The following is a 72,089-nucleotide window of genomic DNA, read 5'->3' as shown; positions in this document are numbered from 1 at the left end:
GCCACAACTGTGGAGTCTCCAAATTTGGATACAACAAAATGAAAGTTTTTTCACCTAAACCTGAGATCACACTAAGGATTGGATAAACAGCAACAGTAGCTAAATTATCTATACAATTGAATGCACATGCATTTGACTAAATGCTGGCAGTACTATCAGACTAATCAGAATACTGGAACACTATCTGAATTTTAACTGTTGGCCCTCCATCACTGAACAGTACAACCAGTTACATCGAAATAAAAAAACCTTCAGTTTCTTTGGATTAGAACACACCAAGGCACGTTCTCGAGGTGGCAATAAAGAACGAATCCTGAGGATCAGAGAAAGGGAACTCATACCTAGGATTGGGCCCCACCAAAACTGGATTGAACAAAGATGCAGCAATGCTTTTTTGAAACAAGCGCAGGAGTCCACGTTTTAATTGAAGACCAGAGTAACTAGTGCTCCCAGGGGCACTTAGAGCCAATAGAGGGGGATTAGTCCTAACATAGTACCGCACATATGGAAACGAAGCAGCAACAATGCTAGAAACTGGGGAAACGAATATAATCTCCTATTTCCTGCCATGGGAAATATATAAGCCTTCTGTAAATATATAAGCCATCTATGATCGGTTTGAATTAGCTGCACTGATAAACATCTTGTGAATTGTATTTTAGGTTAGCTCATATACATGAAATTACTAAAATGCAGATTATTATGTTTTAGCTTGATGCTAAATATGTAATGGCTAAGTCTCACAGGAGGAGATTCTCTATTGTGATGCTGTACTAGTGAATAATAGGACAGGTTTTATTGTATTTTTGTATTAGAAAATAACAAAATGCTTATCATTAAATAATACAATATGGCTGCCATTCTTCTGTCTCTTTCCACTATGTCCCATGATCTTACATAGATCAACATATTTTACTATAATTAGACTGGTCGGGCTCTCCCTACTAGGAAACTCCCTCTCATGTTCACTTGACCTAGATGTGCTTTGCTTCACTCACAAGATGTGCCTTTTTATAGGCATCTACATATGCCAATTTCATCCATTTGTCCCACAGTCTTCCTTGTCCGAATATGGCTGCACCCCCTTGACAGACATCATGCTGCTTGACCTTTGCACCGTCAGATTACTCAGGTCAGAAACCTTAAATACTTGGGGTCCCCCGGAGCTGCATAGATAACCTCAGGATGACCACAGGGAGTGTCATTTCCCACATTAACGGTACAAAAGAGGTGGTGATGGACGGAGCATCTGAATCAATCAAACACTCACACCCAGTCAAAAGATCTGGGTTTAATCCACCCCAGTTCAGACATGGCTATATGCAACTCAGTCTGACCCTGTGCCTCATGGGAACAGTCCAGCCCGAACTGCCGAGCCATGTCTTCCCTGGACCGGAAACAAGCTTCCGAGGACCGGTTTCTGGCATTCCAGCCGGCTTCAGCCCGGCTTGCTTGAATCCAGTGGCAAAGTGAGCAAGGGACTCACATCTGAGCATACCCTGCCACACTTATGGCGGCAAAAAGCGATACAAAAGGGGGTGGTGATGGACGGAGCATCTGAATCAATCAAACACTCACACCACACCCAGTCAAAAGATCTGGGTTTAATCCATCACCGTTCTTTAGCCCACTCTGCCACCCCAGTTCAGACATGGCTATATGCAAATCAGTCTGACCCTGTGCCTCATGGGAACAGACCAGCCCGAACTGCCAAGCCATGTCTTCCCTGGACCGGAAACAAGCTTCCGGGAGTCCCTTGCTCACTTTGCCACTGGATTCAAGCAAGCCAGGCTGAAGATGGCTGGAATGCCTTGGAAGCTTGTTTCCGGTCCAGGGAAGGCATGGCTTGGCAGTTCGGGCTGGACTGTTCCCATGAGGCACAGGGTCAGACTGATTTGCATATAGCCATGTCTGGACTGGGGTGGCAGAGTGGGCTAAAGAACGGTGATGGATTAAACCCAGATCTTTTCACTGGGTGTGAGTGTTTGATTGGTTCAGATGCTCCATCCATTACCACCCCCTTTTGCACCGCTTTTGGCTGCCATAAGTGTGGCAGGGTATGCTCAGACGTGAGTCCCTTGCTCACTTTGCCACTGGATTCAAGCAAGCTGGGCTGAAGACGGCTGGAATGCCAGAAACCGGTCCTCGGAAGCTTGTTTCCGGTCCAGGGAAGGCATGGCTTGGCAGTTCGGGCTGGACTGTTCCCATGAGGCACAGGGTCAGACTGATTTGCATATAGCCATGTCTGAACTTGGGTGACAGAGTGGGCTAAAGAACGGTGATGGATTAAACCCAGATCTTTTGACTGGGTGTGAGTGTTTGATTGGTTCAGATGCTCCGTCCATTACCACCCCCTTTTGTACCGCTTTTGGCCATCATAAGTGTGGCAGGGTATGCTCAGACGTGAGTCCCTTGCTCACTTTGCCACTGGATTCAAGCAAGCCGGGCTGAAGATGGCTGGAATGCCAGAAACCGGTCCTCGGAAGCTTGTTTCCGGTCCAGGGAAGGCATGGCTTGGCAGTTCGGGCTGGACTGTTCCCATAAGGCACAGGGTCAGACTGATTTGCATATAGCCATGTCTGAACAGGGGTGGCAGAGTGGGCTAAAGAACGGTGATGGATTAAACCCAGATCTTTTGACTGGGTGTGAATGTTTGATTGGTTCAGATGCTCCGTCCATTACCACCCCATCAGTGATGTCATTTGAGATGTCATCAGTGATGTCATGAGTGATGTCACTGACCATGTCATGAGTGATGTAATATGTGACGTCATCAGCAGTGGATTGCGGGCGCACAAGTTATAGTTAGCTGAACTAACTATAACTGGGAAATTTCAATGGTTTTGTATGAGTGAAATGTCCAGCTAACTATAACTTGTGTGAAACCTATGTTTTTTCAGTGTATTTTTAAGGTTTTTTAAATGCTAATTCCTAACTATAACGTGGCTAAAACCTATGTTTTTTTCAGTGAATTTGAAAGGTTTTTTAAATGCTAATTCCTAACTATAACGGGTCTAAAACCTATGTTTTTTTCAGTGAATTTCATAGGTTTTGTAAATGCCAATTTTTAAATGTATTAATTGTTATATTTTTTTGTGATACTAATTTACTACATTTTTGATAATAATTATTTTTAGCTATTTTATTTTTAAATTACATTACATATTCTTAATGTAAAATAATTTTAAAAATTCAAAAATGTTTTTATTTTATATATTTTTTCAATATATGAAAATTAATTTCTATATTTTTTTAGCATTTTTAATGGTAAACATGGGGTACGCATACCGTCTTCGCACACTGCTGTGCAACTGTAACCGTACTGTACACGTACCGGTGCATACGTCACAGATACTTTAAAGCACTCCATTCCCTAAAGCCTGCCTCACTACATGAGTACATGCTTGCTGAGTGAATGATTACATTAATAAAAGTAAAGACACTGAGTGAATTCTTAATTGGTTCACTTTTACTTTACTGAATGAATTACAAAAAAAGGGAAGTTACTAGAAAAATAAGTTAAAAAAAGGGAAATTAATGTTAATACTCATATTAAAAAAAAGTAACCAATAGAAATGCTTTAATAAGACAAACAAGTTTAAATAAAGCATTTTAGAAATTAAACGAAAGTTAAAAAGTATGGAAAGAAGCACGTTTACATAAACACATGACGCACTAAAACAGTGGAAATTAGAACACCTGTCAACTGAAAAATGTGACTTAAAAGTGGGATAAGCAATAAATTGATTCCATAGACTGTTAAGGAACCAAAAAGTATTTAAACCACACCCGTGGGATAATTCGTTTTGTTTCATAGAATCAATATGGGCGAAGAAACTGCGAGCAAGGTAATGATTCGGGATTGCAGAAGCATCTAGACCATATCTTTCATTTCCTCAGAGGGAACCTATTGTTAATGTATATTTAAAAATACATAAAGCATTATGTCCCCTCCAGAGGAGTTGGATGAATTTCGACAGAGGAAGGAAAGAATATCGAAGAGAGGTAAATTATCTTAATGGGTATATGTTTTATATATTTAAGAAAGAAAGCAAAAATATTTAAATGATTATAGAATGTGATATGATTACGTTTAAATAGAACATAATAACGAGTTCAGTAAAAAACCATTACAGGCAATATAGGTTATTTAAGGAATTACTACGTGCAAAGTAATTATTAGAAGCAATGTCATAATCTTCAATGTATCTTTCATTTCCACTGAGGGATCATATTGTTAATGTATTTTTTAATTTACATTCAACTTTATGATCCTTCGACTGGAGTTGGATGACTTACAACCGAGAATTTTTTTTTAGTATTCAAGTATTTCTTAATGATTGAAAAATATAGTTTAAATAAGCTTTCGAGAAAATACTTAGCAATAAAGGAGAATACTCTTTAACTTCTAGAGTGAAAATGGGCTAAAAGTACTTATATTGAGCAGTGCTTTTAGTAATTTTCACTCGTGAAGAACAAGAGGATTATCTTCGCAAGCACTTTTTTTCAACAAAATAATATAAATGCGTCTTCAAATGTTAATGTGAATATTAATTCTTTCAATTTTTTTAAATTATTAGTAGTGAGGGAGTGTTTGTCATAGCACTTCTTTTCTACTTTATCTAAAAGTAAAAAAAGACCAAAAATTTAAAAAAAGATGATGAGGCAACACTTATATAATGTAAACTTAAGAAATGACTGCGTATGATAAAATAAAAGAAATGTGGTCCAACGCGTGATACCAAAGAATGAAAAAAAAAATTGCATTTCACCCGTATGATTGTCCTGACATGGTTTTTGGCTCTATTTCGGAGTGATGATGACTTTAAGCTTGCTAACATCTATAATCTGTATTCTTACCTTGTGTTGGCCCTTTTAAGCCCTTTCTTCCAGACCTAGAAGAGGATAGCTGCTTTATATGATGATAGATCCCTTATTCTTGACCCTAATCCATCTATTGCCTATTGGCTTTGACATAATTATGTGTCCTTTCATTATCCTGCCTATAGTAGAGTGTGGATCCTGTAGTCCTGACTTTATATTACATATTGGTATGGTTTGTGTAGGTACTCTGACAGAGTTAGGTGTTATTTCATCCTTCTCAGGCCTACAAGGCCCAGAACTAGAGAGACTCCATTTTGCTTTCTATCCCTGCAGAACTGAGATGCTTGTAGGGTAAAGGTAATGTTTTAGTTTAGAGCTGTTGTTCACTTGGAGAGAACCGGTCTGGGCCAGCCCTTATCGGTAGGCTGTATTATTCTCTGTGTGGAAGACACCACAAAGGGTCGGCCGGCCGAGTGTGTGTCCTTGACGCGGAGTGGTGCAGAGATCTGATGGGCGGCGGGCTGATGGCTGGAACTTTTCATGAGGAAACAGCATTCCATATTAGTGAAGTGCAGAGGCGGAGTCAGTTAGTTGAGCTGGAGTTGCAGACAGAGTTGAGTTGGAGGAGCAGAAAGAGTTTGAGCTGGAAGGAGTTGAGTTGGATTGAAGCAGAGGAGAGGAGTGCAGTTGCAGACAGAGTTGAGTTGGATTGGAGCAGAGGAGAGGAGTGGAGTTGCAGAAGGAGTGGAGAATCAGAAAGAGTTTGAGTTGGAAGGAGTTCAGTGGATGATTGGAGCAGAAAGAGTTAAGTGCAGAAAGAGAGGAGTTGGAGCAGAGGAGAAGAGACAGAAGATGCTTGGAACAGAGAGAAGACAGACAGACAGTCAGTGAGCTGGAACTGAAGGAAGCAGTCAGAAGCAGTTACTTATCAGGAGGAGTTGTATACAGCTGGAGTCTGAAGTAATGCCTTTTGGAAGAGACTGAAGTTATATTGTGGATTAATTAGTGGGAGCAGCTGGAGTGAATTGGACATTGGCACAAAGACAATCAGACAGAGTGAAGAAGCTAGTGGAGCGAACGGTTATCAGAGCGGCAGAAACAATTAGGAATCCAGTGCAGAGTGATCAGCGCAGATGTGTGTCCAAGAGTGCAGGAGAGGATCTAAGAGGAGCTAAGGCACAGACGAGAGAGGAGCCCAGATGACAGCTAGAGCAAGACCCCACACTCCTCAGGTGATACCTTTCCTTATCTTTAAATATTAACCTTGTCCCTACTATATGTCTAATCCTTTTTCTTTCAGCGGTGTGCAGTCTATTTACAGTTCCTGTTAGTTACAGAGACCCCGCAGATCTGTGTATGTGTCTATTCCCATTTTATTGTTATTGCAATAAAGATACCCCAGTTCTTAGTGAACCAGCATGTGCCTCGTATTCTTGTTCAATCAGGGTAACCTGTTCTTCTAGTCAGGCATTGTTTTCATGAACGGATGTAATTCCCGGTCAGGTAAGTAGTGACTGAGCAATGAGGGAGAGAGGGGCCCCTTGAGGAGGAGAATAGATTGTACATCATCTAATTTGGTAAGTTGTTGTGTAATCCATAATATTGTAGTATCATATCCCTAGTAGCCAATGAGAGATTCCTTCCAAGGGTATTCATAGGAAAGTGATCGTCGTTGTGTAGCGGCGTTAATGAGAGCACCGGGGGGATACGGTGTGTAGGTCCGCCGGATTGTGGATCGGGCTGTGAGTGAGAGAACACTAGGGAGGAAACTAGTGTATAGGTCCGCCGGATTGTGGACCGGGCTGTGAGAACACTAGGGAGGAAACTAGTGTGTAGGCACGCAGGATTGCGACTTGCTGAGCGAGCACTGACTGTGGTCAGTGTGTAATGGTAAATAATCAGAACTGCCCCAGGGTAGATTAGTCTGGACCCATGTGGTCGCGAGACTATGAGGTATGAGTGTGGTGTAGGGCATGAACGTCCTTAGTAATCAGTGAGTATTCCTAGTAATCCCTATAGATTTAGTGGTGTTTCTGATGATATGAGCTTGTATATTGCGAGTTCCCCATCCTCAGGTAGGTACCCAGGTGCCTGGACAGATGGGTCCTGAGGAGGGAGGTGGTTACGTTCCGGCTGGGTTGGAGGTGCTCTGGTGAGCTGGTCCTATCTGGTCTGAGAATCCGGCCGTTACAATGATGAATATAAAAGACTCAATAAAAATATTTTGAAAACTTGTATATTTTTAAATACCTTTACAGACAACAAACTCGTAAGCAGAGTACACAGTTTAACTTAAAAACACCCTATCATAACTAGTTTTTTAAACGCATTGTAAAATAAAGTGCGTCACAAAATGGGCTACATACATGGTGAGTGTAGCGTAACTTCACATAGAAAAAAAAAGCCAATCAAAATTAGGATCAGGAAGGTAGACGTAACCACACAGCAGCCAATCAAATGTTTTTCAAAATCTGCGCAAACAAAGGGATTGGTCGCTAATACATCTTCTGACAATGCCTCACAACCAATAACAAAAAGAATTGTTGAAAGTTTCTGCTTTTAATATACGAGCAAATCAGATAACCTTGCAAGTACCCGCAGCGAGAGGAAATTATTAAAGATGGGTTGCTTTCGCAAGACCCCGAAAGACTTCTTCCAGAATAAGTACGCACTTTACTGCCAGACCCCATTTAATGATTATCCAGGCCCTGAAGCCTAAACACGTCACAAATCATCTCTCATCACTTTCTCTTCTTTTTTAGTGCATTGCGTGAGGCAGACTGCGTGACCCAATGCCTAGAGCCCTCGAAGGCCCTGGAGACTGCCACGCCGCAGGGCCAGCTCCTGCAGTGTCTCGGAGCCGCGCGCCCCCCCTCCCAACATTTAAAAGCCCCGGGGGGTGGTGGTAAATTAATCGAGGCTGAATACGTTAGTACAGCCCACTCCGCTTACGCTACCAGCAAAACACAACAACACTACATGGCCCAGATTTCCATTGTAGTGATTTCTTAGTTTCAGGTCTAGTTGTCAGATAGGCACACACGCTCCCTCATGGCTGGTATACACCCACACCACACCCATCCAGCGCATCCGTCACTACACACGTGACCCTACCTATAAAAAAGACGGGGCGCACGTGCTGTATGCCATTTTAGAGTTGCTCACATCGAAAGCGCTGTGAAGGCCCGTCCTGGTGGTTCACACGCTTCATGTAGGCCCAAACTACCGAATAAGGGGGCCCACTACCACATGTATGGCCTCTTTGGTCACTCAGTTAGTGGTACCCGAAGCACTGAGCGGGTGAAGAACCTGCGATGATGATGGGAGCACAAGTATGTTGTTAGCAATAGAGATATCAAGACTCGGCACCATATATGGGACATCTTTGTGGCAGATCGGGACTACATGATGCAGAAGGTGTCCTGTCCACAAAAAGGTGAGCAGTGATGCCTTGGTACGCATCAGAGGGAGTCGAAGGACTGTAGCAGACTGGATACAAAAAAGCGACGCAGCAATTTAAAAAAACGCAGTCCTACATAGTGTATCAAATGACATGTATATATTTTTTTCCAATAGCAGGAACGTTTTTATAATCGCTCTATCGTCCGGAATATAAACTATACAATTAGTTCTTTTAAATGTGAGAAGGAACGTGTGTGAAAGGGCGATGTTATTCAACTCCACATTAAGATAGTAACAATTACCAATCATAACATCTTTCTTTTACTATCTTTTAGATATAGAGCTTCGGGGTGCATTATGTCCCGGCACGTAGTGAAAAACACACTGGTGACAGAAAGTTGAGCTGCAAATATTCTTTGCAGTCACTCTCTCACTTCATCTCTCCTTTGATAAAAAAATTACACACAATGTTAACTTCCTTTTTATCTTACAGGTTGTGTTTCACAAATTGGCGTCCCCCCCCCAACACCTCTAAAACTCAATGTTCGAGGATTCTGCGATGATGCATGGCCATCGTTACAACTTCTGAGAAAGCTGCTTTGACACATAGTGCACACTCTTGTTTCCGATACAACGACAAGTCATCAGTGAAAGGAGAAAGTGGGACTATACTATTACTAACTCTTTATACTATCTTCCAGATAACTAAACTGGAGGGTGCACTATGAACCAGCACATGCTTGGACACACAACGGAGGCAAAAGGTGAGCTACGAATATTTTCCCCAGTATTAACAGCTCCATCTATAACTTTCTGTCTCCCACGTTTTAATGTCATTTTTTCTCTCTTTCTCTTTCTCACTCTCTCTCACATCGTTTCTCTTTCTCTTTTAAAGTTATGGACGCTGCTGTCCACTCCGCCGTGTACAACCTTAGATGACTACAAGTTATGAACTCTGTTGGCCACAGTGTTAACAGAAGGTAAGCAGATATACAATACCTCAGATTAAATGCATTACAAATAAAAGAGCATCTTTACAAGTCCCTTGTGCCACTTTTGCACCATTTTCAACATGAAAAAAGTAACACAAAAGTGGCGCAAGACTCTTGTAAATAAGCCCTAAAGAATATTGTCCTGCATAATGACTTGATCTCTCACCTATTTCTGTCTCATCTCTAAATCATTGTAAAGACCTGTTGATCTGTAATTTAAATCTGACGCAGGAGGCACTTCCATACAGATACTGCTTGAACGCAGGCCTATAAGACAAGTGAAATGTATCAGGCACACTGCACACATAAAATTAATGAAATATCAACAAGTGTTACCTTCAGTTGTAATGTTTGACCTCATTTAGTCACATCGATCTAATTTTAAACACTAATTTTCTTTTTTGTTTTTCAGATTACCTACCATACGTCTATTGGAGTACACGTCACATTTGTTTATTATATTGTTTTATTAAAGTTATGTTTCTAGTTCTTTATTGTATTGTTATCTTTAAGTTACATTTCCAGTTATTTACTGTTAAAAAAAAAGTATATACGTCTTTTTTTTGGGGGGGGGGTAGCGATCCTCAATAGAAATGATATTTATGATTTGAAGTACAATTCTGAGACTAACTATTTACCAGATCCGTACCAGAGTCTATAGCTACGACTAACGCTTCCAATTAGAAAAGTTTTAAAACTCCACAACAGTAACTTTTTTTTCAATTACCAACATAGTTTGGTGAACTTCTAACCTCTGTGCTCACATAAGTGTTCCATAAACTGTTACTATGGTAACAGGCAGAAAGGTGTTAACCTGGACTTCTATGGAAATTCACAAGGGCATATTATCAAGCCATTATGTAATGTATCGCTCTTTCTTGATAATATGGCCCTTAGTTTGCATTTTGAAAGACAGAGCAGTGAAATCTGTTCTTACTTTCAAAATCCAAACAAGATTGCGTTTCCACATGCAAGTTAGCATCTCCCCATGTGTAAAAGCAATGCCGGCTCCCGAAGACCGCGGAAAGCCGGCCGGACCGTGGGGGAATAGTGGCTCCCCTCACGGTCCTCAACATTTTTTTTATAAGACCCGGGGGATACAATCCCCAGGAATATTAGAACGTTCTGAAAGGGACTATTTTTTAACGGAAAACGTAAAAGTTGTGCACCCAGCTCAGTGCGCCCCCTGTTGTGCACGCCCTGGATGCACAACTTATAAACTGTAGGGTGCACGACTGCAGCACCTTTGGTGTACAACTTCTACGCATTTGGGAGCTGCCATTACTTTTCCACAGCAGGAACTACTAACATGTAGCTCCCCATCTGCAAAAGCAATCTGATTTAAATTTTGGAAGAGAAAACATATTTCCTTTCTATGGGACGGTGGGATGGGCACCCCAGGACACTGCAAAATCCGGCCCTCCCACAATACATAAAGCCCTGAGCAGTGGTGGTCCTCAGGGCTTTGGAGAGCGTACTATTTTACCATAAAAAAAAAGTAGCCCCAATCACTAATTTTTATTACCCCCGGAGACCCCATCCCCTGGGGCTTACATAAAATGTTGGGGACTGTAGGGGGAGCCCCAATGACCCCATCGTCCCACCTGTCTCCCCGCATCCTTCAAGAGCCGGCATTTCTTTTCCTCAGGGAGAGCAGCTAATCTGCTTTCTGATTTGTAAGAGAGAGAGCGGTTTAACCTGTTCTCTCTTCCTAATAGGAAAGCAGTTTGCAATGACAGGGTTGGAGGCGTGAGGCTCCCACCCTGTCATTGCAAACAGCAGTGTCCCGTGGGTAGGCACCCCGGGACACTGCAGGAGCCAGCCCTTGGAGGTGGCGGTCCCCAGGGCCATATTGGGCTCCAGGAGGGGGGCCACTATGGCCCCCCTCCAACACTTTCAAGAAGCCCAGAGGTGCGGTCCCCCGGACTGGGGGGGCCTCAGAGCCCACCCCTCAATTAATATTTTAAAGTCCCGGGGGAGGCGGTTCCCGGGGCTGGAGAGCCCTCAGACCGACCCCTCAATTAATGTTTTAAATCCCCGGGGGATGGTGGACCCCGGGGCTGGGAGAGTCTAGGAGCCCCCCACACACATTCATTTACATTTACTGTGGGGGGCCGTGAGCTCCCCGCACAAATATTTTAAAAAAGCCCCCGGACATTATTAAGCACTAAAGCAGGCTTCAGGTTTTTTTTTTCACACGATACGCGTATCCTATCCTTAAAAAACTTAATAAATTTGGGTCCTTGTGGGACCCCCTGAGCAGGCCTAGGGGGTGAGGATGCCCCCTTTGCATCTTTAGCACACTTAATTTTTGGTTTTCTTGTGCCTCGGTTCTACCGAGACACAAGATGGCTGCCAACACTTCCTGGTTTGGAGTGTTGACAGATAGTTGACAGCCAATTAGCATGCAGCTCGTGCTCGTAAGAGTACAAAAATAATCCTCGGACGTTACGCGTACCGTACTTCGTCCATAGATATATCTATGATTTTACTTTTGATTTTCTCAGGAACTACTGCACGGATTTACACCATTTAACAAAAGCGTCATCTGCGAACTAAACTCTACCTTTTTGCCAAATTTTGTGTAACTCCGTTCAGCAGTTCGGGCTGTAGCCCGTCTTAAAGATCCCTCTGGAAAATTGCATGGGGAAAACACGTTTTGGGACCCCCTTTTTTCTCGGCCCGCTTGACAAATCACCCCGAAACTTTAAGGGAAGGAGCGGAGCAGGCCATCTTCCTGGAGATTTTTGCAAAAATTCGTCGACTGGCGCCAAAGTTATTCCAAGTAAAATGATGAAGAGTTCCAATGGACACTAGGTCCTAACTATAACTACCTACTGGCGACCGCCAGTAGGTAATATATATATGTATAAATATCAAAGGAAACTTCTCACAGGCCCCAAGAAGGATGAGATGCAATCCTCGACTGGTACCAACCTTCTTTTATTGGTTAGCAACACTGAACAGTGTGTGCCTCCCCAACGCATTTCGTTCCTTTCACCTTGCTCATGGGTACATGCGATTAGTCATTCGCCATGGCTCCCAGAGTGTTTGCACCTACATTTATTCAAATCATTTGCTCTCATGAGCCTTCATAATAAAATTCTCTTGAGCGCATTATGACCCTGTTAAGAGGGATCCCACCAGAAAACAGTAAGTACAGAGAAAACATGGATCATGTGGGTTCTGGTTTTACATGCTTAATACCATTTTAAATTGTTTTTCACAATTTTAAATTTGGGTTCTGGGGTGTAATGGGGGTTTGGATGAGAAGTGTTTTTGACTTTGTATTAATTAGTGTTATTTGATTAATTTTAAAATTGGAATTAATTCACACGACAGGGGTGCCCTCTGTCCCCGCTATTATTTGCTCTGGCACTTGAGCCGCTGCCGGCGTGGGTCCATTGGGACCGATAGATCAGATGGCTGCGTTGGACACCCGAGTGGGAAGACAAGATCTCGCTGTAGGCAGATGACATTCTGCTATATCTCACTTCTCCCAGGGACTCTTTGATTACCTTTCTGGATGTCCTGGTAATCTTCGGGGAGTACTCCGGCTTCGCCGTTAACTGGGCGAAATAAGTGCTTTTTGTCCTCAGCGGAGAACCCCCGGTCCTTCCGGGTTCATGCCTACTGAAAAATGAACCAGTGGGGTTTCGATACCTGGGTATATATGTTACCATGGACCCGAAATTGAGATATGAGAACAATCTGGGGTGCCCTATGTCTAGGTTCCGCAGAGATGTGGCGAGATGGAGACCATTGCCGCTCTCCCTTTTGGGTAGGGCGGTGCTATTTAAAATTATGACCCTTCCCCGCTTCCTCTGCGCGCTTCAGAATTCAATGGATCCGGTACCTTCCACATACTTCAAGGAAATAGAGTCCCTCCAAAGACAGATTCTCTGGGAGGGCAGGCCTCGTATTGCTTTTTCCAAGCTCACTCTTCCCTGGTATGACAGGGGATTGGTTTGCCAGACCTCCGGAAATACTATTGGGCGTCTCAACTTGCGGCGATAAATCATGCTGTCTATGGATCCCCATTGGATCCCGGTTATGCGATGGATCGCGGTCAGATACCGGGGGGGATATTACTAGAGCTCTATATCCCAGGAATGGCCGGTTTCCCCTTGTCGGGCCACCAGCACTTGCTGTGCACGTGTGGCATGCAGTCACCCAAAACCTTCAGTGGGACGGGAAACTACCTCTTGCGACCCCATTGTGAAATTCATAGAGATTGGGTAGCCTGTGGAAAGCAAAGGGATTTGACAAGTAGGACCTCATTGGGATCTCGCAGATTAGGGACATCTGGGGGAAAGATGTGATCCTTATATTCGACGCTATACAAGAAAAATATAATCTGCAAGAGAGCTGCGTTGCCGATACCTTCAGGTCAGGCATGCCCTACTAGCAAATATACCTGGAGGCACCACGCCCCCAGAGGCCTCCCCATTGGAGGACCGGGTACTAGATGGATACCTACCAGAAAAAACGATTTCATGGATATATAAGAAACTAATTAATCATATGAGGGATCCATTAGCGGCCATTAGGGAGCAGTGGGGAGCAGACGGCTTAGTGATGGATGATGAGGATTGGAGAGAGGCGGTCTCCTCCCCGAGGGTAGTAGCCATCCAGATGAGACTCAGGCTGGTCTAATTGAAGATCCTTCACAGATCTTACATGACGGGAACTCGGCTGGTCCGGATGGGACTGGCGGATAGTGGGGAGTGTCGGAGGGGATGCGGGGAGACTGGAACATTTATGCACATACTGTGGCACTGCCCTGAAATACAGGACTATTGGGCCAAAATACATGATAAGATCCGGGAGGTTATGGGGGTGAAATTGGCGCTAGAGACCAGAAGATGTGTCCTAAATGTGTGGGAACCCACGGACCTGAACTCATATGGGAAGCTATGGGTGACCCTGGCTTGCATGATTGCTAAACGGAACATCGCTCAGCTGTGGGGAGCCAGTCAGGTGCCACAGATTGGGAAGTGGATGGAGGATTTGGACTGGTGCATGCTCAGGGAGAGGTCTGTGTACGTTGCCAGGGGCTGCCCCAAGAAATGGGGGAAGATCTGGGGTGCTTGGAATGGATATAGAGGGGATATCTGTACTCCTCCTGAGGTTAGAGAAGTGGCAGTAGCACTGGAGTCCCTTTGATCCCTAAATGTTATTATGTGTAATTTATTTTGTAAAATGAAAATGTATATCCGATTAATGTGAAAGTATGTCTGTCGCCTGGTGCATTATTTTTATGTTAATAAAAAGAGTTTTAAAAAAAGTATTTACGCATTCGGGCTGGAATTCTGATGATGCTACCAGATGTAAATCAACGAAGACACGCACAATACCAGCAAACTCGTACATATTAGAATTATTTGTTTTTTTATTAAAGAGTGTTCTGGTAATAAATACTATATAACATAAAAAAATTGGAATTAACTTATTTACATGTTTAATAAAGTTTTAAATTATTAATTTCATTTTAATTATGTATTACATGACTTATTGTGGAATTGGGCAGGTGGTGTTGAAGCAAAATGTATATTATTTGTTAATAATTGATTAATGTACATATATTGCTAATTTGTTTTTTTTATGTTCAGTTGTGTATCTGCAGGTATAAGTATTTTTAAGTTATATACATATTTGTATATATGTTTTTGTAATCTCTTATTTACTGTAATTTTTCTATGGCGAATTTAATGTTTTGGGCATTGTGTGAGTAATAGTATTTTATATGAATATTAATTATTGTTATTTGTTTAATATTTAAATGTAAGGTTTGATTTTCTTTATTATTTAAACCATTTTCGGGTGGTGGAGTATGTTAGATGAATGAATGAGTAGTGTTTTTATGAAAAAATCAATAACAAATACAAATTACATCTACAAATCAATGTTTTTATCATAATAGATTTTACTTCTTTTCTTTTATGTTTTTGTTTTGTTGGGGATAGTTGACAGACTGTTTATTTTAAATACTATTTGATTGTTGAAATAAAATATACTTTTGTGCAATTGCGACATATATGTTATTTTTAAAGGTTTATTTTTCCTAATTATTCATATATTTAGAATTTTTAAACTTGTTTTTAATACTTATTTTTAAATAATTCCTCTTTGTCAATGTCAGGTGGTCTTGGGTACTTTAAAGGTCAAGATTTAGTATATCTGTGTTTTACAAAAGGAGCTAATGATTATGAACAGCCAACTAAAAGAATACATCAACACTGGCTGTCCATTTTGGGTTTCCTTTGAGCTTCTTTTGTACTGGTAGACTGTGTTATTATTGATTTCAATCAACCCCATCTGGCACAATTTTAATTTTAATTTTAATCCTCCAACAAGCTAATGCTTGTACCCCCACAGGCCCAGCCATCTCGATTTCGGCACGACCCCTCTGCTTCTTTTACAGACCAATGTTCCCGGCACAATCACAAAATCCATTGCTCCAGAGGAGACTGTTGAGTGCTGCATCCTACGAGCAGCACCAGACCTTGTCCCTTGTCCCACCTTTTAATGCCTTTGCCCCCCTGGGCCTCCTTGAGAACTGTGGTTGACTGGGAGGACCCGGGTCCCTGCCTCCAGTGACAATTTCTCCATGCCCGGATCATACAAATCAAGCGGAACTAGAAATTTCGGGTCTCCATTCCAGGGACACAACATACCTTTCCCTCATCTCCTGGAATGTAGCTGGTTTAGCAAGCAAGTTCTGAATCCCAGATTTAGCTGCCTCCGACTTGATTATCTCCTGGCTGAACCTCTTCAACAATCTCTCACTTCTACAGCAACAAAATCACAGCCTCTTACAGCAACTTTAACTTGCAATAAGACCTGAAAGACCTCACCAAACACATCCTGATCTTATCCAAAGAAGCAATGTAAATCACACTGCCCGTCATCAGTCCGGAAGAAACCGCAGCCACCATGAAGCCCATCCACTCAGGGGCGCCATCAGAGCCCCGCCCCCACCATGCCTACTCCAGAAGACTGCAACCCATCAGAGCCATGATCACACCCTTTCTGAATGCATTTACCTCTTCTGCAATCTATCCAGATGTTTGGAAACATACAGCTGTCCTCCCATTGCTGAAGAAATCCTCTTTGGACCCTTAATGCTCACCAACTGTAGACCGATCTCCCTGCTTTTATTCCCTACCAAGATGTTAGAGAAAATCATTAACAGAAACCTCATGGAATACCGCAACAACCATCAACTTCTCAACGCCACTCAGTATGGATTCAAACCTAACCACATCTTCAAAACTGCCCTCATTGCCGACAAGGCGGCCCTCATCCTCCTGGACCTCACTGCAGCATTTGGCAGAGTCTCCCACTCCATCCTCATCTAATGACTACATGACACTGGAATCCAAGGACATGCACGCTGATGGATCTGCTCCTTCCTGGCAGAAAGGACCCAGTTAGTCATTCTGGCACTATACACCTTAGACGATCGCAACCTTATCTGAGGAGTTCCTCAAGAATCTTCTCTGAGTCTGACCCCATTCAATGCATACATAATCCGTCTAGCGAGCATCATCTGCTCTCATGACATCAACATACTCACCTAACCTAATGATATCTAACTCATTCTATCCCTCACAGACAAGACAACAAGTACCCAGATCAAGTCAAATGCCTGCAAGATTAAAAACCCTCACTGGATGAAGAAGCTAAACACTGACAAGACCAAAATTGTAATCTTTGGGAAGAGCACTTCACTGTCGGACTCCAATTGGTGGTCAACAGAGCTAGGACCGACACCCACCCCACCCACTGGGTAAAATCATTGACAGCACACTTGACATGACTACCCGTGTCAATTCGATCATCGTCTCATGCTTCCATACCCTGAAGATGCTGCGGAAGATTTTCAAATGGCTCCCAATCAGCACCCAGAAAACAGGCACACATTCTCTGGTCACAGGCAAGCTGGACTACAGAAACACCATCTATGCTGGGATCAACAAAAAACTCACCAGAAGGCTGCAGACCATTTAGAAGTAGGGGGCCAGGAACACTCTCAAACTCCCAAGCTTCACTCACATCATGCCACACCTGAAGGAGCTCCACTGGCTCCCCATTCACAAATTAGAAACATTCAGACTCCTCACCCATACTCTCAAGGTACTACATAACATTGCCCCAGCATACCTCAACAATCGCGTTTGCTTTCAAAAACCTTTCAGACACCTCCAATCATCTGGACTCCTACTGGACTCCTACTTGCACAAATCCCACACATATGGGAAATCACATCTGGTGGTCGAGCCTACTCCTACATCGCTCCAAAAGCATGACATTACCTGCCTCTACAAATAAGAGCCTCCTCCTCACTTCTTGAATTCCGCAAGAAGCTGAAGACCTGACTTTGCGAGTAGTCCCACAATGCCCTGCTCAGTGCCAGGATACTTTCTCGTGTAATAATGTGCACTATAACATAACATAAAACTAAACGTAACAAAAAACCAAACATAACATACAACATAAAAAACATGACATAAAACATAACATAACATAACATAAATGCTAACATAACAGAGCATAAAACAAAACACAACAGAACCTAACCAAACATACAACAAAACAATACATACAACATAGCATAAAACAAAACATAAAACATAACACAAAACATAAAACACATAACATATACCACTTAACGTATTACACATAACATATAACACACAACATGTAACACATAATTTTATAAAATTATATTTATATATACTTCATAAACGGTACATCTACATAAAAAATGTAAATACAATTTTATAAAAATGAAAAATATTACATGTTAAAACTTTATCAAAATAGAAATATATAGGATTATTTAAGTTTTTTACATTACTTCAACCTATACAACAGTGCAAAAAGTGTTGGACTTTGGAGGGGGCATATTTGCTATTTCCTTCCCAACTTAAGAAGCACTCCAGCCTGGGCAACAACAGGGAAAGTGTTGGGCTTTGGAGGGGTTAGATTTACTATTTTCACTTCAACCTAAGCAGCAGTAGAGAAAGTGTTGGACATTTGAGGCCCAGATTAACTATCCTCACTCAAACCTCAGCAACAGCAGTGAAAGCGTTGGAATTTGGACAGACCAGATTTTATTATTCCCACTTCAATTTGAGAACAGATAAGGAATGCACTGGATTTTGCACGGTTCAGATTACTATTCCCAATCGTACTTAAAAAATACTAGCCAAATATAAATAGAAAATAAACATAAAATAAATTTCCAAAAATATATTAAACAATTAAATATTTTAAAAAATATATAGTTAATGTAAATAATTAAAAATCAAGATTATACCACTACAAAGTAAGAATATTAAAATACTATGTTTCCTTAGGAAAAGCATTTTTTGATTTGCTAATAACTTTGGCATCATTTGACAAATCTTCACAGACCTTTCCAAACAAAAGGTTCATCCACATCAACTGCTTCCTGGAATGTTTCACGGTGATTCTTTAACTAGGGACAAAGAAAAAGGGTGGTCCCAAAATATTTTTTTCTCATGCAATTTTCGATAGGAAATGAGTCACAGCTACAGCCAAAACAGATGAACAGAGTTACACCAAACTTGGCAGAAAGGTAGATATCTATATGCTCTTTGTGATTTGGTGTGAATGCATTCAATAGTTTTTGAGAAATTAAGGTTCACCATTAATGTATATATCAGGCTGCGGAGGATCCGCTGACCAGGCAGACTTTAAGATAAGATCTGATTGGCTGCCATCACATCAACAAAAATGTGGCGGCAGCCATTTTGGGACTGGGTGATTTAGTCCCATGTCCTGAAAAAGGTTAAAAGAACACATGGGGTGAGGGGCAAGGTAGGGATACCCGGCCCCCTACGTCCAGCTGGGTGAGTGAAAATGTCAGTTCAAACATACATTTTTAAATAAACATAACCATTGAAATTCACCAGTAATAATTATCTCAAAAAGCTATAACTCATGCCTTAAGGTAACTATAACTTACTCCCACATCATGGACAGTGTTTTCATCAATGATATCTTTTCAGACATTGCAGTGATGCTATTAATGATATCATAGAATATGTCATGAGAGATTTAATATGGGAGGTAATTAGCAGTGCATGGCGAGAGAACGAGTTAAAGTTACGTTAGGACACAAATTGTAGTTATTTCAAATACCTATAACTGGTGAAATTCTATGGTTTTGTTAGTTTTAAAAGGTAGGTAGTAACTGACATTTTGACTTAACTATAACATCCTTTTACACTTGTTTTTTTTTGTGACATTCTATATCTAACCATAACTGTCACTTTAATCTTTGTCTTTTTCAGTGAGATTCTGTTTTTTTTGTTAGTTATTTTCAATCAATATAAGCCTATTGGTTTTGTAAAGATTTATTTCAATAAAGAATTTACAATGAAGACATTAAATATGTCAGTCTTTTTTTACATTCATCAGACCACATAATGCAGTCATAAACCAACCACAAGTTGATCCATTGTGCATTACATAGGGAATATTATAGGGAATAGTGAGTGCAAGATATTGTGATGCGAAAGGGTTAATTAGCTTAGGTAGTGGTGATGAGTTAAAACGCATGCTGAAAACCCATGTACCATGCTCAGATAGCAGATGGTCGTGTGGTGTTTGTTTTTGCCATTCCTAATAGACACAACTATATGTGCTGCCAAGGTTCTGTGTATATATTTACCAGACCGAGGCACGTGGATCAGGGGAGACATACTATATAAGGTTGTACTAGCCCAGAACGAGCTTGGTAGTAGTTTGAAGGCCCTGGGAGGATCAATGATTGGTACCAGTGAGAGCAAGAGGCGAGTCGGAGTCAGGAGGATCCCGGGTTAGTGAAAACACTGAAAACATCACGAGAACCACTGGTAAGGGAAATAAAAATTATGTTGTGTAAGACAGCTTTTAGTGTATAAAAGGAGGAGTGCAGATGCCTCAGGGAAGCTCACAGATGGAGTTGTGCAGATATGCGGTCGTCCACAGCCGCTACCCCTGTTGCACCATTCCCAGAGAGAGAGCGAAAGGGCGAGAGGTGAGAGCAGGCTTACAGGTGCTAGTTGCTAAGTTAGGTTATCCAGGGGTGAATGGCCAGGTTATGATGCTTTATCTTGATTTACAGAATTATTGTGTTTTTGGTTATCTTGAATGCAATTGATTTAAGACTGGGTCTTTTGCAATTGTTGTGTAAGCATTTCACTATACATATACATGTAATCATTCTGCTACTGTTTAACAATCATTGGTAATAAACATGCTATTGTGTTATTAAAGTCATATTGTAACAGATACATGTCTGTTGCTCTTTACTAAGTGTCCTTATTGATTTGTACTTGATTGATATTGCTTGGGTTGGATGCCGGCACCAGACCAACACACCTGCATTCCAAAGCTGAAGAGCAAAGGTTCCAGCTCTGGAAGTACTTAAAACACCAATGAATTTTTGGGGGGTCCTATTCTCTAGATCCCATTAAACATAGGGTTTTTTTGTATTTGTGATGGGCCGCTGCACTCCTTACAGCCTTCCAAAATACTTTAAAAACATGTTGGTGGTGTCCCTGCCCAGATTAAAAGCTTCACGTCTGCAAACTATAAAATATTAGCCCATGAAGGGTATTATGTGGCACTCCTTGCAGTGAATCATTTTTTATGCTGGGGTTGTGGGAGGAACCCCAGGTCCCCCACAGATATGCTGTCTCCCTGCAAGAGGCGCTTTCATGGTGCTACACAGGAGCCCACAACACAAGTTCCCTTTTTTTAAATACTGTGGCGCCCCAGTATCCACCTGAGTCATCCCACAACATTTCTAATGTTGGGGGGTACAGAGGGAGGACCATAGCCCCACAACTCCACAGGCTTCCCTGCCAGCACCCATCCCAAGTGCGGCGGAAGCTGGCACTGCTCTCGCCCTGTGGAAGCAGCTTTTCTTTCTCTTTTCTGCACTCTTATGGGCAGGGAGAAAATGTTTGCTTCCACCCAGTTGGAGCCTTTCTGCTCCTGCCAGATGGGAGCATAGGAGACTTCCTTGTCTGTGCTTTCATGGGCAGGAAAATACAGTGTCCCAGGAATGGGATCCCATGACTCAGGGAGGGGGTCCCAAACTTGCTCCTCCTAAATGTTAATTATGGTCCTGGGGGATGGGGATTTTGGGTCTCTAGGGGCTTGCGGAGGGTTGGCCACACACCCCCTCCCCTTTTTAAATAAATAGGTAACCAGGCTTAAAAATGGTGCAGGGAGGGGGACTGCACACCGCCCTCCCCTTTTAAAATATATTGTGCCATCCTCCCCAGGCCATGGCCCACCCCAGGTTTTTTTTAAAGCTCACTTTTAACAAAAATGTTTTCAGGGATAGGGGGACCCCTCCAAGAATTAGCTGTTTCAGCATCATAGGCAGTCCCTCTGTGGCCCGTCCACCAGGCCTGCACCCTTATATGATGTTTTAAACGTAGTCCTTTGTCCTGAAAATGAGTGAGCAAGTCCTAAAATGGCTGCCATAACATCCTTGTTGATTTCCCCAAACTTTCCAGGAAGGAGCTTACGTGGATGAGGGTGTTTTTGGAAAGTTTTGTGAAGATTCGTTAAACGGCACCAAAATTATAAGCAGGCCAAAAAAAGTGGTCCTAAGTATAACTATCCAGTGGCAGCTGCCACTAAGTAACATGATTATTGTTGATATTTTGCTCATCAATATTTTTGCTGCAATATTTTTGTAGCACAACACTTAATACGTGATATCACATCTTGCTCTCTAATAATGTACTTTTCTTACATTCAGTATTTACCATCTTCTCAATTATTACAGAAAAGGATTAGAGGAGGGATCTGACGTAACAGCCATAGCTGTAGACCCTAGTACTGGGGAACACCGTTTGAGACCCAGCCTTGGCTCAAATTCCTGTGATCCTGGGCAAAAGGCTTAAGGGCTCATGCATCAACATTTGTTTTTGCGATTTCTTATTTGCGAAAAATAAGGAATCGCAAATAAGGAATTGCAAAATGCAATGCATGAATAAAATTGAAATTTTTTTGCGATTCAGTAAAAATCGCAATTTCTACCGAATCGCATAATTTTAGAGAATCTGTATTTGTGAATTACCAAATTCCGATTTCGCAAATTGCAAATTACCCATATTGCTGCATTGCTATTACATCACAACCAGGAAGCAAGTCTACTGATTGAACACACCTGTTTCCAGGGAGAGCTGGAGGAGAGACAGTTGGCAGTTGGAGCACAGCTTGGAGCAAAGGGAGCTGAGTGTGAGCCAGGAGCAAAAGGGGAAATGGCCTCAGAAAATGCAGGAGAACAACTACAGGCCAGGAAAATGAAAATTAAATTTAGTGACCAGGAACTGGACATTTTGATTGAGGAAGTGACCATGAGGCAGGAGCAGCTGTTTGGCAAAAAATCATTCAAAGCGCCAGAAGCAGCGAAAAGGAAAATTTGGCTTGGAATCCAAGTAAAAGTTAATGCAGTCGGTGTTGCCCACTGTGACATTAACAATTTACAAAAGCGCTGGTATGATCTGCGTAGTCGTGCAAAAGAAAGGATTGAGAACAGGATAAAGGCAGCCAAAAGGACCGGCGGTGGACCATCCAGGGTTAGACCTAATACCCCACTTAAGGACTTGGTGGAAGGCACCCTTGCAAAAGAGGCAGTTGTTGGTGTCTCAGAAATTGACACCTCAGACCATGTCGGCACATCCAAAGATAAGAGCACAACATCATGTGTATTGCATGCATTTGTGATGGCAAGACACCCCTAAGGTAGTCATAGTAGCTTAGAATATATCCCCCTAATGTAGTAATTGATACGTATGAAACAGCAGTATCCATAACCCCATGTACTAACTATACCAATGCATCATGGGAGTTGTAGTCAGGCAAAAGTTAGTGTGAAGTACAGAGTCAATGAGTTCAAAAGTGATCATTGCACATTTTGGGGCCGATCAGGATCGCGGACGGACTTGCGTCCGTCCGCGACCCCAGAGCAGGAGGGAACCTCCGCATGGGCATGCGGAGTTCCCTCCTGTGCAATTAGGATGTGACCGCCACCCTGGCGGTCACATCCTCTATTTTTAACATTGCGGCGGGTGCAGCTTCAAGCTGCACCCGCGGCAATGTTAAAAATGCACGCATTGCTTTTGCATGCAGAAAGAGGCAGGCACCGTGCGGTGCCTGCCGCTTTCTGCATGCAAATGCAGGGGGGTACCATAGGTACCCCCCATGTGCACCCCCCACCCCCCCTTCACCTAGGGGGCCCGCAACGGGCCCCCGCAGTGAAGTTCCGTATGCTTTTCCACGGCGGGAAACGCGCCGCGGAAAAGCATAATTCACTGCCCATCCTAATATGGTGGACGGTGTCTGAGAGACACCGTCACCATATTAGAGCTTTTCTGCCGCGGTTGTAAGCCAACCGCGGCGGAAAAGCTGCGGACGGAAACCAGGACCCACCAGCCATCCTAATGTGGCGGTGGGTCCTTGGTCAGTCCGCTGCGGTTTTTCCGCATCCTCGGGGCCGGCGGTGGCTTCCGCCGGCCCCGAGGATGCGGAAAAACCGCTATCCTGATCGGCCCCCTAGTATGGAGACATGTCATGCAAAATGGAGCTGTTTATTTGTAATTTTCATGATTTTACATAGTCACAAGTGCAATTTAAAAGAGTAACAGACTTTTTGCACTGTTTAAATCATAATACAGAACAGGACAGTAATGCCATTGAAGGGGCCGAGTTCCACAGTCAGGACTTTCCAGAGGCAGATGACTCAGACTCACCCACATCATCACCAGCAATTGCACATAGAAGTCACAGAAGCAGAGTGCGCCAACTGCAACAGTCAGAGAGTGAGGATGACCTGGATGTACATATTCCAGAACAACAGGCAGCTCCTACACCAGCATCCCCACAAACACAGCAGAGCAGACGGAGTAGGTTGCAACAGTTGTACATGCGCAGGCTGCGACATTCCCAGAGCCAAACAGCAGATGATGAGGAGAGGAACGCCAGTGTTGTGGAGGTCAAAATACTTAAAGTACAGCACCTGCAAGGCAAAGACATACGTTTCATGAAAGGTAAAATGGGGAAAATCAGTCAGTACATTGGTGCCATACACAACTGTCTTCAGCACATATCTAATGTGATTGAGGAAGGACAGAGGGCAACATCTGACAAACTGGACCGTGTGGCTGCAGCAATGGAGGCGAAGTGTCAAACACTACAGGCACAGCAACTATCAAGTGACCGTAGGCATCATAGGGCAATGTCCAGCATGCAGGGGTGCACCAGGTCAATCAACCGTCTTAGCCACACTAATGCGCAGCTTTCAAAACGTGCTGTTGCCATGCAACTGAAGAAGAGCCACTGTTGTGGAGATGTTGCCAGGGGCCTAATGAAGGTCATACATGTAGTAGAGGGTATGCAGACTGCTGCTGCAAGTGGAAGCCTACTGCATGGTGGTGGGAGTGATGGGGGCTCAAATGTGAGCAGCCTACTTGTACCTGTTGTGGCCGGGGGATGCCGTAGCACCAGAAGACATGACAGTGCAGAGAGCCCAACTATGGATGATAGGAGGAACTCAGGAAAGGCATTAGGAGTGCATGGGCACAAGAAGTAGGATATGACTCAGTGACCCATAGGGTCTGGAACAAGGGACGTCTGATGAGACTGCATAGCTTTGACTGTGAAAAGTAAATGCATTTTAATTTTCTGTCAGCACACTGCATGCGCTAAGATGTCCTAAGTACCCTGAATCATTGCTAACACATTTACGATTAAAACATTACAGTTATGCACCAGATGTGTTGTGTGTCCTTACCTACGTCAAAAGTAATGTTGAGTTATCTCTGTCCTTCTTCTTGTCCCCTCAGCTGCGTCAGGTCCACGTAGTCTTGGGTGTGGTTGTTGTGGCTGGTTATCAACTTGAGGCTGTACATCATCATCCTCCAATGCTAAGCCTCCTCTAGTGGCTATATTTTGCAACAGGGCACATGTTGCAACTATTTTACAGCAAATTTCAGGACGATATTGTAAAGCCCCGCCAGTCTTATGTAGTATGCGAAACCGAGACTTCAGTACCCCAAATGTTCTCTCAATTATGTTGCGGGTTGCTATGTGTGCATTGTTGTAGTGCTATTCTTTCCGTGTTGCTGGATTCAGATAGGGAGTTAGAATGAATGACCTCACAGTGCATGCACTGTCACCTATGGGATGGGATGGAAGACACAAATTAGGAGTCCAATGTGACACCATGGTACAGAGATGTGCAACAATCAGAAGGAATATATTTACCAAGCAAATATCCATCTCCAAATTCACCAGCAAGCAGTCGTGTGTGGATGCCACTATGCCTGAAAATTTGCGAATCATGGACACTGCCAGGGTAACATGCAACTAAGTCAGTAATGAGAGTTCTTGAATTGCATATCACCTGAATGTTCAGTGAATGGTAACATTTCCGGCTGCGGTAAATGTACTAATTTTCTGACTGTGGACAAATGGGAACATGCATGCCAACTATACAGCCAATCACATGGGGGAAATGTGCCATATTGTAAAAATCTAATTTTGTTTGCAGAAAATCCTGAGGTGTGCTGGGAAATGTAATGTGATGCTTTATCCTTTGCAACATGGCATTGAGGAAAGCATTGAAAAAACGTGAAAGGGAACTCTGGGACACACCTCCAGCACTAGCTATGACACCCTGGAAGGACCCCGACGCAAGGAGGTGTAGGGAACACAAGACCTGCACATGGGTGGGTATGGCATGTGTCCTGCGTGTCTGTCGCTGCAAGATTGGGTCTAATTCAGCAATCAAATCCAAGATTGTGGCAGCATTAAGTCTATACTTATCATATATTTCATATTCTAGTAAGGTGACGCGCACTCTAAAAATCCTCTCTTGTATCCTCCTCCTCCTCATTGCTGCTGCTCTCAGCCTCAGCCTCCGTGCCACGATGAAGAGTGCTGCCATTGTGAGACTTGTTGAGCCATTCTGGGGCCCTTTAAGTACTATCCTAATGATTTCCACCTGTTTTGATGGTGTTTCACATTTTGTGACCTGGTCTGACTTCTTCTAATTTTAAGAATTGCAATTTGCAAATTTTTAAGGAATCGCAATTTGCGAAATTTCATGCATGCACATTTTCAGCCAATATTTGCGATTCCTTAACTGCGACACCATTTTAAGGAATCACAAAAGAATTGCGATTCCTTAAATTGCGAAATAGTACAGAAATGATGATGCATCCCAAAAGCTGAAATTGCATTAGCAAACGGCCGAATTTTGCAGTTCGCACCATTTGCGAACTCAATTTTCAAAGATGCATGTGCCCCTTAATCTAACATGCCTAAAAATCCTTAATGTGATCTGGTTTTCATGCAAGGTGCTATCATGCCTTTGGGCCAAGTTCACACTGTATAAAACTGAAAACAAATACACCCTCTAGCCAGCTTGAATTCCTGGCCCTGGTTCACTGACGAACTGAAAACCACTAAACAACATACTAGGAAAGCTGAACGACAATGGCGCAAATCAAAAAACGCGGACGACAAATTACAATACAAAATTGCACATAAAGAATACATGAGCAAAATAGCCACTGCTAAGAAAACCTATCTTGGGGAAGAATTAAAGCAGCCGGATATTCACAGAAAGAACTCTATTCTATTGTAAAAGATTTCTGAAACCCCCTTGCCTGCCATAAGGCCGCTCAGGAATCTCAGGACTGGGCTGATAAATTAGCTATCTATTTCAAAGACAAAATAAATATAATCCATGAATCATTCCCCACAGAAACTGGCACAACAAGTGAAGTATGCTACACAGACCTCCCGTCCACAAACCCTATACAGCAAAATCTAGCTGACTTTGGAACAATCACTGAGGATGAGGTAGCTGACATACTAAAAAAGGCTAAATCAGGTTCTCCCAAAGACCCAGCGTCCGCCCAGATTTTAGCAAAACTAGCACCCGCCCTGGCTCCCACACTGGCATCTATTTTTAATGCGTCCCTAACACGTGCCACCTTCCCCACTCCCTGGAAAGAAGCCATTGTGAGGACAATCCTGAAGAAAAATAACGCAGACCCTAAGCAACCAATGAATTACCGCCCCATATCTCTATTACCACTTTTTGGTAAATCAATGGAATCCATTATCAACGCGAAACTGGTCAAATACCTTGAAAGACACACGCTCTTGGATTCCTCGCAGTCAGGATTCAGAGCTTCCCATAGCACAGAGACTGCACTGATAGAGGTGGTTGACAACGTTCGGCTGGCACTGGACTCCAAACAGTCGGCTATCCTCATCCTGCTAGCCTCTCGGTGGCCTTCGACACCATATCCCACAGAGTCCTATTAAAGCGACTAGCGGGGATAGGTGTCGAAGGCCAAGCCCTAGGTAGGATCCAGAGCTATCTTGCAGGGCGTAGCTCTAGGGTCAAATCAGGACCTTTCTCATCAGGGGAGATCGACAACGACAAGGGAGTACCCCAGGGCTCAATTCTAAGCCCAACCTTATTCAACGTTTACTTATCACCACTGGCCAAAATAATTAGGGACTTCGGCTTCGACACAGTGTCGTACGCCGATGATACTCAAATCCTCAAAACCCTCGGCCCTGAGCCATCAGAGACAAGAGTGAGATTCAGGAATTGCACGTTAGAGATAAAGGGCTGGATGACCAATAATTTCCTGATGCTAAATGCAGGCAAATCCGAAATAATGCTTTTCGGCGCTGCCAAATCCATCTGGTCTCAAGAGTGGTGGCCACTGGAACTCAGACCTTGCCCATCTCCGAAAAGTACTGTTCGGAATTTGGGCTTCACCCTAGACGACAAGCTGACCATGGCTCCCCACATAGACAAAGTAGTTCACACCTGCATAGGTCTTATGAGAAGCCTAAGGAAAATATTCAAATGGCTACCCCTGCTTTACCGTAAACCACTGATACAAGGCTTAATCACCAGCCGCCTTGATTATGGCAACGCACTTCTGGCTGAGGCGAATGAAGGTACACTAACTGAACTGCAGACACTCCAAAATGCAGCAGCTAGACTGACTCTCGACCTTCCCCCACGCACTCCCTCTGCCCCGTGCCTGAAGATACTGCACTGGCTCCCATTCAGAAAACGCATAAGGTTCAAGATCTGTTGCCTAGTGCATAAGTCATTAAATGGACAAGGCCCCAAATATCTAAAATACAAACTTCAGGGATCCTGCCCGGAAAGAACACTGCGCTCTTCAAATAAAAATCTCCTAAAAATACCAAGAGTTCGAACGGTCAGAAATGGAGATAGGAGTTTCTCGAAGGTTGGCCCTTTGGCATGGAACTCCCTGCCTACGGCTTTAAGATCAAACCAGAATCATAAAATCTTCCGGAGAGAACTCAAAACATTACTATTCAAGGCAACGGCATAGTACCCCTTCATTTTTGCATTCCCCATGCCCTCTGTCAGCGCTATGAGACCGAATGGTGATATGTGCGCTTTATAAAAATAAATACATACATACACATTCTAGCCTCTATGACAAGAATAGAAATGTACTTTGTCTCTCTTCTAGGTTTGGACACATTTTTCCCACCGATTAGGAACATTGCCAGCGGATTCAACTATGGTTCTTGACTAAAAACTAGAACTTCTTCATTCTTTTAAAGAGGGCTAGGTTTCAATTCAAAATTATGACCTGTGTTTTCATTGTTTTTCAGAAGCCATCTTCTGTATTTGAGTGCCTAGGATTCAATTTTCTACATGTTTACGATTGCAATTCTGCTTTATTATGATTTATGAGTTCACCGCAAAGGGCAGTATATGATACAACTAATCACAGAAAAAGCATTTTGAATCTGGTACTAAAAGGCTCAAACAAACTTAGACCTTGCTCTCAGTTAGTGCTGAATATGAGCGCCGCTGCAGTTGTCGAAGCAATTAACAATATTAGAAAAGAATGATCAAAATAAAAGTTATGAGGTAGAACAAACACTATGTTTGAACTCTCATTAGTTTAAAGAGACACCATTATTAGTTAACTAAAGAAAAATGGAAATAGGACATAAGAGGTCTGGGATACAATTGTAATATATTATGAATTTGATCTTTAAGATTGAGACTTGCTTTTGATCTTGGGTATAGAAACCCTACATATAAAATTAGGATTTCAGATTCACATTTTAAAAGGTTGCTAAATAGAAGGCAGTAATACCAATTCTCTTCAAAAAGATTGTTTTTTAGTCTCCAAGGCCAGACATGTGCGGCTGACTACTCAGGAATGTGGCATAATGTCATAGATGGTGCAGGTTTTTTTCCCAACTAGACTTTAATTAAGGAATACAGCAAGGTCTGAACGGATATGGTCCTCAATATAATCATGTTAGGAAAATGTTAATATTAATTGTTGAGGTTAATAGAAAGAGGCAATGAGATCTTCAGACACTGGATGGATCACAATAGTTGCAAGAGACACAAATTATAGCTTTAATAGAAACATTTATGGTTTTCTTTGAAGACCAGGTGGGAGGATGTTGAGCAAAGTTTGAGAGGAAGATTGTACCAGAGAGACAGTGCCATGAATGAGAAGAAGTAGCTTCCTGTTTTGACACGTCTACAGAAGGTTTGGTAAGTAGCATTTTGTTGGATGAGCAAAGTGCATGAGGGAAGATATTTTTAACATGTATTGCTCAAAAATTAAGCCAATTTGTTATAGAAAAATTTGTGACGGTAGGCCACTTTAAATATAATATGGTGACGGAGCGGAAACCAATGTAGAGTGTATAGAAGATTCCATGTATGGCTTCTACAGAAGCTTCAAGAACAAAATTAACTGCTGGATTATGAATGATCGGATTTGAAGATAATGAAAGAGGTAATTCTTCAGTCTCAAGAGACTGAATTACAATCATCCAAACTTGTGCTGTCCCCAGCCAAGGTAACTAGCTTGAAGCTGTTAATAGGGAGAAATTTAATGGGACTGATATGGGCATTAGGAACTGCTGAGAGGACTCAAGAGGACGTTTGAAGATCCTCATCTATTTTTATTCCTAGGATTGCCTCTACCTTAGCAGGCTGTGTGCAACTACCCCAAATGGTGGCCACCTGGAGTTGTTCCAAAGAGAAGGAAAGGAGCCTATGATCAGGAACTCAAATTTGTCGAGGCTCATTTTATGTTAGGGCCTATCCATCAGCTAAAGAAATCTGTCATGTTGGTCCTTAAATTTGTCCAAAATAAAATATGAACATCATCAGTATAAGTGTTTAGGCTGATGCCATGTGAAAGTACTATACGGACAGAGGTTGTAAAGACATCTTAAATTGATAGGAAGAGCGAGCAGCACCCTGAGGAACACTACTGTAAAGAGTGAAAGCTTTCTGACCAATTGGCTGAGTGCGATTTAGCATAAAAAATTAGAACTTTCAAGCACTGTGTTTTTATGCCTGCTGATGATAATCTATTAAGCTGAATCTCGTGGTCAATAGAATCAAATGCAGCTGATAGGTCTAACATTCTCAAGGCACACATACCATGATATTTGGGTGTCATAAGGAGATTATCTAGTGGTGATACTCTAGCTAATTCACTGCACCCCCACCCCATCTCAATCCAGTTAGATCATAGAGGCTTCTTCATATTATCAAGTACAGGGCAAAGTGTATTCAGGCAGTAATCAGCTGCATTTGTACTGTCCAGTCCTCTCTTTTTTGTTTTTTTTTAGCAGAGGAATGAGGGTGCCAGTTTTTAGTTCACATTTCAGCACTTGCCTAGGAAAAAGATTTAATGATGAGGGAAATATAAGAATATAAAAGGCCAAGAGGGATGTGTTTTGATCCAGGATCCAGATAGGTATGGGAACTAGCAAAGAGCCTAATTCACAGTTCATTATAAGCTCAGTCATAGTTTTTTATGGAATGTGTCTCAATTTCTAGTAATACACAGTCAGAGCAAGTCATGCAGTCCCAATCTCATGGTACACAATAAAGATTGCGGATTAAAGTATTAACTTTATGAGCAATATACCCGCGCATACAACCATTTTAATGCAAACTATATCATCTGCTTATGTTTATAGCCAAGACAGTGCCTGCTCTTTAGTGATAGAGATTTGCACATTTGGCATAGGGTTTATAGCTCCACACTTGCCTTTGTATTTACAACGTAAAAAACTTCCTTTTTTGGGATATACCACTAAATGTCTTTGAAAAGATTTTAATGTGGTCCACTTTATGTTTACGTTCTTTATTATATTCATAGTTTAGCAATTGCTTTTAACTTTTGTTCTCTTTCTGAGCCCTCCATCCGAAGAGGTCGTTTGTGCAAATTGATGTCCCAGGAAATACAGATTATAACAGTCTATATCATGGACCTTAAATAGGAGTAACCAATGGTAATCCTGCTTCTGCCATTACCACCCTAGTTTCAGGGATCATCAAGGCAATTGTCAAGAACTGAATGTAAGTAGTCCCTAAAAGTACGGTTTAGTTTGCATTTTCTGCTCTACTCTATGCAATTCCTCTAGTCCCTCAACAGAAAATAGGAGGCTGATGAAAGGCTAATGGTGGGATAAGGGTCAACCCTTTGATGTTAATGATGGGCAAATGATGCATGGTGTCACTCTCATTACCGCTGGCAGGGGCATATTATCAAGCCTGGGCGATAAAATTATCGCCGCTTTATCAGCAGAAAACTGCCCATGAAGCAGAGATAATGGGCTTGATAATATTCTCAATGGAATTCCAATCGAAGCCCATGTTAGATGTCTTCACATCTAACATGGGCTTCGATTGGAATTCTATAGAGCATATTATCAAGCCCATTATCGTCGCTTTATCGGCAGTTTTCTGCCAATAAAGCAGCAATAATTTTATCGCCCAGGCTTGATAATATGCCCCACAGTTTGATGATCACATGGTAATCACAAGAATTATCCTACTTCCTCTCCTCACACATATATATATATGTAAGAACAGACCAGAAATACGACTTAACTACATCAATAGCTTATTCATAAAACAAATCCTTACCATTGTTCTTTTGCTGGCCACAGCCATAGGAAATGTTTCCTAAGCGCCTTCAGGAAAAGTACATATGAACATAAATTAAGGATTTGCTAAGAGACACAAATGTCTCTCACAAATATTCAGTAACTGTTTCTATCTGACTAATATGTTACTTGCGTGTTAAGCTAAATATAAGCTATGGTTACTAAAACGTTAGGAACAAAGCCTTGATATAAAATGCACAACTGTACCATTCAAAAAGGAAAGCCACTGATGAAATTACCATCAAGGCGGAAACATTGTTGACTACTTTGATACACTGTTAACACATTGGACAGAGCAAATCAAATTGTATGTGTTTTGTTCACAAGAAGATTAATTTCGTGAATTGTTTATAAGAATAGCAAAAAAGAGTAATAGAATAAATAGGTGTCCCAGCCACAATCCACAACCTAGAGAGAAGTTCTTATTTCCAAAGAATACATTCAACTCACACTTTCAGGACATCTGACAACACTTGTTATGAGTAGAGACGTTACAAATCTTCGGAACCAGAGTGGCATTATTAGCAAAGCTCATGATGTACATTAAGTAGTGGTTATCTACCCGTTTTTCCATTGTGCATGGCAGAATGCAACTTGCCGTACTCCCTGCAAGAGAAACGTATCACCCACTTCTCAGTTAAATAACAGCACATAGATCTGAACACCTTATAGATTTTTTGTCAGAGTTATCTCAGAGCACAAATATTCACAGAGATTCATTTTTAGACTCAAGATCATCTTTTTTAGGCAGACACAGCAAAATGTTGTGTTCATTGGACACATAATGCCAATGTACTAAAAAAATTGACATTAAAAAGTAATTATGAGTTGAACTTACAATTCAAAGCAGACAGTGGTGTGTGAATTCCATTCAGGATCTCTGTGGTCCTACAGATTGAGGTGACCCTATGTTCAACTGATCAGATAACATCCTGGGTTATAAAAAGTGACACCACATGATCTTAAAAGGATGCAATATAGCTGGCACTATTTATCTGTCAGTCACCTCCCTAACTCAGTAGTTTTTGTGCCTCCACATTTGCTGTATATTGCATTGTAATAAAGCAAACCCATTGGCTTCTTCAGAAACATCAGCATTTTGCGAGTCAATGAGAATTCAAGAACGGAGTGAAAAGTAAAGATTTCTGCATGATTTTGTCTTGTTGTCTGTCATCAGGCAATTCAAAAGGGACACTATTAGAAGCTGGGTTGTTGGTTGACTGGGGTGTGAGTCCTGGTCAGCAGCAGCCACAATCCGTATTAAGGTGAGATACAGACCAATCACAAATTATCCTGTGCTCAACCCTATGGGAACTTGACACAAAGCAGTCAGGCTTAATTCAGAGGCAATGTGTAAAGTATTTTTGCAAAACCTCAAATACTAATAAAGTGAAACCACCACATACAAAGGGTCCCACACCAAGTTAGACAAATAAATTTATTTTAATAAATGAAACAAGAACATAACGACAAATATCCAATCAGTATAACCAGAGATATGCAATTGTAAATGTTTTAGTAAAAACAGCTCGAAAAAGTACAACTTACCAACTGTGAATATGTGGGAAAAGTCATAAGTACAGTCCAACCGCAATGGAGTGTAGGTCGACTACATGGACCCAGTTAGATCCTCTAAACAAAGTAACTTAAATCCTGGTTTGTGGAGTGTTGCAAGGATCTGTGTCAAACATGTGTCACGCGTTCGAAGTGATGAGTTGGTTCCCAGTTGCATTACGGCTGTAATCGAGGTCCTGCATTGTTGTGGAGGATCCCATCGATGAGGGCTTGCACTGCGAAGTCCGGCATCGAGGATGGGTTGAGCAGTCAGGCGATGATTCAGTACTGAGAAGCTACAAGGCTGTGATTGAGAGCTCAGTGTCGTCATCGAGGGATGCAAGGGTCTGCACCGCGGATACACCATGGAGTTATGGTTCTGATGGAGCGATGGCCTGCAATGCAATGCTGGTTTTTGCGATGGCATTGATCCATGCAGCAGCAGCGATTCATCAGTTCTGCTCGGGGTTGCTCGGCACAGCAGAGGAGATGAGTCGGCTTCCCTCAACCCACAGAGTCGGGCAGAGTACCATAGGCCCAATTTCAAGGGTCCAGGAATCGGGTGGCACCACCTGGCAGGGCAGACTCATAGATCAGTAGAGTCAAAATGCTCGTGTGGAGGATGTTGGAGCCTTCTGTCCATGAGACTCAAGCCAGGAGGCCAGCCAAATAGCCCTTTGACTCAATCTGGTGGTCCTGCGTTCAACAGATGCAACCCCTGTCCATCTCAGCCAGTCAATAGGGTATTAGGCAGCTGGCCAGCACAGGATTTCAGCAGGCCTTCAGAGCAGTAGCCATTTCAGCAGCACAGCAGTCGTTCATCCTGGCAGAGTATCAACAGGTCAAGAAGTGTACTGAAAAGTTGGGCCTAGATGTATCATCGTTCCTATTTGCAATTTCTTAATAGCGATTAAGAAATCGCAAAATGCGATGTATGTTTAAAATCGCTATTTTTTTGCAATTCCTTATTATTCCTAATTGCGAATTGGGAATGCCCGTGGAACTGCTTGATTTGATAACTAAACTGCATGAGGAGAACTTTGCGAGGGTAAGATGGGGAGGACAGGGCCAAGTGACAGAACCCTTCCCAGTCACTCGGGGTGTCCGCCAGAGGTGCGTATTGGCTCCTACCCTTTTCCTATTGTTTATCGACCAAGTGGTCAAATTCTTCGAATCGACCCCGACAGATGCCCCAATGCTGGCAGGACAGCGTTTCCCAATGCTCATCTTTGCTGATGACACTTTACTCCTCTCCAGAACACGTAGCGGATTACAGCGGGCTTTGGACCGGTTTGAGGAGTTCTGTGCCATCAGCGACCTCAAGGTGAACGTGGGAAAAACCAAATTTATGGTGCTAACAAAGAACTGCTCTGTCCGGAGTTCAGTTAGTATGGGTGGTGTCAAATTGGACCAAGAAGAGAATATGATTTATCTGGGGGTCACGTTAGACAGTCGCTTGAAGTGGAAAGCCCAAGTTGGTGCTCAACATCTAAAACTTGCCCGACTCACTGGCTGCCTCCTTAGTGAGCAAAGAAAATCTATTACCAAGCGGGTCACCCCAGCACTCAAAATCTATGATGCAAAAATCAACCCAGCGATTTTATATGGTGCAGATCTATGGGGCCATATGGATCTTACGGGTCTGTTCAAAATACAGTGCAAATTCCTCCGAAATTTGGTAGGTCTGCCCCAGTCGTCCCCTTCCATTCCCCTTTGCCTGGATTTGGGATGTCTCCCAATTAATGAGCTAGCCAGATTTAGATTGGTTGCCTTCTGGAGGCGCTTATGGACCTCCCCTGACCTTACCTTATTTGCAAACGGGGTAGCAGAAGTTATGTCAATCAGGGGTTCGGGGAAAATCCCCTGGTTCCAAATGGTAAAATCCATCCTGATGGATATGGGTTTAGAGCAGCTTTGGTTTTCTCCTGCTACCAGTATTTTTCCAACTAAACTGGCACTTAAAGAATTGTATTGGGCTACGCTTCGTCGGAATGGAATCAATGCCTCCAGCTCTACTAATCTCACGGGTAGGTTCCTCTCCTTTAAGTTGGACCCTTCCCGTGAACAATATTGGGACATAGTTTCCAAATCCATAGACAGGAAACTTTATCACCAGTTCCGTGTGGGAACATTGCCACTGAACACCTTTACGAAAAATTGGCCATCAAGCACCACGGATCATTGCAAATGGTGCCCAGGCCATAAGGAAACTGTGGGTCACTTTCTGTTTGCTTGTCCCAGATATCAGGCACCAAGGGCCAAATGGTTAAAACCACTGTTTCAGCGCCTGCCTATTAGAAAATCTGAAGAGGCCATTCATGTATTAAAAACTAATACATCAGAAATTATTACAGTGTGTATGGCCAAATACCTGGGCTGGGCCTGGATACTCAGGGCAAAACAATAGTTCAACCTTGGATTGTTTTAATGTACCGATGGTTCGAGCATTCTTTTTGTAAGTTTGTTTATCTGCTCCTGATATCGATTACCGTTGACCTAATCTATATTTTCTAATCGCATTGTCCCTTTTTGTAAACCTTTCTCCGTACAAGGAAAACTTGTTTCAGGATTGTCTTCACACTGTTTAATGCTTATTTTAAGGTTAATGAATATGTATTATCATTATTTAATGTTTGTTATTATTTGTCTTTTATGATTTTTTTTAATCGAAATAAAGACTTTAAAACCTGAAACCTGAATAATTTCCCATTCATTCCTATGTGCCAGGAGGCCCATAGGAATGATTGCAAAATAATTCTCAAATTGCGAATTCGCAATTTGCTAATCGCAATTTGAGAATTATTGCAAGGGTGCAGGGGTGTCTCATGGACACCCTGCTGCACCCCTGAAACTTACATATGTGTGCATATGGCGCACATACATGCCCTATGGGCATGTATGTGTGTCACATGCCACCCTCAAAATTGCCAAATTTTGGTTTTTGAAAGGATTTCGCAAATTAACACGAACCTCAAGTTGGTGTTAATTTGCGATTCCTTAACCTGAATTCGCAAATTAAAAAGCTTCATACATGGCATTTGAGGAATCGCAAAATTGCGATTCCTTAAATGCTTAAGCAAAATAAGGAATCGTAATTTTTTGCGATTCCTTATTTTGCTAATTTCACATACATCCCAAAAGATGCAAAATGTCCGTTTGCGATTCGTTAAGGCCGAAATTCTGCAAATTTCGGCCTTAACGAATCGCAAAATGCTTGATACATCTAGGCCTTGGTGTCTGAGGTCCAGTATTTATCCCCAGTTGTGCCTTTGAAGTGGGTACAGGCTTCTAGAGGCATGCCTTTGAAGTGCACAGGTGCCCTGCCTTCCTTGCCCTGGATTTTCCTTAAAAGGGGCTTCATTAAAAAGATAAAAATACTTTATTCAAATCCAATCAGAGATATGTTGGTCTGCTGACCCCAGCCGGCTACAATCGTAGTGAGTTCTAGTTTATGATCCATTTCATCCATATTTATGAGGTAGTTCAGAAAGTGGCCCACTCCAAATGGTGATGTTGCAAACTGACCTAACAGTTCATAGGTCAGTTCGCAAAGTCTCATTTGATTCACTAAAACCTGGTGTGTAGCTTGGGGCCACTTTTTTGTGAATCCACTGTTAGTACATCTGGCCACTAAGCCTGTGGTGAAAATTGTCCTCAAAACATCTATTCATTGCAAAGTTAGAACCTCATTGTAGTCTACAGAGCAAAGAACTTGCAAGAGAAGTTATCAATACTACTCAAATGAACAAGTCTGCATTGTTTCAAATCAGGAACAATATATAAAGAACCTGTACACTAAGTTCTTTTAAAAGGTCACACAACTTAGAGTGGAACTACAGTGGGCTTTGAGGTACAGAAAGGAGTACTTAAAAATATTCACCATCATCCATCCGCTTGATATTATGCTCCTTCTCATCAAATTGATTTTCTGAGTGAAGAAATATGGAGTCAATTTGAAGCTCATACTACTGAAAGAAAACAAAGCAACAGACAGCTGCTAATATGTGGCATATGAGTCATAGTCATAGCACCTTCTCTTTCTGCACAGGGTATCCAGAGTGTGCATCCTGGATAATGGCAGGTGAATAAGGGCCTTTTCCTTTCGTGCCTTCTCAGTTTGGCCTCTTAGGGCAAGCAAATGTTTTGAGGCCGAAACCCTCAGCATTTCAACTTCCACCCGACTACCCCTAACCACTCCACCCTTTCCCCTTTTTGGAGATCTAATTATTTTACAGCATTAACAATTGAAGGTGAGTAATAAGTTCCCAAGTAGCCCCACTCCAGTGGACTCCATGACTTTCACTGGAAGACTTGGTTCATGGTGGTGGAAGCAGAAAGATATCTTTAGACTTAATATTCATATACCCTGGACTTCAAGGTGGCCAGTACTCTAAAGCTTCAAGGTAGACTTAATAAAGTGCTCCTGTCAGAAACACTTTCAGAGGGGCACACAGGGATACTGGGTCCAATGGAGGGCTGAGGCATTTTATCCCTAATGTCCAGGGGCCCAACCTGCTCTGGATCCAGAGAAACTGGGCCAAAGAACTCTTCTGCACTTTGACTCTCAGTGGTAGCTGTGGTCGAGCAGTCAAGGCCCCCTTAGGGAGAGATGTAGATACAGGTCAGTGAACACGACTCATAACTCAAAGTGCAAATAGTACAAACAATAAATAAATGTCCAGTCAAATACTTGCTTTTATACGAAAAGAAGTATTTTATTTCTTACTATACACATGCAAAGGTATACAGCATTCAGAATCAACAACACAATACCCCTTGAGGTCGGGGCTCTAGTAGTTGTCAGGCAAACACCTGTCCATCCATCTTTGTGTAACATGCTTGGGGTTATTCCCAATTTAATAGTGCCGCATCCAGGGTATGCTCACTATTGTGCTGTACTCAAGAGTTCTCATTTGACTCTTCAGGTTTTAATCAAAAGAGCATATTTAGCACAGAGTCCCCCGTGGCCCAACCAGCCCAGTTGATGTCTTACCGACCCTTGCAGCCTGGAAGAGTTCAGAGGTACAGCAGGTGCTCTCAGTGAGAGCACCTGCAAGTCCTGATCTGCTCAGAGAAGTTGGGCTGTTCCCGGCCCATGCAGCAGCTCCCGGCAGCGCAGGCTCTTCCTCCTGATCAGTCCTGCCCGAGTTATTCTCAAATGTCAGAGCAGCGCTCAGTTCATGAAGGCTCAGTGGGGAGGGGTAAATCCTTCCGTCAGCTCACGACTGGAGCACAACAAGGAAGTGACATCATCCACTGAGTCCCTTGGCAGTCCTCAGTGGTCATTCAGGGCAGTTCCCTCACGGTGCGGTTCCAACCCGCGGAAGAAAACCTCAATCTCCCCTTCTGGCAGTGACCCAAATCTCTTTGCAAAAATGCTGACAAGACCGCATCGTCGTCATCACGCCCCCTCACCGCTGTGTATCCTGACACTGTTCAAACACATTGCGTATCTTCCATCAAACGAAGACCGCCAACTACCTTGAAGGATTTCGCTTTCAAGCGTCCTGTGATTCCCAACTAGATGCTTACTGGGAATTCCCCCTGCGTAAGCCTTAACCTCAGCGCCAGCGACCGCACTTGGTCCTGGAACCAATTACAGTACGATTAGCCGTCTGACTCGAGGCGCAATCATTTACTCAGGCAAATCAATTGTTTTTACAGTCCTGATGATGATCCTTAACTATCTGAGCAATGGATCGAAACGTCGACTCTTTTAAGCGGACATACATATAACCACTGTGTATCAATTTGTATGCTCCACTCTAAAGAACACTGTTTACACTGATTTAAAAGTGTCCAGTTTGCTCTTTTTTCCCTTGCCTGTGAACTTTAATGCTCTAATTCTGGCTTCTATTTTCTGTCTCTCTGACTAGTTTGGTACAGGATTGTGCCCTAGTACGAACAACTACTTGTTGTATTCCATTCATTGTTTTGATTGTAAGAAAATAAAAATCCTGGTCCGGCTGGACAGGTTAAATATATAGTCCCTACTGTGTTCTATATCAAAAATTGTTTATATCTCTAATTAAGCTCAGGACCTCTGTTCACGTCAAATAATCTATACCCATGGTCCTCTGCTACCTTTTGGGTCCCCCTTGTTTTTATTAAAAAAAAGAAAAATTGATACCAGCAGCCCATTCTACAAATGGGATTGGAGAGGTACTTAATAGCACATGTGCAGACTATCTTGGTGCAGGCACCCAGCTAAGGCTGTTACAGATCATGGTGGTTCTGGAAGTGTTAACTTTTCCAGTGATCCCTCTGCCATTAAGGGTCACTGCAGAATAGCAGTGCAGGTTCATCCAGTCCTGCATAGCGCTTAACTCATGGCTAACTCTTGGAGGCTCTTTCCTGGCATATGGGGTCACCGAGGTAACACTGCACATGGGCATTGACCCAGTCAGTGCACAGACTCACACCTTGCTCAGGGAATCCTCTTGAAGGGTTCCTCCCTGGTCCTCACTCCCTCCAATGCTGTCTTCTTCCTCACAGGGCACATTGGTCTTGTCAAGCAGGCATGCTAGTGCTCCAGTCTGCAGGGCAGGTGATTTTGGTGTTCTGGGAGATATCCCTTCACCCAGCAGGGAGACTAAAAGGTCCCCTAGTCCTGGTCACAAACAAAAGTCTTGCAGAGATTCCCCTTCTCACACAGCCCATCTGGCTGATTGGCACATGACAAATTGTGTGGTTGCAACCTCCCCTCTTATAGTCTATTTCCAGACACCAAAATCCAATCTAGGTTTGAGTCTTTGAAGTTTTATGTTGGGGTTTTGTTTCTTTTGAAGTGGGCACATGTTTGTTATTCCTTTCCTCATGAAAGACTGTCTGTCACAGCAGTCAAACTCTGAAGCAGATTGCCCCACAACACAGAAGTGACCAGAGGTCACACCTGGAGGCAGCCTTAGTGATAAGCACATCAAAAGGTTAATCTTAGCACTACTCTTTGTGATTTCCTTAGCATCCTCATCTCCTTTCCTAAGATGTGATCAGGCACCTTCCTTGTGATCTATCACTCAATCAAACAAGAGTATTTTGAATTGTAAAGGTATTCTCTCCATTTTCCCTCCAGTGTCTGCCACACCGAGCTCAAAGCAGTGCAGCAATACACAATTACTCTCCACCTCATGTCTTCACCAGGCAGGCCTTGGCTTCCCAAAATTGAACTCAGGGTCCTCCATGTAAAGTACATTCACAGCACAGTTAGTGTCCTGCATTGTTACCTCCATGCATTGTACCCTTACAGGTACACGTGCATTCAGCACACACTGTTCAGCACTGAAGCTTTTCTATATTTAACCAGGATGTGATATTTACAAACACACACACTTACCATGAGCGCGCTGTACAACACTTGAACCATCATGTATAGTATTTCATGCAAGCACACAAACACCCAGCGCACGCTTTCATTGTGCACGCACTGCATAGCACTACATTACTTGTGTCATGTATTCCTTGCAGGTATACATACACCAGTACATGCACTAACCACACACACACTGCACAGTACTGCTTTATCCCTGTGCTGAACCCTTGCCAGGCACACATACATCCAGTGCACAGTACCTACTCCTGTGCTGTGCAGCACCCTACATCTACCTGATGTAGGGCAAGGGGTGTGTTAAGCACACAACAACAGAATGTTAAAAAGGTGAATGAGCCTGTAGGCCTCACTCCAGTGACACAGGATGTTAGACCTGACAGGCTTAGGGTGGTCTTCCCCCCAACTTTATTGCCTATGTCCTTCTCTTTTCTGACTTCCTTTTTACTGGCTTTTGGACTCTGTGCACCACTGCTAACCACTGCTAAAATGCTTGTGCTCTCTTCCATAAACATGGTAATATTGGTTGATCCCCAAATGGCATACTTAATTTACTTATAAGTCCCTAGTAAGGTGTACTATATGTGCCCATGGCCTAGAAATTAAATGCTACTAGTGGGCCTGTAGCACTTATGGTGCTACCCACTTAAGTAGCCCTCTAACCATGGCGCTGGCCTGCCATTGTAGACCCGGGGTCTCCCGTTTTCACTGCCATTTTGGCCTGGCAAGATAAACCAATTGCCAGTCCCGAACCTTCCTTTTTATCTTTTTATACATATAAGTCACCCCTAAGGTAGGCCCCGGATAACCCAGATGGCAGGGTACAAAGTATTTAAAAGGCATGACATGCATCTTTATGTTTTACATGTCCTGGTAGTGAAAAGGTATCACATTTGTTTTTTAGTGTTGCAAGACCATCTCTCCCATAGGAAAGCATTGAGGTTACCTTATTACATTTTAGAAGTGCCATTGCCAATTGTGAAGAATTTGGTGTCTGGAATCACAATTCAAAATCACAACTTACAGTGAAGTTGGGTTTTAAGTTTTGAAAATGCCATTTGGAATGTCCTTACTTTAGCCATTTGGTGCCTACTGCCTGCCTCTGATACATGTCTGGGGAGGGTGACAGCTGAGCTTTGTGTATTCTCCCTAAAGAGCCACACAGAATGGGAGCTTATTTGTGACTTGATGGGCCATCCTGGGAGGATGAGAGAAAGGAGTTGGACTCAGCCTCACTTTCACCTGAATAGGATGTGTCCTGTCCCCACACAAAGGGCTGCATACCTCCCGGTAATGAGCCTGGAGTCAGGGCAGGAAGGGAGGACCTCTGTGCGCGTCAAAGCTCTGGCTTTGAAGTCTCTCCCAATTCAATGGCACAACTGGGTATACGTACTGGACCTCTGACAGCACCACTTCAGTACAATTCTGGTCCTGTGAAGATAAAGGAAGAAGGACTGCCATTCTAGTGGACTGCTGCATTGCTGGACTCCTGCCTTGCTCTGCTGTCCTGCAGCCCTGCTGCCCGCTGTTCCCCAGCCTGGATGAGAAGGACTGGGCCTGAATCACTTGAAAGCATTGTGACTGCAGGGCTACCTAGCTGCATTCTGCTGTCAAGTCTCAGAGACCGTGAAGACTTCCAACGTACCAACTTCTGTACCTGGACTCTGCCATCTGTGAGTCCGCCCAGCCATGTGGTGCCAACCAAATCCAGTACCCTTGAAAGTGAGGCCCAAGGTGCTTGCTTCAACAAAGCCCAGGTATCCTCTGTTAAACTGCTGCATCTGCATCATTGCGTAGATCAGTACCAATGCATCACCCTTTAGCATGAATTGGAACTGGTGCATTGCTCCTGTTGCGCCAGTTGGAACCAGTGCATCATTCTTGTTGTGGGACTAGAACTGTTGCATTGCCTCTACTGTGTGGATTGGCCCCAAAGCACCGCCTTCAGAACTACCACTGCACAAGGTCTTCGCATCTCCATTGACGGCATCCTCGATGACGACGACAAATATCCGCATTGCAGCACTTCGCTTGGCAGAGCCCACGCATCGTTGCAACTGCGCAGATACGGGCCGAAGCATCACCCCCACCGCATGAATCAACATCGATGCGTTGCTTCGACTTGCCTGTGACTCGCATATTCGACGTCAATGCAGCCAGGATCAAGGAACTTTTATTTAGCAGGACTTACTGGGTCGCTATATCCTGCGCGAGATCCATCTTAGTCAGCCTGAACTTTTGACTTTGTCCCAGCAGGATCAAATATCCCAAGTAAGGGCTTATTGCTAAGTTCTATTTTTCTAACCTTTCAGTATGGTGTTTTCACTGTTTTACTGTTTGAAGTGTTGCACAAATAGTTTACACATTGCCTTTAAGTTAAGCCTTACTGCTCTGTACCAAGCTACCAGAGTAATAATGTATTGTTTGGTCAATAAAAACATTCACAATTTCCATTAAAAAATATAGCAGCATTGCTCATGATTAAAGATAGAAAGAGCATATCGTAAAACATTCATCGTTAAAAATCGAAAGAACATATAATGAAACATTTGTTCATTATATAAAAATAATTTGTACAGTAATCAGTACATTTTTGTCAGATCCCGTGAATTGGTAAAGTCTATTGACCATTCTTTGTACAAACGGCTTTCCAAAATGTCTACTTATACTGTCGCTTAAGGTAGCCAAAAAGAATTAAGAAAGGGACATGGATCCCAAAGACTAAAAGAAGCCAATATTTGTGCCTCTATTAAGGTACCACAATACAATTTTCGGATATTTTGGAAGCATCAACATTGAGCTAATACTGAAGAATGTCCAATGTCCAGATGGTTTAAGAACAGCACCAGTGATGTAATTCTGATGCATGTTGTGCTCCAACTTCTCTCTTCAGAATGGAGTTGAGCAGGATAAATGATGTTCACAGACAGGTGGGACTAGTAGAGTCATTTGGTCTCAGTGATGAGGATTGCTGGTCACTTAATGCAAGAGTTTTTTCCCCTGCTGCTTCCATAAACTGTACTAAGCAACACAATAACTGTACATCTCCACCTCCAAGACATGCCTTCACTGCTTGTCTGCAGGTTCCTGTCCTCCTGCTTGGAAAGATAGGCTTCAATTGCCGCCGCCGTTCTACTTGCAGTGGTCTGCAGATGCACAATAAGTGTAATACACTCTCATCAGCTTCCCTGCATAAGCGGCATATAGACTGGACTGGAGATCGTTTCCAGGGGGGAAGATGAAGCAGGGATGGTAGAATGCCTATTGGATCCTACACCTAGATACAATTGTGGAGAAGACTTGATGTAGCTCTGCACGACGAACCAACCATGGGCCCTTTCAGTGAGAGCCACCTTATCTTCTAGTAGGGATAGTTGTTTCACAGTCTTGTTTACAAGTTGTTTAAAACATTGATGGGTCCCTGAGGCCACCCAGAGATCCTCAAGGCCCAGATGGTCTACTGATTCTGTCAGGTAGCTTATAGCTGCACACTCCTTCTGTGAGTGAATTTCATTCCATAGGTGGGAGTTTAGTGTACTTGCTTCGGCTTTTTTCATCTTGTACAAGCACTTGATATAGGATCCTTTGAGGTGATTTCTTGGCCCTGCAGGCCGAATTCCAGCCTTATTTGGGGTGGCAACACATACTTAGGTAGATTGAAAATCATCCTGGTCGCTCTAGAGTAAATTCTGTCTATAATGTCTGCATCTCCTCTCCTCAGGCACTCACTCCAGTAAGTTATGGCCAGTCTGAGTTTTGCTTGCCAGACTTGTAGCAGTGGGATAAAGCTTGGGCCGGCAGTTTTGTGTTTAATAGATTTTAAAGCAGCTGCAATTGAGTTGCTTCTTCTATTTATCACTTTTTTGTGTGTTAAATGTGCCTTTGTTGTGTAATATCACTCCCAAGTAATTGTATTCTTCAACTACTTCTATTGTTGTGTCAGCCAATTGCCAGCGGAAATTGGAGGATGTCTTTTTGGTTATAATTGTATTACCTTTGTTTTATCATAATTGATAGTTAGACCGGTGGTTGGTGAGTATCTACTAGTTGCATCTAGGTGTTGAAGACCGATGGGGGTTTGGTTATCAGCACGAGATCATCTAAGTACAGCAGGTTGCAAAGTGGGAGCCCTCCCATCCTTGGTGCACATGAATTACAAGTGTCCAGTTCAGTCAATAGATCGGCCATATACAAGTTGAAGAGTGCCGGGGCCAGCACGCACCCCTGTTTAAGCCCCATGGTTGTTGGAATTTTACTGGACAGGAAGTTGTCAATTCCCAGCTTTACTTGGACCTGCGTCTTGGGGTTTAGAAGTATTAACTGATTTAAAAGAAACAGTTGGAATTTTCTTTTCTTCCAGATTTTAGCAAAGTTTGTTCCTGCTGATTTTGTCGAAGGCTGACGAAAAGTCAATAAAGCAAAGAAAAAGTGGGTGTTTTGCTTATTTTGCACCATCTGCTAGTAGGGAAAGGACAAGTATATTCATTGTTGTTCCCATGCCTTTGCAAAAACCAGTTTGATTGATGGGGATAATGGGGATAATTGATGGGGATAATTGATTCTGAGTGAGATCATTCAAAAGGAGGCCAGCATAATATTTAGCCTTGTTGTCAATTAAAGTTACAAGCCTGTAGCTGTTTGCTATGTTCTTATCCCTTTTTGTGTATCTTGGAATATAATGGACCCTCGCCACGAGTACAGGATATTGTCTCCTCCTGAGATTTGTACAAATAGGGGTAGTAATAGGGGAGCCCAGTATTCCGAATCCCGTTAGGGCCCGGTGCGCCCTCCAACTTGCCTTTGGCTATCCTGTCCCTAATCTGAAGCATTGTAAATGAAGGATGATCATTTACTGATGGAGCCGATGGGTCGGAGGTGGTTGCCTCGAAGGTTTGGCCGGGGCTCTGGTTCAGTGGTGGATTGGAATGAAGCAGCAGGTATGAGGCCCCTGATTCCTCTGTGAGGTGTGAATTAACTCTTTGTATGTTCGGGTTGTTTAAACTGTTTATTGTTCGCCAGAATCTTGCGCTGTTGTACGATTTTGAGTCACACAGCATTCTAGCCCACAGATTTTCATTGATTACCTTTTTGCCTGCCAAATTACTTTTTTGATTTTAGTTGCATTAACTCCATAAGAATAGCGGGATCTTGGCTTGTGTGCCGAAGTCTGCGTAGTGTTTTATTTATTGCATTCTTTAGCTTTCGAAGGTTGGGGATTTCGGAGATAAAAAAATGTGGTTCACTAAATGTTTTGATGAGCATTTAGATTTTAGAGCTGTAACAATACTTAATGTATGCTTTTCTCCGAGTGTTTTAATGAATGATTCCCACCGTGTTATCACATCAGAGCCGGACTCTTCCTTATTTTCACATAATGACTTTGCTGAAGCCAGCAATTCTTCTGGGTGGTTTGTTTTGCATTTGATCCTCCTGAAGTTGTCGCTTTGTATGGACTCCGGATCCTCAACAGGCTGATCTAATGATGATCTAGATATTATTACAGAATTTTCCTGTGGCAGATGATCGCTTTGATTATGAGTATCAATCTGGAAGCCTGCGATCTTGCTGACAAGTGGTAACGTTACAAAAGTAAAATCTATGAATGTACTTGCGTATTCCAGGCCGTGTGTTGGTCCTCCAGTAGCTCGTCTCTCTTCTGTGGCCCAAGTAGGTGCATGTTAAAGTTGCCTGTCAGCAGTAGGTTGGACAATGATTCTTCTGAGAGCATTCTGATTACTTCTGCTCCCACCATTTTGACTCCTTCGACTCTGCGGATGTATGTCGGTGTTTAGGAATAATATTTGTTGTTTAGTGTTACCATCCTGTATGGTCACTTGGAGTGCTTTAACTGCATTTGTAGAAGTAGTAATAGTGTCTACATCTTTGGTTGCAGATATGGTACTTATTGATGCGTAAATTGTCAGACTGCCCTTGGAGTTCCCAAATTAGAGCCTAGTAGGATGAGGTTGAAACCTTGTAGAAAGTTTAGAAGGTCTCTATCTGATGTTTTATTACCTAACGAATTAACCTCTTAAGTGCTGCGTCGGGGCGTTGGCCGACGGCAGCACTACCTCCCCAGTGCTGCGCACGTCCATTGGACGTCCATTCAGCACTAGTTCCAATGGACAGCGCAGCACTGAGGAGGGATATTTGCACGCATCTAAGATGTTAATGTTCCAGGAGCAGATTCGTAGGTGTTGATCGCCTGATGGAAGTTGTTTGGTTTTGAGTCAAGTGCCCTCACTTTGTTGATTTATCGTTCTTGCTATCCAAGTCCAGTCTTCCGGTCTAGTTGCTCGCTGTTGTTCTTTTCATTCAGTTGGTCGTGTGTCCGTGCTGCGGGCGCCTTTAAGCACAGATTGTGCCTGCGTGCCTGATGATGCGGTAAATGGGTTTGCTTGCTTTCTTTTGTTTGGTATCAGTGGATCCGGGTAGCCTGGCTTTTGATAGAGGAGTATTTTAATTCCTCGTGCCTTTAATTGGGGCCCTTCGTCCAGAATCCTTCTCACTGTTAACTCTGGGGACTAAGTTATATTTGTTATTTCTCTGCTAGATAGTTCCTTGATGTTTTTAAATTCTATTCTTTCAAGAGCGAGTGTGTTTATATCCGCCAAGCTACTGATTGCTTGAATTTATTGTAAAATATTCCATCTGTTCAAATTGTCTACGCATCCTCTAGACTTGTATCTATACTACTATTATAAAGGAAGAACTTTGAGGCTTTGAGGCGGGTAAACTCAGGAACCACAGCGCCAATACACACACCCGATACATCGTTGTAATCCTCAGGGTGTGCAGATGGACATAGGCTATATAAATTAAAAATAAATACGTTATTTAAAAAATATAAGTTTAAAAAAAAAGTAGTCCCTTCAAAGTAGCGCTGGCCGCGACGTGCGTGCTTACATCAGGAGCGGCGTACACGAGCGCGTGGAGCGGCGGAGATCAGCGCGGGGGGGAGCGGCGGAGATCAGCGCGGGGAGGGGCAATGACGAGGAGCGGCGGAGATCAGTGCGGGGAGGAGCAGTGATGAGCGGAGGAGCAGCGGACATGAGTGGGGACAGGCGGTGAGGATCGGTGGGCAGGGAGTGAGGAGCGGCGGCGGGGAGGAGCGGTGAGCGGCGGGTGAGGTAGGGCGCCAAGTAAGCAGTGAGCAAACCAAACTTGAGGGAGGAGTGGCGGCGGAGAGGAGCGGTGAGCGAGCCACAGGTACCAAACGGAAAAAGAAACGTGTGCAGGTTACAAAAGCGTACAAAGTGGAGCGGTCAGCTGAAAGCTAAAATGACAATCGGGAGAAGGTAGCAAACGGGGCATTACAGGAGGAAAAGGTGATGTGGGCAGTGACGTGGGCAGTTACCAAACGGGGCATTACAGGAGGAAAAAGAAACGTGTGCAGGTTACATAAGCGTACAAAGTGGAGCGGTCAGCTTAAAGCTAAAATGACAATCGGGAGAAGGTACCAAACGGGGAATTACAGGAGGAAAAAGTGACGTGGGCAGCTTACAAAAGCATACAAAGTAAACATAGAGGCATGATACTGCACAACGTCAGGGCGGGCGGGGGCCCTGAGCCATGATTGCGACCCGGACAACGTCGGGATGGGCTGCTAGTTCAGGTATAAACAGGATAGAGAAGTGTTTGGATGCTTGATGGTTGGCAGTTAAGAGTTTTGTCTGGGTGGTTGAATCCTCTTGAAGATGGGGATTGAGAAAGTCCACTCTGGTTCTGGGGTCATCCCTGGTGGTTGTGATTGTTATTCTTGGAGTGGCTGGCTCTGCATGACTGATCATGGTGGCAGTAGCTGGAGTGGCTTATTTGCGTTCATCACACTTTCATCTAATGCTTTTATAGATGCCTCTGATGAATCGTCCACTGCCCTATCCAGTTTAGGGGCTGGGCCCCCTAAGTTTGAAATAGCCAGGTTGCTTGCTTTGTGTTCTCCTTCTGGAGAAGGTACCTCCGTGGTTTTAGTGTCAGCTTGTCTTTTTATCCCAAATGTGTGATTCCTGTTTGGAAGGAATCCATTAATTTCATAGTCTTCTTTCTTCCTTTTCTCCTCTATTTGCGGCTAGGTTTTGGATCCTCTTTTCTCGCAATATGGGGCTGCTCGGAGGGTTCTATTGTTAATTTTATTGGTGATGCTTCCTCCAGGTGGAGGTGATGGCTATGCTCTGGGTACCTCTTTTGTCCTATCGCATTGTGGAATTCATTGTATACTTTATTTCTGGCTTCCATGCTTGTTAGATCATGCGCCTTTTTGTCACAGTTTGCCCGTCTAGTGTTTGAGTGGTTAGGTGTCCACGTTTCGTTGTGAGAAGCGATTTGGGGGGCTTCTCCCCATTCTTTAATGCACATTTCCTCATTGCTGTTGATTGGTCCCTTTGTAGGGCCATTTATATGGGCCTCTTGGGGTGTTGTGATTGGATCTATTCATATTTTCCTGATGTCTGCTAGGACGTCCCCCATTACCACTGGAATGGTGAAAAGTTTATCGACTATAGCGTAGCAGGTACAATGTGCTTGAGATAGTTGTGTATCTGCCTGAGCTCTTTTGATCAGGTTATTTATGTCTGCTAGTCTGCTGTCGATATTTGCAACATGGTTTGCCACCGAATTAAGAATGGGTAATTGTACCTCCATTTTGTCAGAGTGGTACTGCATTGACTGAATGGATAGCTGCAAGGTGTCCCGTAAAGATTCCCATAGCTTATCTGAGTCTAATGGGTTTGCACCTTTAAAGTAGGTTTGATGGACAGGATTGGATTTAGCCTGCCTGGAGCCAGACAAGTGGGGGGGTGCGTGGTTCCCCCTGCTCAAGACATATTTGAGTTATTTCCTCGGCTGTAAGGCGGGAGCCCACCCCAACCTCACCTGGTGGTAGCAGTAGTTGGAGAGAAGCGAATCCTGACGTGTGCTGCCTCTTGAAATCGCCTGCCGGTGAGTCCAGAGTGAATTGGGACCGAGTGAGCCAGGAGAGAAAGCCTCGTGTGCATGAAGTGACGGCGGCCATCTTGGAGTCAGGCAACTTTCAAGACAGACCCCTTGGTCGTTGTAGAGCGGCCATTTTGAAGTCAGTCATACAGCAATATCAACAAGCATTGGCGAGTAAAAATAAACAAGCATTGACAAAAGCAAATAAACAAGCATTGGCGAGAAGAAGTAAACAAGCATTGACAAGAGTAAATGAACAAGCATTGGCGAGAATAAGTAAACAAGCATTGACAAGAGCAAATAAACAAGTATTGGGGAGAAGAAGTAAACAAGCATTGACAAGAGTAGATGAACAAGCATTTGCGAGAATAAGTAAACAAGCACTGACAAGAGCAACTAGCGAAAGGAAACAAACAAGCACTGACGATAACAAACGGTGAGTGAACCACAAGAACGAACCTTGACAAACGCAAGCAGTGTGGTGAGGAAACAAGCACAGGCAAAGGAAAAGAGTGAGAGGGAAGCAGCGACACAATGGTGACCCCCGACACTTCACCACAGCGGAATGAAGTTAAACCCCTTGTCGCGGGAGGATCACATCTGCGAGCTCCAGAGCCCCTGACCGTGACCACGGGAGGGAGCTTGGGCCCCAAGTGGCAAGAATGGCGAGAAGACTTCGAAGATTATATTGAGGGATCCAAAGTCACGGCAGACAAAGAAAAGGTAATTGCCCTCCGCAACCTAGCAGGCCGAGAAGCAAGCAAAATAATCAAGGACCTTCCACCTGCAGATGCTGGAACCTATGACAAAGTGCGCGAGCCATTAAACAAGAAGTTTCTCCATAAAAGAAATGTAGACTATGAGCGCCATAATTTTTATCAAGCGTGTCAAGGAAAAGAGGAAGTAATGAGTGCATTCATCACCCGATTACGACGGCTGTCGAGAACCTGTGAGTTTGAAACCTTCTCGCCTGACGCTGCCATCAAATCGCAAATCATAACCGGCTGTCACTCAGAGACGCTCAGGAGGCGGCTACTGAGAAAACCCCACGAATTAGAGGAGATTGAAGAAAAGACTCGTATATATGACCAAGCGGAAGAACACGCCGCCACCATTGAAACAGGACACAGTGTAAGTCATGAGCAAGCACACCGCGTTCAAGAACAACCCCGTAGCAGAAGAAAGTACTCGCAAGAGAAGCAATGGAGACCAAGACCGTCATCTCGCCAACGACGCCCGGAGTACAGGAGAAGAGAACCAGGGCGAAGGGACCGAAAGCCAGATAGGACTAAACGATGTTATTGATGTGGATATGACTATCCTCATCACACCGTGGAATACTTGAACATGATTGCAGATCCTGATCAACTCAAAAGGTATCCACGCCTAGACATTAAAGTGGGGAATCATGACACCAAATTTGTAATGGACAGCGGAGCTTCGCTGAACTACATTCCAGTTACAGAACATGAGAAAATGATCCCGAAACCTCCATTGACTTTTGCACCAGTCCGCGTCTTCACGTGGATGTCCAAAAAACCACTCCCCTGTCTGGGCAAATTCCACACGACACTTACCCATGACGACATCACCATACAGGCGGTCATACATGTCATCAAAGGACCTGAAGCCGACTGCCTACTCAGCCTCATCACCGCAGAGCGTCTTCGTCTGGTGGAAATCTTATTCAAAGTCAATGACAACCAGAACTGCGTCAGCAAGTTTCCCAAGCTATTTCAAGGCCTAGGTAAGCTGAAAGGGTGTCAAATTCATCTGCACATTAACGAACAGATAAAGCCCGTTGCGCAGCACCCACGACGTGTTCCATTTCATCTTCAAAGTGCCGTCGAGAACGAACTTCAAGAACTCCTATCCGCAGACATCATAGAGCGCACGGATGGCCCGACCCCTTGGGTGTCGCAGGTGGTCATCGTACCTAAGAAAGGGACTCCTAACAAGGTGAGACTGTGCGTTGACATGCGCCTACCCAACACTGCGATTGAAAGGGAGCGACACCCTGGACCGCATCTGAGCGATATGATCGCTGCACTGAATGGCGCAAGGGTTTTCTCGAAGCTGGATTTAAACAAAGGCTATCACCAGCTAGAATTAGACATCAAATCTCGCTACATCACCACGTTTGCAACCCACCTAGGACTTTTTAGGTACAAACGGCTGAGCTTTGGTGTCTCATCTGCCGCAGAAATCTTTCAGGAGGCAATCCGTCAAATCATTCAACACATCCCCAACACCTTGAACTACAGCGACGACATCCTGGTCTATGGGTCTGATGTTCGTGAGCACGACATTGCTCTTGATCGTGTTTGTCATACCCTGTTGAATGCGAATTTGACGTTGAACAAGGAGAAATGTGAGTTTCACCAAGCCACTTTGAAATTCTTTGGCCATATTTTCTCAGATGAGGGCATGAAGCCTGATCCGGACAAGATTGCGACCCTGAACAATACCAAGAGGCCGCAGGTAGTCAATGACTTTAGGTCTTTCTTGGGGATGGCCAGCTACTGTGCCCGCTACATCCGTGACTATGTGACCATCAGTCACCCCCTTCGGATCCTCACCAAACTTGGTCAACCGTACGACTGGACCCCTGAGTGCGAGCGGGCGTTCAAAGACATCAAGCGTGCTGTGGAGTAGGCGGACAGCCTCTCATACTTCAACCCTGAATGGAAGACCAAGATCACAGTCGACGCCAGCCCCGTTGGATTGGGGGCCATCTTGGCTCAATACGATAATGACTCTGACCAGAGGCGGATTGTTGCTTATGCCAGTCGCAGCCTGTCTGATCCCGAGAAGAAGTACTCGCAGCCAGAGAAGGAAAGTCTTGCAGTGGTCTGGGCATGTGAACACTTTCATGTTTTTATATATGGCAAGCACTTTACCCTGATCACTGATCATCAGGCGCTGGTCACCATCTACGGCAACCCGAAGTCCAAGATGCCTCCGAGAATGGGGTCTCAGACTTCAGGAGTACACTTTCACCATTGTTCATAAACCGGGGAAGGCGGAGAACCCGGCTGACTACTTGTCCCGCCACCCTAAGCCATCTTCAGAATCCAAACCATCGATTGCTGAGGAGTACATCCACTTCGTGGCTGACCAAGCACTGCCACCTGCCATTCCCATGAACGTCATTCGGGAGGTCACCGCCCAAGACACCGTCCTGCCGATGGTACTCCGCCGGATTCAAACTAATCGGTGGAGATATAACCCACAAGAAGAAGACACAGACCCCACAGTCCAGAAAGAGATACAAGCATTCCGGCATGTCTGCGATGAATTGTCGGTCACCACTGATGGAGTCATCCTGAGAGGTCAACGACTTGTCATCCCCAGTCAACTATGGCAGGGAGTTGTCAATTTAGCCCATGAAGGTCACAGAGGAGTAGTATCTACGAAGCGAGCTCTACGGGAACGCGTCTGGTTTCCTTTTCTTGACCAGATGGTAGAGTCTACACTGAAGGATTGCCACCTCTGCCAGTTGACCAACAAAAGCAATCCACCGGCACCACTACAAATGACCACCCTACCCAGTGGAGTGTGGCAAGAAATTGCCATGGACTTCTACGGACCGCTGCAGTCTGGAAAATATGTGGTTGCCATAATCAACGAATATTCAAGATTTCCCATCGCACAAATAATATCCTCTACAAGTGCCTCCTGCACTCTCAAGGTGCTAGATGAGGTATTTGCAACATGGGGTGTCCCCAAAGAGGTCAAGACGGACATTGGGCCCCCATTCAATGGACACAAATTCAGTGCGTTCGCAAAACACATGGACTTCAAGCACAGGAAAGTTACACCACTCTGGCCACAAGCAAATGGCACCATTGAAAGATTTATGGCTACGATCAAAAAGACCTTTCAGCAAGCCACGGCTGAGAAGAGGGAGCTGCAGGCCGCCCTGAATGAAGTTCTCAGAGCTTCCAGGACAACTCCTCACTCAACCACCGGACAATGCCCCGCGACCCTCATGCTAGGGCGACCCATGAGAAATCGCATCCCGACATGGGAAGGCGCCTTGCAAGCGGTGTCGCCAAGTCACAATCACCAGGAGATGGCCGTGACTGACAAACATAACAAGGGCAGAATGAAATCATACGCCAATGCCAAAAGGAGAACGAGTTCTCCATCCTTGCATGAAGGAGACCATGTCCTCGTCAAACAGGATCAGCAGAGAAAGACTGATTGCCAATTCCGTGATGAGCCACTGCTCGTTACCCAACAGAAGGGCACCATGCTAACGGCGGAATCTGACCAACGTCGAATCCCCAGGAACATCTCCCACTTCAAGAGGTGTCCGCGAGACATGAAAGGGCCTTGGATGAGCCCGACTGGCACTCTTGCACTTGAAGAACCTGACCTTGGTGATATCGAAGGCAGAGGTCAGCAGAATGGGCCCTTGCCGAGTGTGTCCACTGGGACCATGTCGTTGCGGCCACGTCGTGATATCCAGCCACCAAAGAGACTCATTGAAGAGATGGACTGAAGCACTGTTTGTTTGTTTTATTAAGAAAAGGGGAGATGTAATGGAGTCGACAGTCTAGTAGTTGGGGGGCGGAGCTAGTAGGGTTGAGGGGAAGAGGAGGAGCCTGGACAGGATGAGGGCAGTTAGAGTAGGGACAGGGTTGACACTGGATGTAAGGAATAAAGCTCCAGTCAAATTACACTCTGTGTCTGTGATTATTAGTAGCGCGATGCTACACCCCCCTGTGGCCCGCTATTGTTGTTGTTCCTTATGCCTGCTGGAGTTGCTTGGGTCCTTCATCTCCAGTGCCTTTTGGGACTGTGGCATTGAATGATCCGTTTGTTTCTCTTTCTCCTTATGAGTAACATCATTGTGTGGTAGCATGGGACAATGTGCCAGGCTATCTGGAGGCTCTGCAAGCACCTCGTTACTAGTTGTGGATGAGAGGGATAGGCCAGAGGAAGTTGTTGGTGCTATTTTGATGCTTGCAGAGTTGTTGTTGAGAGTGCGGGGATCGAATTTGTTCTTCCAGGACAAATTATGATGTTTGGTTCAAGTGGTAGACCTGTGCCCGGCACAATCCGGACAGAGGGTGCTCCTGCTAATATTGACTGATTCCCCCCGGGTGCTTCTGCCATTTCAAGAGCTTGGCTAGATCTTGTACAGTCCCCAGTTTTTGGGTCAGTGGTTTTCTCCATGGGGACAAGCCTCCCTTCTTGACCATCTGGACATTGAGTACAAATAACTCAGATTTGAATTTCTTCTTTACCTTGGTCTGGCGTGTCTACCTTAAGGCTTTGATGATCTGGTACCGTTGGGCACAAGGGGGAGGGAAGGCCGATAAAGCTTTTGTTGCTTGTGCAGAAGGCTGCACTAGCGTCCCTCATGAATGTGAATTTTGTATATATCTTCGGCTGGTAGCTACATTTTGTGGTTCTTCTGTTCTGGGCCTACTTCTACCTGTTCTGGTGATGGTGTATGTTTTCTTCCATTAGTGATTTCCCTTCGCTGACCGTTTCATTTAAACCTTTGCTCTCTTTTTTCCTTTTGTTGACTATAGATGTTACAGTCCATCTCTCTTTGCCTGATCTGATCTCCCTGTAGCCCTTGAACGCCTGTACATTCCCTACAGTTCCTTGTGGATCTTTAGATTCTTTCGTTTATTAGAAATGCATTGATGTTTTTGGCTGGAGTAGGTTGAAGAAGTTTGTTTCCATTCGTCAGCTTTATCCTGTTACGTCTTTACTGTTTTCTTTTATAATTTGCCTTTGACTTTACTTAGTTGTGTTGCCTTTGCCTTGCTTGTTGCCTTTCGTCCTTATGTGTTTCCCTTGTCTGTTCTCCGTTTCTCTGTTGTGCCCTTATTGTGCTTATGCTTTTTCCCAATTGTTATCAATTTCACTAGTGATGGCTTAAGCTGCTGAAATTGGTTAAACAGAGGGGCAGAGGTGCCGATTGAGGAGGGGGAGCAAGCACGTGGTGACACTGACCTTCCTGTTCCCCCCACCACCTCCCTCAAAGCGAGGGAGGGGGCTGAGGGTTGTTTTTGAGCTGCGTCCTGAGTAGCGACCACGCTGGGGAGCTCCTACAAGGAGGACTGAAGAGCTGAGAGGGTATTAAGGAGCACTCACAGTTCAATTTAGGGCAAACAAGTGGCGCTTCAGCTCAGGCACCAGTGCTCCAACCGCTCTACTACAGGCAGGATGCTGCTCTTGGTTAGTTTTATATGGGCACAGTGACCACAGACAATGGACGCTGGCAGCTGGCCCTACCTGGTCTCCATTGAACCCCCCTGCAAGGGGCTCACCTGGCTTGATACTGCGCAGTCCACTGCAGTTTTCTTATTGCTGGTTCCGCCTGGGCATACGAGGAAGCAACAATGCTGCCCAGCTCCTCTCCACTCCGCCCGACGCTCACTGCAGCCGGAGCAGTCCCAAGCAAAGCAAACAAGCAGAGCATGTGCAGCCCCTCCGAAAGCTGTATTTGGTCTTGGACTGCGCACCACCAGGCCCCCAAAGGAAGGGCTCAACTTGACAGCCCCGACAGTCACGGGCCCGAGCCCACAACAACGACACACACACAGCTAAGTGGCAACTCCAACGCAGCCCCTCAAAGCTCGTAGTTCGGATGTGGGTCACTCACGGCTCTCTGAAAAATCGGAACCAGAACCGGAACAGTCAGCGTGAATCAAGTGAGGCTAATTAGTACTTTGTACTACTGAGATTATGTATGGAAACAAATGTTCAAAGCTGTTAGTTTCAGGCCCCTGATCTACAATGGACCAAGCTACCACAGGGTCAGCACAAGTTAATTTAGGATTTGCCTGCTTCTCACCCTGACTAGAATCATGGTTGCTGCCTGACTTAGGCTCATACTCTAGTCAACTTGAAGAAATAAAAACCTCCTAAGGGGTTCACTGATACACTTGGTCCTTTAAACCAACAAAGAAGAAATTGGCACGGAAGCTGTAATATAAAATCAATGCATTTATTAACCTCACATGAGGTAGATTGCGTTACACAGTACCCTCAGGCCACTGTAGGAGGCATTTGAAGGAGTACAGAGAACAGGGGCATTATAAATGCATAGGTTACATAGTCAGCATAAAACCAAGGGGAGGTCCTGGCACATACAAGAATACTTACTGACTAATATGGCTATACAAAATTTGCTTGCTCAACAAAGTGGGAGGAGAGATATTTCTCCTTACATCAGCAAGAATAGTCTGACAGTTACATACTAGGAGCAGGCGCACTCTACTAGCTAGGCCTTTCTGAGCATGTGCAAGGCTCTGGAAGAGGGAGAAAGCACATGGCAAGCACATGGCTAACTAAGATGTCTGCCAAGTACAAAATGACTTTCTGCTCATGCTAACAGTGATTCCTGCAATCTTTAACAAACTAACAATCCAATTTTTAACACAAGGTAAAAAAGTTCTGTTCACTATCACTTATTGCTATACAGTATAATGCCACCACTGTGCTCATGATGCTTAACTTCTGGTGAAGGTTGAAGCCTTCCACCACAATTAGGGTAGCGGTTTGGAAGCCCCTCCTGGTCCAATAAGACTGCAATCCATGAAACAGGCCTATGTCATGGCGCGCGCGCATGATTTGTGTTCACCTATGACAGAAAATCAGTATTAGGGATTCAGACAACCATACAGTTGAGCACTCAGGGCAGGGTTACATGTCTGCCACAACGCAGAAGACTTTTTCATCCCAGTAACTCCCCTAGAGGGTTAACATTTCCTCCAGTATGGTAGGTCCTCAACTGTATGTGGGTAGACTCTATATAGCACTCCTGTGGTTATTTAATAGTATGCTCAGTGAGTGGGCACTCCACTGAGACTGAATGGACGATATATACCACTCTTGAGGTGATTTAACTGTGCTCCAAAGGGTAGATTCTCCATCTCCATGGTACTATGCTACTTCTATGGTGGTTTAACAGAGACTTCAATTGTTGGGCTCTCTGTAGCACCTCGGAGGACTCCATATAGCTCTCACTTGATGGTTTAACAGTGCCTCAAATGTGTGGGCTATCTGTCACTCCTGAAGGGATTCCATACACTACTGTTATGGTAATTCAACCATGCCCCCAGTTAGCTTTACCTGCTGTTGCTTCTAGGTGGAACCACCAATGGGTGGGCCTTCAGCTGCATGTGGGTGGACTTCATACAGCACTAACTCTGGGCGTTAATAATGCCAAAGGGTTATACTTTTTAATGTTACTGGGTGGACTCAATATACCCAAATGGACGCAAGAGATCCACATCAACAAGTACGTTTTATATATGACTCTATGCACCATAAAGTTGGCAATGACCAGCGTGCATGACAGCATATATTTTCAGATTCTCAGGTACATTCCATGCTTGTGTGCAGCAACATTAGTTGCACCATGCTTTCATTACTCGTTAAAACTAAAAAGAACCACAGACAACATGACCCTACACAGGTCAAACTAGTATCAACACACTTTCTAATGTGCACTCTGAAGGGCTTTGAGGAACCCAATTCAAAATGGAGTGCTTCACAACTGCCACAGGGGTATGGAGTGCTATGTAAATAATGTAATTGGGCTGCACAAGGCTATGGCAAGCGATGCAAAAATACTAATGCAGTACAGTAGGTTCCTCACTTGCTGTCATGCTGTACACAAAATAAAGGATTGCTTATGTTTGTTAGCAGTCGATGACCGAGCTGACAAAGAAACGTTTTTTTTAATATAGCGCGAACTAGACCCGAGGATGTCACAGTGCTTTACATGAGCACCAGTTTTGTTACAGATGGACATATTCACTGGACATATTCATTTTTGTACGGAATGGGAAGATGAAGTGATTTGCCCAGAATCACAGGACATTGAGCGTTGTTGCCGAGACTCAGCTTCGAGGTCACCGCTCTAGCCTTAAGGCTACATCCTCTCCTCAAAGTTGAAGGCAAAAGACCCAAATTAAGTTACCTGTTGAATTAAGCGTATACGTGGTAGCTGTTTTTTGTTTGGCTAGCTAAAACCAGTCACAATATGTACAGATGCACTGCAGGTTCCCTGTGTATTTTGATTAATTTATGATAACCTTTGTTTCTGTTCACAAATAGAAGGATCTTTCTACCTCAGTGAACATGATAATTTCTCATTTTCCCTGAGAGTCTCCTTTTTTTAAATGGGTTGTGAACCTAGAGCTTGGTTGTGAGGTTCAGGGGGATTGCAAAGTGTACCCCTCTTTTACAGAGAGAGAGGCTACTGCCCCCTTTGCCAGAATGATGGTGATGGCAGCATTAACCTAAAGTCATGGGGTTTGGTAACAGCTCACTCTTTGTAAGGTCTGTTCAATACCCCTTACCTGAGTGAATCTGATCACTGGGTAAGGATGGATTGCTGAGCCATTGTGATTAATGTAAACTAAGCTGGTATCCGTTCTGCTGGACACTCCAGCTGCCCTGTGCGCCTCCCTAATCCTTGCAGATGCATGGCGGATTGAGGAAGAAAGCATGCCTTCTCTGTGTTAGCTCAGGCTTTACTTATGCTGGGCAACACTCAGGGCCTTCTGCCCTGGAGCTAATTAACAAGTACCAATTGAAAGGGCAGCAGGGCCTCTTCGTGCACTAATCACACAGTAAACATTCAGGAAATAGCCCCCAGGAATGGAGGGGCACCCAGCATCCGAAAGTAGCAGATTCTCTGATTGGATAAGCCTGTCCATCATGGAGTGATAAAAGTAAGGCCTTATCAGCCAGTAGGTTGTTTTACACTTTCCTCATTTTCTGAGAAAACTACACACCAACATGGTTGAGTGAGCAGAGACCCAGAAGCGGGATACCTGGGACTGTCACTCTCCCTGCTAGACTTGGGAATATAACATGAGAAGGTGTCTCTGTGATGGAGTGCCTGAGGAAAGGAATTTACCATTCTGACAGAAGGAGCTGGACTTCAACTCACGAGGAAAAAAAGACATTGTGACATCCCAGCAGAGGACAGGCTAACAGTGAGGATTGTGAGGGTGGCGGTGGAAGGCAACCACTATGAAGCACAAGCTGACTCCAGTCAGCTGCCCAAGATAAATAAGCTTGCTGCCCATCAACGAGGTGAGACTGATTTTCATCAACACCTTCCCAGTGATATGGGAGTCTGCAGGTGCTTCCAGTTATCATATGCAACTGGGGAGAGTGTTGTGGTGAAGATCTTAACACTTGAATCCCCGGTCCCTTCCCCAGGACTTGTATTGTGTCCAGCTGTGTCCTCCCGTTTCCTTCACCGGTAACAAACAGCACATCACTGTGGGAGCCCTTATGTAAGAAACTCAAGATTGTGATGAGTGGGCCACGAGAGGTGAGCCCCCACCACTTTTTGTGTCATCTGAGGGTATTAGGGTATACTGGTACCTTTACCAGCCACTGTCCTCCTACAGCTAGTCCAGTGGCTACTGGACTAGTGGTACTCCAGTAAATGTATCCAAAAACCAGACACCCTTAAAAAGGTCTTCTGACACCCCCAGAGTAGTATCTTCTCCAATGAAGAGTGGGCACTTCTGTTCCTTTGGGTGGTGGTACAGTTGGTGGACCAGGAGCATTTGATTTCAGATCTACTACTAAAGCCAAATCATTTGAATACATGTATTTGCGCTGTTGCTCCAGCTTTGAGGAGTAACCCCGTGCAACACGGTATTTCCAGTTTTATGATGCTTACCATCTAGGTGATAATACTGTTAAGGGGCACAACATTGGTCCAGAGAGTTCTGGTTTTCACTCTGTATCTTAGTTTTATGTGCAGTACATTTTTCCTTCTGTGCTTTAGGTAATTCTCTTTTATAAAGTAAATCACTGACTGGAAATTGATCTTAATAGCTGATATTACAATGTAAACTTTATTCTGAATGTCTAATCTACTTCACCTCCTTGAGTAACTCTTAGACTGCTCTGTCATGTTACCCTCAGAGAGTTTATATTCATGTTTAAGTTCTTATCAAGTGTGTAGCTCCCCATCCAGGGCTTCCCACTGCTGCTGAGGTAACGTTCATACAATAAAGTTGCCCAGGAACAGCCAGGTTTTAAGCTGTTTCCTGAAGATAGCTCTTTGCTGGACTGGAAACAAATGTGAAAGTGGAGCCTGTTCCAAAGTTCGGAGGTCAGGACCTGAACGACCAGCCTTCTACTCTAGCTCTTCTTTACCTAGGCAGAATTGGCAAGTTAGAATTAGCTGATCTAATATTCTGGAAGGGACATGCGGGTCTAAGAAACACTGCCCCAGTGTCCAAAAAGCCAAATAAGCTGGACATAATGCCTTGCATTTTATTCCTGTCTTCATGGGGATTGTTAGAAATGGGGGTCTTTAGTTGGCAATGGTTTGCACCTTTGCCCAAGTAGGGCCCCTTCTTCCTAGTTAGGGTAAGGTGATACACTTCTAAAATAACCCCTGCTCACGCCCTTGGTAGCTTGGCATGAGCTGACAGGCTGATCTCAGAGGCAGTGTGTAAACCATTTGTGAATATATGTACAGTAACACAGTGAAAACACTACAAATGGCCACCACTCCAGTTTAGACAAATAAGCAAAACGTTATCTAAACCAACAAGACCAAAAATGACAAATATCCAACATACATCACTGTAAAAATAGTTACATGGCAAGATACACTTTGATTTGCAAAAATAGCTTAAAACCACAGTTCTTCCGTGGTGGTAGGTCCATCCGGGCTACAGCGATGCTGAAAATGGCAGAGTCTAACAGTTCCAACCAACCGCGTCGGTACGGGCCAGCTAAAGCACCGAAAGACTCGTAGAAATTACCTTTCTCGTTGCAGCTGATCCCATTGGTACAAGTCATTGTGGCAACCGTCGCGGTTGGGATGTGAAGTGGAAGCGGTGCAGCATGCGGTGCCCTCACGGTGCGGTGTAGGCAGTGGCTCAGTGATGATCATCCAACGGCATCAGTAAAGCCAAGGCTTATGATTCAGAGTGAGGCGGTGCTCAATGCAGTGCTGGCAGGTCACGGTGTAGGCGACGGAGCCGGTCAGTGTTCGGGTCTAGCAGCGACGGTGTCTGTGACGTCCGGGCAGAGTGAAGCAAGGCGTGCGTAGTGCATTACGCACAGGACTAAATGCAAGCGGCCGACATGGCAGTACAAAACTGGGCACAGACACTACAATGGCAGGTCAGAGAACCTTTTTCAAGACTGCTTGTGTGGGTGGCACAATCAGTGCTGCAGGCCCACTAGCAGCATTTGACTTACAGGCCCTGGCACACACACTGCATGTTACTATGGACTTAGTAGTAAGTCAAACAAGCCAATCAAGGAAATGCAAAAGCATATTCACAATTTACACAGAGGGTATATGCACTTTAGCACTGCTCAGCAGTAGTATAGTGCCTAGAGACCTAAAACTAACAAAAACAGGATCAAAAACAGGAGGCCAATAAGAAAAAAGTCTGGGGATGAACCAGCTGAAAAAGCCAGGTCTAACAGTGATCCATTGGAATAGGGGCAGGCAGGAGGATGCAGTAAATGTAAATGTAAATGTAAATGTAAATTGATACTTGTATAGCGCACTACTCACCCGCAAGGGTCTCAAGGCGCTTGTACGAATACCGCTGTGGAACCCATCCTGGCTTTACCTGTGAGGTGTCCACTCCTGGGCACCCCCAAGGTGGAGGCCAGGCATCCTTAGCGTTGTGGGGGCCGTTGTGGAGATTAAGCAAGCTATTGCCCAGAGTTGCAAAGTGGGACCCATGATTAGAATAGGCACCGAGGCGAGAATAATCAGGTCCGTGGAATTTTTGAGCCCAAGACCCGCCGTGGCGGGGAATCGAACCCTGGTCCCGGGCCAGACCTCTGCATCAGGGTCTGCCGTTCTAATCATTGAGCCACACTCCTCCAGTCATTGAGCCACACTCCTCCACTGCAGAGTGTTACTTCACTATATATGCGGTAGCAACCGCACCACAGCATTTAGAAAAGTCTGGAGTTGTTTGAGAGAGAACTGATTGGGTCAAATGCTTGAGAGGAGTACTCGTTATCTAGTTTAGGGACTGTAGGACCTGGCCCATTTGCACGGTTATCCCCAAACTCTTCCTCCTGTTATTGTGTCGTTCTTTACGTTGGTGTCAGGACTCTGGGCACTTTACCACTGCTAATCAGTACTAAAGTACATATGATCTCTGCATAAAATGAAAGGTATTGGTTTCACTATGATTGGCATATTTGATCTACTTATAAGTCCCTAGTACAGTGTACTGTGTGTGCCCAGGGCCGGTAAATCAAATGCTACTAGTGGGCCTGTAGCACTGATTGTGCCCCCACATGAGTAGCCCTGCAACCATGTCTCAGGCCTGCCACTGAAGTGTCTGTAAGTGCAGATTTAAACTACCAATTCGACCTGGCAAGTGCACCCACTGGCAATGGCCCAAATCTTCCCTTTTACTACATGTAAGTCACCCCCAAGGTAAGCCCAAGGCAGTTACATGGGCAGGGGGCAGGGCATTTAAAAGGTAGGACATGCACTGGTATGTTTTACATGTTCTAATAGTAAAAATATTGCTAATTTCGTTTTACATTATGACAAGGCCTATCTCTCCTATAGGGTAACATAGGTATTTCCTAGAAATATATTTTAAGTGTAATTTCCCATTGGGTGCAGATAGAGATTTGGTGTTTGGGGTCTATGAACTAACAATTTAAAAATATATCTTTTGGTTAGGTTGCTTTTTGAATTGTAAGTTTGAAACTCCCGCTTTTAGAAAATTGACATTTTCTTGCTTAACTATTCTGTGCCTCTGCCTGTCTGTAGAATACACGTCTAAGTTGGCTGACAGTTAGGCTCCTGTACATTAATTCAAAACAGTTTCACAAAGGGAGCTGAGGTGTGCCTTGCAAATCCTGAGGGGCCATCACGAGGACTTGTCACTGACACTCGAATAGGGCTGTGTATGTCCTCTCCTAAAGCTGACTCCACCCCACTGTAGTGTGTTTGGAGCCAGGTCAGGGAAAGGAAGGGTCTTGTGCCCTACAAGGAATTTCCTTTGAAGTTTGCCTACTTCAAAGGCAGAAAGAGGTATATAAGTACTGGACCTCTGCCACAACAAAATCAGAATACTTTTGGACTGAGGGCATTCTGCTGGGAAGAAAAGCTGGAGAAGCTTTCAGTAGGGACTGCCACATTGCTGTTTGCTTCGTTGTGTTGGCCTGCTGCTTTGCTGCTTCTGTCCTGGAAGTGAAAGGACTGGACTTTGCTTTCTATATCCTACTTCCAAATTTCCACAAGGACTTGAGTTGAGCTTGCCTCCAGTTAATAAGTCTCAGGGCCATCAAAGACTTCACCTGCAAGTGCCTGGGCTCTTCTGTTGGGAACCCTGACTTTGCCAAGTGCTGCAAAATCCAGTTCCTCGGCCCTTAAACGTGTAACCTGTTGCTCTTAAGGAGAAAATCCACACATTGACTCCATGAACCTGTTTTATGGATGCACCACTGTAGAAGATCAACGCATCACCACTGCCTGCAACGTAGTGTGTGTCCCACTTGACACATCGCCCATGACTTTCACTGTAGGTCGCAGCTTGCCATCGCAGCACGTCAGAATAATCACTGCAACGTGCGTTTCGAGCACAGTGTCACTGACGTTCATGACTCCCGCGCCGACTCCAATACAGCACTGGCTTCGCCGCTGTTGAATCAACGCCGGGCATCTGGATTTTCAACACATTGTCCCTGGGCACCGATTCCTTTTTTTTAAAACTTTTTTTTTAGATTTGAACCATTGATATAAGCATCACATTTTGACATAGTACATTTCTTTTCCTACTGGGCGCCGATTCTTCATTGACACTGCAGTAAGGAACCAAGGCTGCATGTCCCCAAACTGACACATCACCTCTCCTGCCCATAAAGAACTGATGCATCACCTCCCTCACCAGTAAGTAACCAGCGCATCACCTCCCCTGCGTAGTAAGGAACCAACACATAGACTCACTTTTCTAGCTAATTACCTCCACTGTGTCTTGCCCCATTTTTGATGCATCTAAGGTACTTTGTGCTAAAACAAAAATATCTATTTATTTCTATGGGATAAATTGCTTAACCTTTCAAAAGTTATATTTTTAATTTTGCATGTTGGATTTTTGTTGATCAGTTTTGTTTTATTCAGATAAAGATTGGCTATTTTTCTAAACTGGAGTGAACTCCTTTTGTAGTGTTTTTACTCTGTGTACAAATACTTAACTTTGACACGTTAAGTGGTGGTAAAACCTACGGCCCTTTAAGGGTAGAGGGGTCCTTTAATATGAGGAGTGAGGGACACTTCCTCCCTGTAGTATATTATTGAGCAAAAAGTATCCCATCTGGAGCGGACCGTAAGCAGGGGAACTGAGCCGTATCTCGGTATTCAGAAGGGATGGGGCCTTTGATGAAAGTGTGACTACAAGGCCTCCCTCTCATTCCCCTGTGGGAACACACGTCCCACTCGATTTGGGTAATTCCCAACAGCGGCAAGTACATCTTTATATAGTATGCATGCTAGTTGCATGCTACCAATAATACCCACATGCTAGTCACGTCATTGAGGGAGTGACCTCTTCGCTACCCACCCTGACGAAAGCCCAGGTCCTCATATAGGCCGATAGACAGGGCTGAAACATATTGGTGTTCTAGGGTCATAGGTGCATCACATCCTCACACCCATATATATGTTTTTATCCCCCCTCCCACTCTACTAGTAAAGGATACTTTAAGAGTGGGTGAGGGAATTTTATCTCTAAAGTTATGCCCCCATACACCCTATCTTCATAAGTGCTCCCTGGAATATGGTTAAGCCCACCCTGACCTTTAGGAGTCAGGGTGAACCCGATGATAAAGCATGCCGCTACTAGAGTGGGTGAGGGTTATATAAAGACACTGATCACTTTCCCTTCTGACCCATATCAGTGGGTGTGCCATCTTGCGGCTTACCAGTGATCCCACTGTAATTTAACTTCCAAAGGAGCTAGTTGTGCTCAGGATGGGATACTGTTTTCGTTCAATTTTACAAATATTTACAATGAGATAAAGAATCAATAAATCAAGTGGTATCTAAACAACATGGCTGGTCAGCCGTGAGGGTATCCAGGCACTTCCTAAAGGTCTCATTTGAAGAGCCAGTTTTTAGCCCCTTCCTGAAGTCGGTCAGCAAGGTTGAGGTGCGGAGGTCGAGGATGAGGTTGTTCCAGGCTTTGGTGGCAAGATGGGAGAAGGAGCGTCCCAGCAGCGGTGCGTCCATTGGGGCGTAGGGGCGTAGCCCCACAGCCCTGGATGCACCGTGGCACTGCAGCTGAGCTAAGTAAACTAATTACGTGACTTCTTCACAAGCAGCGCTGGAGTGACACTTCAATGCCTGGTTGTGCGGCCGGGGTGCGCAGGGGGGGGGCGGGGCTGCTGGTCTGCTGCAGCTGCTTGAGTGACAGTCTGCAGCAGGCCAGCACTCTGCGCATAAGACTCCCGGGCTGAGACTTGCCCGCGCATGCGCCATGCCAGCAAGCATAGAGAAGGGGCCAGGGGTGCGGCTTCAGCTGGGCCGGGTTTTTACAGGCTGCCCAGGGCGAGCACACAGTGTGCCCCCCCTAGCACCAGGATTGGCTTGTCCAGCGCGCAACATCCATTATTGGATGCCGCGCGTGGGTGGGCGGGGGCAGAGTGGCGCGAGCGCGACCCCGGGCAGAGGAGAAGCTGGCAAGCAGACCCCGGTGAGAGTCCCCCAGGCCCGGTGTGTGACCCCCCCACCCCCACCCCCACCGCCTCCCGGTGCCAGAGCAGAAGTTGTGGAAAGTTTCCGTCGACGGTGAGTGCAGATTTAAATAGCGCGAGCTTGACCCGAAGGAATTGAAGCGCTTCACACAGTTCACATGAGCACCAGTTACATTACACAGGTCACGTCATGGCAAGTACAGAGGAGACCAAGAAAGACAGTGTAAAACATATATTCTTTGACAATTCCTATTCATTTGTAGGACGGGACAGATGTACACAGCAACCATGTCTAAAATGTAAGGAAGCCACGGAGAAGAGTATTGTTTTAAGACTTGTTTGGAAATGGGTGACCAAAGTACCTTTGACAACTTGCTTATTATTTCCGGGCCGGATACCAATTGGTGACCCCTGGGAAGCATTACAAATAGATGTCATTGTCTCACTCACTTGTGTGCGTGGCGCGCGCACAACCGGTTTAGCTGTGCACGGGGGGGGGGGGGGAGAGAGGCCTATTACAGCAAATGCACAGTTCAGGGCGCAGGTGCGAACTGACAGCGCTGCTCTGAACAGGGAATCAGTCAAATGCAGATCAGCTGCCTTTCACTTGCAGCCGGAGACCCAGCGTCAGTTTAAAGGAGCACTTCCGTCACCTGCGTGGAGGGGGAGGCCAGGGGGCCTCTTTAACCCCGGTATACGAATCTTTCGGGGCCAGGAGGGGCGGGTTGACGACTAACAGGGGATCCCCTCAATCTGGAGCACTGACAATGCACCTCTTGGCCGCTCCATCTCCACTGTGCACACATCTGTAATATGGTGTGAATGCAAAGGAAAAGTGTTACATCCATTTGCATTAAGATTATTCTCATGACGTCGCATCAGCTCTTCTGCAGAGGACAAACCAGTCTTAAAATGAAGGATACAAGCTAAGCCGCTTTACTAGCGACATTAGAAGGGCGGTTACTTGATGAGAGGAGGAAGTTTAGGAAATGCTATGATTCATACAAATATAATGAAACGATCAATGGTGTGTCGAAATGGGTAGCATACCCTTTTACTGTTATTTTTTAAGTTTGGTGTTAGGTGAGGCCTTTTGATTTTACTAAAGTTATATACTAACATATAGGGTCTTTTAATGCATCCTCTACATCCATTGGTCTGCTATTGTGTCGTTCTCACATTTCTTTTGCCCACTACAACGCACAGAATGGCAATGGACCATCCCCTTTAGCCATTACCTAATTTCACAAAGAGTGACAGCATTCTACTCTTTCCCATAGAGCACATCAGCACACAAAGTAGCTTCCACCAGTGCGGCCGACAAACTACTATGACAACTGACAGTGTGTGATTCTGGAGATCAAAAAAATGCATTTCTTTTAGCCAATGTTTTTTGTATTTTTGATGTTGGCAGGGCTCCGCAGATCCCCCAACAATAATGTTTACTAAAGCTATGACAGAACAAGCACCGGCACAGCTAGAAAGTTGGCAGCCAACACCAGACCTACTGGCTTTGCCAGAAATTTATGTTGTAAACCAGACAGCTTTATTATTATGACCGAGCAGTGGCTATTCTCCCAGAGAGATTGATGCACATATTCCTTGTGGCTTTAGCATTTTGTTTTTTTCTGTAAGAGCGCCATTATAACAACAGAGGAACTGAGAAAACTGCAACCTTCCCAGAATGATCTGCAATATTCATATTGACTCGAACCCGGGTCCTCAGCTTGGAATCTTGCAGTGCTGCTGTCTACACACCATTCTGTGTGAATTTGAGAGGGATGCCATGAGCGCTGGTTCTGGTGAGAGGTGCCTGTGAATATGAGAGAAGGTGAGGGAGCAGGCCACCCTGCTGCCGGCTTCGCTGCACTTGACTCACGATGCAAGGAGGGCTTCCACTGCCGCATCGTTGACTACTTTGTCTTGTAGTAGATGCACTAAAAAATGTCTAGTACAAACGTGAACTTAGCCAAGTCCTTCCCACAGAGCACGAGTAGCATCTATAGTACATTTAATGATCTTTCGAGTTCAAAATGTATTATAAAAACAAGAACGTTTCTACTATCCCGGGGGGCTCGAGGGAAGCCCTCTTTGGTCTGTGCATCGGCTGTGGTGCCAGGTGCTGCCCTGGGGTGGCAGGACATAGCAGACATGCCAGCGCTTCCTTCAGCTTCTTGGCGCTTTAATCCAAAGAAATTACCAGCATTAGCCAAGCGCTGTTGAGTGCACTCAATGAGCCGAGGCTCTCACAGGTCCACTAACTGCTTCAAGGGATTTACATCAAATTACACGGGGCTCGAACCAGTTGGAAAACACAACTGGTGACAAAGTGTAGAATGAGACAGAGAGATGGGTGGATGTAAAATAAACCGGAGGGGAACATGTAAAGAGTGGGGGATAGAAAGAAAACGAGAAATAAATGGCATGGCCACCACAGGAATAAACAAGGTTGAAACTGACGTGTAAGGGGTGAGATGAGAAAAGGAGGAGCGGGTAACAGGCTCTAGAGCAGCGGTCTTCAATCTGTGGGGCGCGACCCCCAGGGTGGTCGTGGAGTCCTGGGAAGGGGGTCGCAGAGTGCAGTTCCTGGCATTGGGCTGAGGGTGCTCACAGCGGAGCCGAGGTGTGAAAAACATCAACGCCTCATTAACAAGTAAAAGGTCTTTTAAAGATCTGTCAAGTACTTGGGTGTGACTGTGTGTGTATCCCTGAAGCTGTTACAGCCGGGCTCACATACACAAGCTGGGGGAGCTGGGGGGGGGAGGAGGGGGGCCGGGGGAGTGGCTGTAGTGTAGCCCTTTGAGTTCAATGGATGTTGCGCACCTGGAGCTGTGGGTCCTGTGACGCGTCCCCCGCCCCCAGCAGGGAGGCACAGAGATGCCCTCCATTGGATGGATGAAAGGGTGGGTGGATGGATGGACGGATGAAAGGGTGGATAGGTGAAGGATGGATGTATGGATGGGAGGATGAAAGGGTGGATGAAGGATGGGAAGATGAAAGGGTGGATGTATGTATGAATGGATAAAAGGTTGCATGGATGAATGATGGATGGATGTGTGAAAAGGTAGGTGGATGAATGATGGGTGGATGGAAGGAAGGGTGGATGGGTAAAGGATGGATGTATGGATGGAGGGATGAAAGGGTGGATGGATGGATGTGTGAAAGTGTGGGTGGATGAATGATGGAGGGATGTGATGAGGTCTAACAGGCGCATTTATGGTTGTCAAAAGTTGATGATGAGGAGTACCAGTTTCTAGAAACTTTTGTCGGAAGGGGGTCCTTACGCCTAAAAAGGTTTTACAAGGGGGTCTCTGCATCCAAAAGTTTGAAGACCTCTGCTCTAGAGAAAGATGAGAAAGTAGGGGACAGAATCGGAAGTGGATGACTGAATATTGTGAAATCGGAGAAGGGGTAACAGATAGGCATCTGGTGATTTTTGTAGAAAGAAATGTAGCTTTCCTTCAAATGATTTGAATAAAAGACATTTTCAGGCAAATGTGCATTTTCGAACCGTTTCATTTGAAGCCTTTGAAATGTACAATAAATAGTTCTTAAACTTTGGACAGATACATTGAAAGCAAGCCTTGCCTGACCAGTGACGTCATCGGCATAGCTCCAAGAGGCCCTGCTAGTCCAAATGCTCATTCAACTTTACTTTTTTAATTTAAAGAACTTTATTATTTCAACGAAATAGAGCTACATACATTTTTAATCATATAGATATCAAGGCCACATAAAAATGTGGCCTTGGGTCGCACCATCAATCGAGTAAGGGCGATGGATGGGTCTCATTGATCAAGAGACATACCACCCCATTTTTTGGATGACCAAATGAGAACACTTGATTTACATACCTATTTGATGGGAATCCAACACATCTCTGTACGGGTCTTACCAACAATCTCAGTAGGTCCTTCGACAGGTTTGTCCTGGCACACATTCTGATATAGAGACTTATGTAACTCTATTAGCGCCTAACTCACTTATGTAGGAGTTTTGCGGCAGCTCTGAGTACTTGAAGCTCCGTTATAGACCCCCGGTTCTTTTGTTGTTAGGATTACAGTTAGGGGGATACGAACTGGGCAGGTCTTTAAATTTCCCTCAGACCCTTCTTCAATTGTTTGTGTTTTACATGCTACACTAGTGCCTTTATTTAATTGCCTCAAGCTGTGCATGGTGCGAGCGTGAGACACAATGTTAAAACATGGTATTTCAAGCTGGTATTTATTTAAAGTCTTATAGTTTGAATTCAGCACCTGAGCTTAATAGGACGGAATGTATGAAGCTCTGTGGTTATACTGAATAAACAGCTACCTATGTTATGCCATCTATTAATGTAATAACTGCACTTTCACAATTGCTTTATTAACCTTCCTGCTTTCTCAAATTTGCTTGAAAATGCACGATTTTTCTTCTTTTTTTTCAAAATTTTCTTGGGGGGGTTATCCCCCCAAACCCCCCTTTTGGGGTTCAAGCTCGCTCGCTGCGCTCGCTCGCTACGGTGCTGGATGCAAATCACTTTGCGCCCCACCACTTTCAAATGTCACCCACCGCCCCTGGAGCGTCCTCCAGTGTGACAGTGGCATATGTGAGAGATCTGCACGAGGTGTGATGAACGGAGGATCCTGGGGGGATGGTGAAAATGTAGCCGGTGGTTCAAGTAGGCGGGTCGAAGGTCGTGGAGGGCTTTGTAGGTGTATCAGGAGCATGAAATGGCATCCCTTCTCGAACGGAAGCCAGTGGAGGTCTTTCAGGTACTTGGTGATGTGGATTCTCTTGGGTAGGTTGAGGATCAGTCTGGCGTTCTGGATCATCTGGAGTCTTTGCATGAATTTGGTGGTGGAGCCTGCATAGAGTGCGTTGCAGTAGTCAGTTGGCTGATGATGATGGCATACATTACTGTCTACCTGGTGCTGATGGGTAGCCACTTGAAAATCTTGCGGAGCATGTGGGGTATGTGGCAGCAGGCCGAGGAGACGGCGTTGACTTGACATTTCATGGAGAGTTCACTGTCAAGGATAATGCAGAGGTTGCAGGCATGGCCTTTCGGCGTGGGGTAGGTCCGAGTTCCGACTGCCACCAAGGGTCATTCCAGAAGGCGGTGTGTTTGCCGAAGATGAGAGCTTCCGTCTTGTCCCTGTTAAGGTTTAGGCATTTGTCCTTCATCATTCCTTCATGCAGTTGTGGACATTGCTTTTTGTTGCGGAGGGTTCCGCAGAGAGTGATAGGACGAACTGTGTCATTTGTGTAGAAAATAATGTTAATGTTGTGTGATCTGACAAGGTCTGCGAGTGGAGTCATGTAGACACTGAAGA

The sequence above is a fragment of the Lissotriton vulgaris genome, chromosome 6 (genome assembly GCF_964263255.1).
Source record: "Lissotriton vulgaris chromosome 6, aLisVul1.2, whole genome shotgun sequence".
Taxonomy (NCBI): Eukaryota; Metazoa; Chordata; class Amphibia; order Caudata; family Salamandridae; genus Lissotriton; species Lissotriton vulgaris.
Note: the sequence above shows the minus strand (reverse complement) of the source record.